We start from the raw sequence: 72,089 nt of genomic DNA, 5'->3' as shown, positions 1-72,089 counted from the left end.
GATCAGCAGGGGTTCCACCACTACTAGCTTAACTACCACCAGTATGCGCAGGCATATGAATGCTAAACACCCCACTCAGTGGCAACAAGCGCGTTCACCTCCGGCCGTGCACACCACTGCTCCTTCCCCTGTGTCAGCTGATAGTCAGCCCCCTGCCCAGGACCCTGCCACAAAAACCCCATCGTCACCTCCACGATCCTCCACAGCATCCACCAGCGTTCAGCTCTCCATACCCCAGACGCTGGAGCGGAAACGCAAATATAGTGCAACCCACCCGCACGCCCAAGCCCTTAATGTGCACATTTCCAGATTGCTAAGCCTGGAGATGCTGCCCTATAGGCTAGTAGAGACCGAGGCCTTTCGCAGCCTCATGGCGGCGGCCGCCCCTCGGTATTCGGTCCCCAGCCGCCACTACTTTTCCCGATGTGCCGTCCCAGCCCTGCACCAGCACGTGTCAGACAACATAATCCGTGCCCTGACCAACGCCGTTTCTGACAAGGTCCACCTGACCACGGACACGTGGACGAGTGCTGCCGGGCAGGGCCACTATATATCTCTGACGGCACATTGGGTTAACTTGGTGGAGGCTGGGACCGAGTGTGACCCTGCGGCTGGTCATATACTGCCGACGCCGAGGATTGCGGGGCCTACCTCGGTCCAGGTGTTTGAGGCCTACTATGCCTCCTCCTCCTCCCACCCCTCCTCCACCTCCTCCTCCGAACGACCATCCGTGGGCATGGCGCCATCAGTCGGTAGCTCTAGGCACAGCAGCAGTGCCGTCGCTAAGCGACAGCAGGCGGTGCTCAAACTGCTGAGCCTAGGCGATAAAAGGCACACCGCCCAAGAACTATTACAGGGCATCACGGCGCAGACTGATCTGTGGCTGGCACCGCTGAACCTGAAGCCAGGCATGGTTGTGTGTGACAACGGCCGTAACCTGGTGGCGGCTCTGCAACTCGGCAGACTGACACATGTGCCATGCCTGGCCCATGTGTTAAATCTGATAGTTCAGCGTTTCCTCAAGACATACCCCAATCTGTCTGATTTGCTCACGAAGGTGCGCCGCATCTGTGCGCATTTCAGGAAGTCCAGCACAGATGCTGCCACTCTCAGGGCAGCGCAGCGCCGCCTCCAACTGCCCGCTCACCGACTGTTGTGCGACGTGCCCACGAGGTGGAATTCAACACTGACCATGTTATCCAGAGTTTATTAGCAGCGCCGAGCGATTGTAGACTGCCAGATGTCAACTTCCACCAGAACTGGTAGTCAGGTCAGTCAGCTTCCTCAAGTCTACAATGAGGAGTGGACGTGGATGTCTGATATCTGTCAGGTGCTGAGTAACTTTGAGGAGTCAACACAGATGGTCAGTGGCGATGCCGCCATCATCAGCCTCACCATCCCGCTGCTTGGCCTGTTGAAAAACTCTCTGGTCAGCATGAAGTCGGAAGCTTTGCGCTCCTCACAAGAGACAGGGGAAGAAGATTCCCTTGTTGATAGCCAAAGCACCCTTAGGTCTGTTTCTCAGCGCATATCGGAGGAGGTGGAGGTGGAGGAGGATGAGGAGGAAGAGGAGGAGAATGTTGGCGAGACACAAGAGGGGACCATTGTTGAGTCCTACACTGTTGAGCGTGTATGGGCAGAAGAAGAGGAGTTGGAGGAGTTGGAGGAGGAGGAAATGGACAGTCAGGCCAGTGAGGGGAGTGAATTCTTACGCGTTGGTACTCTGGCGCATATGGCAGATTTCATGCTAGGCTGCCTATCCCGTGACCCTCGCGTTCAAAGAATTTATTCCAGCACCGATTACTGGGTGTTCACTCTCCTGGACCCACGGTACAAGCAAAATCTTTCCACTCTCATCCCTGGAGAGGAAAGGAGTGTGAGAATGCATGAATACCAGCAGGCCCTGGTGCACAAGCTGAAACAGTATTTCCCTTCTGACAGCGCTAGCGGCAGAGTGCGTAGTTCTGCGGGACAAGTAGCGAGGGAGAGTAGGCGAGCAGGCAGCTTGTCCAGCACTGGCAAGGGTACGCTTTACAAGGCTTTTGCCAGCTTTATGTCACCCCAGCAAGACACTGTCACCTGTCCCCAGTCTCGGCAGAGTAGGGCTGATCTTTACAGAAAGATGGTGAGGGAGTACGTAGCTGACCATACCATCGTCCTAAATGATCACACAGCTCCCTACAACTACTGGGTTTCAAAGCTGGACATGTGGCACGAACTGGCGCTCTACGCCTTGGAGGTTCTTGCCTGCCCTGCCGCTAGCGTCTTGTCAGAGCGGGTTTTCAGTGCAGCTGGTGGCATCATCACCGATAAGCGTACACGCCTGTCGACTGACAGCGCTGACAGGCTGACGCTTATCAAGATGAATAAAGCATGGATTTCTCCTAATTTCAAATCTCCAGCAGGTGAAGGAAGCTCAACCTGAATAATTTATCCACTCCTCCTCCTCCTCATTTTCCTCCTTCTCCTCCTCTTTCTACAGTAAAGCAGAGGAAACTGGCTGTTTTTTGACAGGGCCCACTGGCTCTAGGTATAGTACTTTATGCATTTAATTTTTCTGGAGGGCCACCGACACGGTCCTCTGTTTTAAACAATTTTTGGGAGTGCCACATACAGGCACTCAATCTATTCAATTTTTCTGGAGGGCCACCTTTCCGGTCCTCTGTTTTAAACAATTTTTTGGGACTGCCACATACAGGCACTCAATCTATTCCATTTTTCTGGAGGGCCACCTACCTGCTCCTCTGGTTTAAAAACTTTTTTGGACTGCCACATACAGGCACTCAATCTATTCCATTTTTCTGGAGGGCCACCTACCTGCTCCTCTGGTTTAAAAACTTTTTTGGACTGCCACATACAGGCACTCAATCTATTCCATTTTTCTGGAGGGCCACCTACCTGCTCCTCTGGTTTGAAAACTTTTTTGGACTGCCACATACAGGCACTCAATCTATTCCATTTTTCTGGAGGGCCACCTACCTGCTCCTCTGGTTTGAAAAATTTTTTGGACTGCCACATACAGGCACTCAATCTATTCCATTTTTCTGGAGGGCCACCTACCTGCTCCTCTGGTTTGAAAAATTTTTTGGACTGCCACATACAGGCACTATCCAAATTGAATTGTCTCCATAGCAGCCTCCACACGTTGTCTCCATTGCTACCTCCAAAAGTCGTCCATATAGCTGCCTCCATACATCGTCCCTTTATCAAACGAGGTTTGTCAGGCCGAAATTTGGGTTGTTTTCATGGATTCCACATCAAAGTTGTTAACTTTGTCGCCACCCTGCTGTGTTATCCACAAAATACACTGGCAAACTTTTACCATTTACGGATATTATTTCAGCGCTTCTTGCGCATCTGTTTACATTCCCCTCACCCGCCATATCCTAAACTTATAAGAACGCTACTACACTTGATCTTATACAAAAGGTTCTTAGAAGTGCTGTTTGGGGAGTAGCCTAGAGACAGGGGCTTGGATTGGCGAAAGCTCGCCTAGCAGCGGAGCGCCAGCTCCATGCGCATCATGCGCTTCTTGCGCATCTGTTTACATTCCCCTCACCCGCCATATCCTAAACTTATAAGAACGCTACTACACTTGATCTTATACAAAAGGTTCTTAGAAGTGCTGTTTGGGGAGTAGCCTAGAGACAGGGGCTTGGATTGGCGAAAGCTCGCCTAGCAGCGGAGCGCCAGCTCCATGCGCATCATGCGCTTCTTGCGCATCTGTTTACATTCCCCTCACCCGCCATATTCCAAACTTATAAGAACGCTACTACACTTAACTTGGTGCAGGCTGGGACCGAGTCTAACCCTGGGGCTGGTCATATACTGCCGACGCAGAGGATTGCGGGGCCTACCTCGGTCCAGGTCTCAAAGGCCTACTATACCTCCAAATCCTCCCACCCCTCCTCCACCTCCTCCGAATTACCATCCGTGGGCATGGCGGCATCAGTCGGTAGCTCTAGGCACAGCAGCAGTGCCGTTGCTAAGCGACAGCAGGCGGTGCTCAAACTGCTGAGCCTAGGTGATAAAAGGCACACCGCCCAAGAGCTATTGCAGGGCATTCCACATCAAACTTGTTAACTTTGTCGCCACCCTGCTGTGTAAGCCACAAAATATACTGGAAAACTTTTTTCATTTATGGATATTATTTCAGCGCTTCTTGCGCAGATGTTTACATTCCCCTCACCCGCCATATCCCAAACTTATAAGAACGCTACTACACTTGATCTTATCCGAAAGGTTCTTAGAAGTGCTGTTTGGGGAGTAGCCTAGAGACAGGGGCTTGGATTGGCGAAAGCTCGCCTGGCAGCGGAGCGCCAGCTCCATGCCAAGAACCAACTAACATAGTTTTAACTGCAGTACCTTTAATCTACTACTAGTTCACTGCCTCCATACATCGTCCCCTTATCAAACGAGCTGTGTCAGGCAGAATTTTGGATTGTTTTCATGGCTTCCATGTTAACTTTGTCGCCACCCTGCTGTGTAATCCACAAAATATACTGGCAAACTTTTATCATGTACCAATATTATTTGAGCGCTTCTTGCTCACCTTCTTTGGTTCCTCTCTGCTACCCATTGGTTTGAAGCCTGAGTCCATTTAGGGTATGTCGCCATGCCACTCTCTAGCCTTCCGCTGCTGCCGCTGCCTCTGCATGCCGTCCCCTATAGTGTCAGGGTCAATTATTGGATGTTTTAGATGCTATCTAGCTTCATTCTGTCACTCTGTCATGGCCATGCTGTTGCCCATAATTTTGGCATAATGGTGCGATTAAGCAGCCTCAGAGGCATCCATGCATGCTGCCCCTGCTGTTTCCTGTCCATTTCCGTGGTGTTTCCATCCTTTTCTGAGGTTCCCAGGTGTTTGGCCAAACTTCCCTGTGCAGAGCCTTGGTCCCCTTGAATAATGCTCGAGTCTCCCATTGACTTCAATGGGGCTCGTTACTCGAAACGAGCACTCGAGCATCGGGAAAAGTTCGTCTCGAATAACGAGTACCCGAGCATTTTAGTGCTCGCTCATCTCTAGTCACTATATTTCTTATTTATAACTTTTTATAATTGTTTGCTGCGGTTTGCGCTATTCACTTGGGTACGCACTTACACACATTTTTGGTTTTTTACACAGTGTTTGTGATAAAAGTTTTTTTTTTTTCCTCATCATAGGCGCCTCTAAGTCTATTGTATATAATTGCTTTTGTTCATTCGTCGTTTTACTTGCCTGCTCTTCAGCGATCATGGGGCAGGGCAGCCTTTTGGTATGCATATCTCTATTCATCTATTCATTTTCAGCGAGTCTCGATCATGTGATCATGGTCCGATCACGTGATGGGTCACGCGATCCGGACCGCCTTCGCGCATGCGCAGTACATTCCTTCACGCGCCGCATCGTCCCAGTACTGTCTGACACTACTTTGGACAAACAGGTAATTGGGGCGGATGTTCAGCCCGTGGGCGGAGTTACCTACCTTAAATACTAGACCACATCTTGCAGTGAGCCACATACCCCTGAGGAAGTCACCGGAGCGGGTGACGATACGCGTGGGGTTCGCTCTCTTTTCTTCCCCCAGTCTGGCCGTGCCTACTTGCTCCCACTCATCATGTCATGTTGACACATTAGGTATTGTATACGCTAGGCTTGTAGGCAGTCAGTAGACTAGGCTGTCATTTGCACATGTGTTGCACTTTGCACTTTACATCTTACATGTTTGTTTACAGCCCATCAGTTGTTTAGTCTCCTCTAACAACCACCATCTTACATTGTATGTTTACTGGCTAGTTGGGTTAGGGAGCCCAGGACACGCTGGTCCTGGGAGGTTCAGTGCACCTTTACTGGTGCAGGTTTTAGTGTTTTTATTTACACTTTGTGGTCTTGTTGTCATTTATATATGTGTATGTATTAATAAAATTTGTGAATTTATCCTAGTCCACTATACGTATCTTCTCTTTCTTCTCTTGTTTTGATGATATTGATCATATTTGAGATACGTGGACGTTACTTCATGCATTGACATTCGTTAGTGCCTGTTCCATTGCTTCTTTGTCTTAGGACATCTACTGCCAGGATCAATGATTGTAAACCAAGCTTACTGACATACAAGTGCGTGCCCTGGCAGGATCTGCTATTCTTTTTTAATGCTCTGTTTTTACAACAAAAAGACTTTCAAAATTATGCAAATGAGCCTGCAGGACTTCAGGATCCATAACTGTTAATGGAGACCGAAGCACCTCAGGCACACTTGCATAATTTTTAAAGTCTCTTTTCGAGGCCTCCATAACTCTTAAATGGAAGAAGTTTGGGACAACCACAACTATTCTTTGACCAAGTTGGTCAGCCAAAATGAACAGTCATGGGAGGAGAGCTTTGGTAAGAGAGAGGTAAAGAAGATCCTCAAGATCACTGTGGCTGAGCTCCAGAGATGCAGTAAGGAGATGGAAGAAAGTTCCCCAAAACACTTCCGTCTCCACCAGTTGGGGCTTTATGGTAGTATGACGATGGAAGCCTCTACTTAGTGAAAGCCAAATGCATGTAGCCTACATCTGTGTTTTATAGTCTCACACTATTAAGTATTATCTCTGTGAAGTTGTTACAGGCTGGGTCCTGCCCTGGCTCCTTTGGTGATGGCATCACAAATAAACCACAAGCTTTACCAGATTGTAGAAGGTTGCTGTAGCAGAAGTTCTGTAAGGGGTAAGAAGATTTTGTGGACCTAAAGGATTTTAGGATCTCTTTATCATCTGGCATATTAAAATGAAATATAGATACAGCTGATCTCACTAAATCTCATAGTTATACAACCTTTATTAGCTCTTCAAGTTGCCAAAACCAACGTTTATTTGATGAAGGACTTGGCATCAGAGAACTGTTTAATGACCATACAGAGATCATTTACATTCAGTGCCAGTGTAATTCTCCCAAATCCAATCTTAACCCTGGATTAAAAGGGTGTGCAAACTACTTTAGATCACCTATGACACTTTGCATCGTATAGGCAAAACATGAGGCTGGATGCAGCCCAACTACCATGTGGCATGTGCAGTAAGTATGTCCTCGGGGACCTTTCGGGAGACTTCTGATTTAGAAGTCATTTACAAAATTATCCAGTGTCTAATCATACAGAATCCAGTGTCTAGGATTCTGCAACATCTCCCACCGGGGCATAGCCTTTTTGGACTTGTCAGCAGCTGGATTCCCTTTGGTACCTGAGTGGCTGGTGGAGCACAGCCTGGCACTTGATGGGTCACGATACTGGATGAACAGGCCTCATCCTCGCCTGGCAGGTATCCTACAGGTGGATTCAGAAGCAAAGAGGGAGAGGCTGCAGGCATAGGATAGTTTTCCTTGGGGCAATCCCGATGTAGGTGAAGGGATCCAGTGGTGATGGTAAATGTGGCGCCCTGGATGTTAGCAGCTTTACGCAGGGATCACTTGGAGACAAGGGAGGCCAACCATAAAAATCATACTTTGTTTATTCTGGAACACAGCATAGGCCACAACAGCAGGAACAAATCAACTGGTTCAAGGTTGCTGGTTGGATGGTGCATGGCAGAGGTTGCTCACAGCCTGGTATAGGTAGCTTCACGCTGGAGGGAAGAATGGCTGCTTCGGCAGCAGGGTATAGTTCAGGGTCCTGCAGCAACAGGCCTGCCTTACAAGTCGTGTGCTGTTCCATAAGAAAAAGACCTAGAACCTTCCGCCCAAAGGGCTTTTATAACCTTCCCTTGGGAGTGTCCAGCTGAGGTTATCCAACCAGCACCTCTGTACAATACAATAATAATAAGGCATTCTATTGGTTAGGATAATTAACATTAATCTCAGGTGGAAATGAAGGAGCTGCAGTATCAAATGGAATTGTTAAGGAGAACATTTCACAAAAGACTCTTTTACTTAAAAGTGTTGTCCTATAGAACCTATACAGATAGAACCTATGCAGAATTAGTTGGCCATATTTCTCCTACATCTAGAAGGCATTAAAGATTCATAGATTTTGTAACATAACTCGTCCTGTGGGATGTTAAAATTCCTCATAGGAGAATAGTGACAGCTGAGATCGGACATGTTCACATAGGTTAGTCTACAATTGGTGTTTGAGATAAAAGCATTCCTATATCCATATCAGTTGGTACATGGAAAATAACTGTTAGTTTGTAACATGTCAATACACGGTGCACTGACTGACAATCCCTAATGATGTTGTACAGAACAAGGTAGAGACAACATTAGGTCATACAGTGGTTCCAGTTCAGTTTGGCTCTATTCAAATCGTAGTGGGTACCGTGTCAGTTGTAGAAAGTAATTTATGACATAACTAGTAACAAACAGACCAAAGTACTTGCCAAAGTAGTTCTAATGTTACTCAGTACTAGTCTAAACCAGCTGCTTTTATGTAGTGAAAAAGCGACAAAAGTGGTTATTGCCGACTAGAGGCACCCAATACCATGACACTGCCACAAGTGCTTCTCCCACCTTATGAACACAGCGTGATAACAACCCAAAAAAATATACATGATGAAGAGAAGTGAAGAAAAAACAAAGACAATGGAACAATACAGTGTGGTTGGTCACTTTATAGGGATGAGTATAGGACACACAGACACATAAGGGGGGAATAGTCCAATAACCTTAGCAGGTTGGATGTACCAAGAGGGTCGGGGCTCTGCAAGTCACTGTTTCCCTGTAGCTGGGGTCTACATTGCTGTATCTAAGGTAATACACAATCAATTCAATGGGGCAGATTTACTTACCCGGCTCATTCGCGATCCAGCGGCGCGTTCTCTGCGCTGGATTCGGGTCCGGACGGGATTTATGAAGGTAGTTCCTCCGCCGTCCACCAGGTGGCGCTGCTGCGCTGAAAAGCATCTGAACACGCCGGAATACACCGAGCTGGACCAAGTGAAGGTAAGCGCTTCCCAACCGACACATTTTCGTTTTTTAAATGCGGCGGTTTTTCCGAATATGTCAGGTTTTCGTTCAGCCACGCCCCCCGATTTCCGTCGCGCGCATGCCGGCGCCGATGCGCCACAATCCGTCGGGTAAGCGCGAATCGGGCCCTTAGTAAATGACCCCCAATGTCTTAGCTTTTGTGTATTTCCAATGATGGCATATGTTAACCCCTTCCTGCCGAGGTCCTTTTCCGATTTTGCGTTTTTATTTTTCACCCCCCACATTCAGAAATCTATAACCTTTTTATTTTTCCATGTAAAATGCTGTATGAGTGCTTATTTCTGCATAACAAATTGCACTTGGAAGTGACGGTATTTAATATTCCATGCCTGGAAGCGGGGAAAAAAATCTAAATGCAGTGAAATGCATTTTCGCCATTTTCTTGTGGGCTTGGTTTTTGCGACTTTTACTGTGCACCCCAAATGACACGTCTACTTTATTTTTTGGGTTGGTATGATCACGGGAATACCAAATTTATTTAGATTGTAATTTGTTATAATGCATTTAAAAAAATTCAAACATTCTGTACAAAAAAAATAATAATCTTCATTTCACCATCTTCTGGCGTTAATAATAGAGATGAGCGAGCACTAAAATGCTCGGGTACTCGTTATTCGAGACGAACTTTTCCCGATGCTCGAGTGCTCGTCTCGAATAACGAGCCCCATTGAAGTCAATGGGAGACTCGAGCATTTTTCAAGGGGACCAAGGTTCTGCACAGGGAAGCTTGGCCAAACACCTGGGAACCTCAGAAAAGGATGGAAACACCACGGAAATGGACAGGAAACAGCAGGGGCAGCATGCATGGATGCCTCTGAGGCTGCTTAATCGCACCATTATGCCAACATTATGGGCAACAGCATGACCATGACAGAGTGACCGAATGAGGCTAGATAGCATCTAAAACATGCAATAATTGACCCTGACACTATAGGGGACGGCATGCAGAGGCAGCGGCAGCAGTGGCAGGCTAGAGAGTCTCATGGCGACATACCCTAAATAGACTCAGGTTTCACCAAAGGAGGTGAAATGATTTCCTATGTGAACAAAAGGTTGACGGTATATTTAGTCGATAACACAGCATGGTGTCGACATAGTGACCAAGTTCCATAACGTATCTGGTGAAACACCCGAAAAATGAGCCTGACACAGCTCTTTTGATAAGGGGACGACATGTGGAGGCAGCCATGGAGACGACTTCCATGATTAAGAGCGACAGTATGGGGCATTCATATTGCGCTGCTATGATTGCAACTTCAGGTCTCCAGCATGGCAGCGACAGATGGGCCGAGTTCCACTATGTATCTGGTGAAACACCTGAAAATTCTGCCTGACACAGCTCGTTTGATAAGGGGATGATGTGCTGCATATCCTCTCGTGCTCCAGCGTCTGGGGTATAGAGAGTTGAAATGAGACATTGGTGGACGCTGTGGAGGATCGTGGAGGCAAAATGGACAGGAAACAGCAGGGGCAGCATGCATGGATGCCTCTGAGGCTGCCTAATCTTGGGATGGAGCTGGCGGTCCACTGCCAGGAGAGCTTTCGCCTGTCCAAGCCCCTGTCTCTCGGCTCCTCCCCACCCAAAATGGGCCTGGGGGCCAGAAGCGTTTACTTTGAAAAAATTATAATTTTCAAAGCAGGCCGGGTCGTTTGAATATTTCACCTAGGAATAATGGAATAGCATAGTGGTTCTATTTTTAATTGTTTTTACGGAAATGGTTCCATGATTAAGAGCGACAGTATGGGGCATCCATATTGCGCTGCTATGATTGCAACTTCAGGTCTCCAGCATGGCGGCGACAGATGGGCCGCGTTCCACTATGTATCTGGTGAAACACCTGAAAATTCTGCCTGACACAGCTCGTTTGATAAGGGGACGATGTATGGAGGCAGTGAACTAGTAGTAGATTAAAGGTGCTGCAGTTAAAACTATGTTAGTTGGATCTTGAGATGGAGCTGGCGCTCCGCTGCCAGGCGAGCTTTCGCCAATCCAAGCCCCTGTCTCTAGGCTACTCCCCAAACAGCACTTCTAAGAACCTTTTGTATAAGATAAAGTGTAGTAGCGTTCTTATAAGTTTAGGATATGGCGGGTGAGGGGAATGTAAACAGATGCGCAAGAAGCGCTGAAATAATATTGGTAAATGATAAAAGTTTGCCAGTATATTTTGTGGATTACACAGCAGGGTGGCGACAAAGTTAACAAGTTTGATGTGGAAGCCATGAAAACAACCCAAAATTCTGCCCGACACAGCTCGTTTGATAAGGGAACGATGTATGGAGGCAGTGAACTAGTAGTAGATTAAAGGTGCTGCAGTTAAAACTATGTTAGTCGGATCTTGAGATGGAGCTGGCGCTCCGCAGCCAGGCGAGCTTTCGCCAATCCAAGCCCCTGTCTCTAGGCTACTCCCCAAACAGCACTTCTAAGAACCTTTTGTATAAGATCAAGTGTAGTAGCGTTCTTATAAGTTTAGGATATGGCGGGTGAGGGGAATGTAAACAGATGCGCAAGAAGCGCTGAAATAATATTGGTAAATGATAAAAGTTTGCCAGTATATTTTGTGGATTACACAGCAGGGTGGCGACAAAGATAACAAGTTTGATGTGGAAGCCATGAAAACAACCCAAAATTCTGCCCGACACAGCTCGTTTGATAAGGGGACGATGTATGGAGGCAGTGAACTAGTAGTAGATTTAAGGTGCTGCAGTTAAAACTATGTTAGTCGGATCTTGAGATGGAGCTGGCGCTCCGCAGCCAGGCGAGCTTTCGCCAATCCAAGCCCCTGTCTCTAGGCTACTCCCCAAACAGCACTTCTAAGAACCTTTTCTATAAGATCAAGTGTAGTAGCGTTCTTATAAGTTTAGGATATGGCGGGTGAGGGGAATGTAAACAGATGCGCAAGAAGCGCTGAAATAATATTGGTAAATGATAAAAGTTTGCCAGTATATTTTGTGGATTACACAGCAGGGTGGCGACAAAGTTAACAAGTTTGATGTGGAATCCATGAAAACAACCCAAAATTCTACCTGACACAGTTCGTTTGATAAGGAGACCATGTATGGAGGCAGCTATATGGACGACTTTTGGAGGCAGCTATGGCGATGACGTGTGGAGGTAGCAATGGAGACAATGGGGGTCATTTACTAAGGGCCCGATTCGCGTTTTCCCGACGTGTTACCCGAATATTTCCGTTTTGCGCCGATTGTACCTGAATTGCCCCGGGTTTTTGGCGCACGCGATCGGAATTTGGCGCATCGGCGCCGGCATGCGCGCGACGGAAATCGGGGGGCGTGGCCGAACGAAAACCCGACGTATTCGGAAAAACCGCCGCATTTAAAAAAAAAATTGTGTCGCGAAAATTTCACTCACCTTCATCCTGGGTAGGCCGGTGTATTTCGAGGCATTCCAGCGGACTTCAGCGCAGCAGCGCCACCTGGTGGACGGCGGAGGAACTGCATTGATGAATCCCGGCCGGACCCGAATCCAGCGCAGAGAACGCGCCGCTGGATCGCAAACGGACCAGGTAAGTAAATGTGCCCCAATGTGTGGAGCCAGCTAAAAAGACGACATGTGGAGGCTGCTATGGAGACAATTTAATTTGGATAGTGCCTGTATGTGGCAGTCCAAAAAAGTTTTCAAACCAGAGGAGCAGGTAGGTGGTCCTCCAGAAAAATTAAATAAATTGAGTGCCTATATGTGGCAGTCCAAAAAAGTTTTCAAACCAGAGGAGCAGGTAGGTGGTCCTCCAGAAAAATTAAATAGAGTTAGTGCCTGTATGTGGCACTCCCAAAAATTGCTTAAAACAGAGGACCGGGTAGGTGGCCCTCAAGAAAAATTAAATACATAGAGTACTATAGCAAGAGCCAGTGGGCCCTGACAAAAAATAGCCAGTTTCCTATGCTTTAGTGTACAAAGAGGAGGAGAAGGAGGACAATGAGGAGGAGGAGTGCATACATTATTCAGGTTGAGCTTCTTTCACCTGGTGGAGAATGAAAATGCGGAGAAATCCAGGCTTTATTCATCTTGATAAGCGTCAGCCTGTCAGCGCTGTCAGTCGACAGGCGTGTACGCTTATCGGTGATGATGCCACCAGCTGCACTGAAAACCTGCTCGGACAACACGCTAGCGGCAGGGCAGGCAAGAACCTCCAAGGCGTACAGCGCCAGTTCGTGCCACATGTCCAGCTTTGAAACCCAGTAGTTGTAGGGAGCTGTGTGATCATTTAGGATGATGGTATGGTCAGCTACGTACTCCCTCACCATCTTTCTGTAAAGATCATCCCTACTCTGCCGAGACTGGGGACAGGTGACAGTGTCTTGCTGGGGTGACATAAAACTGGCAAAGACCTTGTAAAGCGTACCCCTGCCAGTGCTGGTCCAGCTGCCTGCTCGCCTACTCTCACTCGCTACTTGTCCCGCAGAACTACGCCCTCTGCCGCTAGCGCTGTCAGAAGGGAAATACAGTTTCAGCTTGTGCACCAGGGCCTGCTGGTATTCATGCATTCTCACACTCCTTTCCTCTCCAGGGATGAGAGTGGAAAGATTTTGCTTGTACCGTGGGTCCAGGAGAGTGAATACCCAGTAATCGGTGCTGGAATAAATTCTTTGAACGCGAGGGTCACGGGATAGGCAGCCTAGCATGAAATCTGCCATATGCGCCAGAGTCCCAACGCGCAAGAATTCACTCCCCTCACTGGTCTGACTGCCCATTTCCTCCTCCTCCAACTCCTCTTCTTCTGCCCATACACGCTGAACAGTGAAGGACTAAACAATGGTCCCCTCTTCTGTCTCGCCAACATTCTCCTCCTCTTCCTCCTCATCCTCCTCCACCTCCTCCGATATGCGCTGAGAAACAGACCTGAGGGTGCTTTGGCTATCAACAAGGGAATCTTCTTCCCCCGTCTCTTGTGACGAGCGCAAAGCTTCCGACTTCATGCTGACCAGAGAGTTTTTCAACAGGCCAAGCAGTGGGATGGTGAGGCTGATGATGGCGGCATCGCCACTGACCATCTGTGTTGACTCCTCAAAGTTACTCAACACCTGACAGATATCAGACATCCACGTCCACTCCTCATTGTAGACTTGAGGAAGCTGACTGACCTGACTACCAGTTCTGGTGGAAGTTGACATCTGGCAGTCTACAATCGCTCTGCGCTGCTGGTAAACTCTGGATAACATGGTTAATGTTGAATTCCACCTCGTGGGCACGTCGCACAACAGTCGGTGAGCGGGCAGTTGGAGGCGGCGCTGCGCTGCTCTGAGAGTGGCAGCATCTGTGCTGGACTTCCTGAAATGCGCACAGATGCGGCGCACCTTCGTGAGCAAATCAGACAGATTGGGGTATGTCTTGAGGAAACGCTGAACTATCAGATTTGAGACCTGGACCGAGGTAGGCCCCGCAATCCTCGGCGTCGGCAGTATATGACCAGCCCCAGGGTCAGACTCGGTCCCAGCCTCCACCAAGTTAACCCAATGTGCCGTCAGCGATATATAGTGGCCCTGCCCGGCAGCACTCATCCACGTGTCCGTGGTCAGGTGGACTTTGTCAGAAACGGCGTTGGTCAGGGCACGGATGATGTTCTCTGACACGTGCTTGTGCAGGGCTGGGACGGCACATCAGGAAAAGTAGTGGCGGCTGGGGACCGAATACCGAGGGGCGGCCGCCGCCATGAGGTTTCAAAAGGCCTCGGTCTCTACCAGCCTACAGGGCAGCATCTCCAGGCTAAGCAACTTGGAGATGTGGACATTGAGGGCTTGGGCGTGTGGGTGGGTTGCGCTATACTTCCTTTTGCGATCCAGCGTCTGGGGTATGGAGAGCTGAACGCTGGTGGATGCTGTGGAGGTTCGTGGAGGCGAAGATGGGGTTTTCGCACGGGAGGTGTTTGGGCCGTGGTCCTGGGCAGGGGGCTGACTAGCAAATGACACAGGGGAAGGAGCAGTGGTGTGCCCGGCCGGAGGTGAACGGGCTTGTTGCCATTGAGTGGGGTGTTTAGCATTCATATGCCTGCGCATACTGGTGGTAGTTAAGCTAGTAGTGGTGGAACCCCTGCTGATCCTGGTTTGGCAAAGGTTGCACACCACAGTCCGTCGGTCATCCGGTGTTTCTTTAACCGGTTCGCGACCGCCCGCCGTGTATTCACGGCGGCGGTCGCGTCGCGCTGCATGGAGAGGGCTCACGGGCTGAGCCCTCTCCATAGCCGGTAAGTCTTTGCTGCATATTGCAGCAAAGGCTTACCGGTAACATCCGCGATCGGTGCTAGCACCGATCGCGGGTGTTTTTACAGCGTGGGCTGCCGGCAAAGCTGCCGGCAGCCTCAAACAGATAGCGGCGCATGGGCGCCGCCATCTTACCTGGGATCGCCGCTCCCCGTGACGTCATCGGGGGGCGGCGATCCGTCTCCATGGTAGCCTCGGGTCTTCCGAAGACCCGAGGCTATTTCGTTTTAACCCCTTCATTACAATGTGCTGATAGCACATTGTAATGAATGAGGAAGAAAATCCCCATATACTGCCATACTGTAGTATGGCAGTATATGGTAGGATCGATCAGACAACCTAGGGTTAAAGTACCCTAGGGAGTCTGAAAAATAGTATAAATAAAAATAAAAAAAAGTTTAAAAAAAAAAAATTATAATAAAAAAACCTAAAATTTCAAATCACCCCCCTTTCCCTAGAACTGACATAAATATAAATAAACAGTAAAAATCATAAACACATCAGGTATCGACGCGTCCGAAAATGCCCGATCTATCAAAATATGATAACGGTTTTTCAATGCGTTTAATCCCGTAACGGAAAATAGCGCCCAAAGTCGAAAATGGCACTTTTTTGCCATTTTGAAAAATCTAAAAAAATCTATAAAAAGTGATCAAAAGGTCGTACAGTCCTAAAAATGATATCACTGAAAATATTATCAAATTTCGCAAAAAATGACACCATGCACAGCTCCGTACACCAAAGTATAAAAAAGTTATTAGAGCCAGAAGTTGGCAAAATCAAAAAAATTTTTTTTGTACAGGAGGTTTTAATTTTTGTAAATGTATGAAAACATTATAAAACCTATACAAATTTGGTATCCCCTTAATTGTACCGACCCAAAGAATAAAGTAGACATGTCATTTGGGGCGCTCAATGAAAGACGTAATATCCAAGCCCACAAGAAAATGGCGCAAATGCGTTTTTTCACCATTTTCATTGCATTTAGAATTTTTTTCCCGCTTCCGAGTACATGGCATGAAATATTTAATACCATCATTATGAAGTGCAATTTGTTACGCAGAAAACAAGCCGTCACACAGCTCTTTACGTGTAAAAATAAAAAAGTTATAGATTTTTGAAGGTGGGGAGTGAAAAATGGACATGAAAAAAACAGGAAAGGGCCCGGTCCTTAACCGGTTAAAGAACCTCCAGACTTCTGAAAATCTAGCCCTCGCCACGGGAGCTTGACTACGGGCAACATTTGGCGCTGATGCACCAGCTCTGGCCCTGCCTCTCCGTCTGGCCCCACCACTGCCTCTTCCAACCTGTTCTGCTATAGGACTCGCCTCCGTCTCAGAAGCACTGTGTTCACTCGGCCTATCAACCTAGCTTGGGTCTGTCACCTCATCATCCTCCGATCCCTCAGTCTGTTCCCCCCTCGGACTTCCTGCCCTGACAACAACTTCACCACTGTCTGACAACCGTGTCTCCTCATCGTCCGACACCTCTTTACACACTTCTTCCACTACGTGAATAATGTCATCATCACCCACAGACTGCGACTGGTGGAAAACCTGGGCATCGGAAAATTGCTCAGCAGCAACCGGACAAGTGGTTTGTGACTGTGGGAAGGGTCCAGAAAACAGTTCCTGAGAGTATGCCGGTTCAAATGCCAAATTTTCCTGGGAGGGGGCAGACTGGGGGGAAGGAGGCTGAGGTGGAGGAGCTGGAGGAGTGCTGATTTCGGTGACATGGGTGGACTGCGTGGAAGACTGACTGGTGGACAAATGGCTAGAAGCATTGTCCGCAATCCACGACATCACCTCTTTGCACTGTTCTGGCCTCAACAGTGCTCTACCACGAGTCCCAGTAACTTGAGACATGATGAACCTAGGGAGTGTAGCTCTGCGGCGTTCCCCTGCTCCCTCATCAGCAGGTGGTGTCTCACCCCGCCCAGGACCACGGCCTCTGACCCCTGCAGTAGTTGGACGCCCACGTCCACGCCCTCGTCCTCTACCCCTAGCCCTCGGGTTAAACATTTTCCAAATTAAAGTGTAAACTTTTAATTTTTTTTTTTTTTGTGTTTATTTTTTTTTATTTTATTTATTTTTTTAACAAAACGATGCTTTCCTATTGCTATGGCTAGTTTCTAACCTACACTGACAGCACACAACTGGATTTTGTGCTGTGCCTGATGAGTTTGAGCTATAAAATGAAATAAAGGTAAAAAAAAAAAAAAATCAGCAGACTCTGCCTAATTCTAATCAAACCCCTAATAAATTGTCCCACTTCGGTGTTTGAGGTGGATATGTGTGTCACTTAGAGCTAAACACAACGGTCGCAGGTCTCCCAGCAAATTCCTCACAATATGGTACTAGCTGCACTACTAATGCCAGCAAGCCCAGCCACAAGCAAACAAAAAAAAGGAAAATATAACGCTATTGTAGGCCTAAGTAAGCCATTGGGGTTCTCCTATGGCTATTTTGTAGCCGACACTGAAAGCACACTGCTTTGCAAGATGAGTTTGAGCTATAAAATGAAATAAAGGTAAAAAAAATAAATAAATCAGCAGACTCTGCCTAATTCTATTCAAACCCCTAATAAATTGTCCCACTTCGGTGTTTGAGGTGGATATGCGTGTCACTAAGAGCTAAACACAACGGTAGCAAGTCCCCCTGCAAATTCCTCACAATATGGTACTAGCTGCACTACTAGTGCCAGCAAGCCCAGCCACAAGCAACTAATAAAAAAAAAAAAAAAGTATAACGTTATTGTAGCCCTAAGAAGGGCTGTTGGGTTCTTGTAGAATCACTCCTGCCTAACACTATTCTAATAGAACAGCCTAACGCTTTCCCTGACCAGCAGCAGCTCTCTCCCTAGCGGCATCCAGACACAGAATGATCCGAGCAGCGCGGGCAGGGGCTAGTCTATTCCAGGGTCACCAGATCTGGCCAGCCAACCACTGCTATCGACGTGTAAGGGTACCACGTCATGCTGGGTGGAGTGCAGAGTCTCCTGGCTTGTGATTGGCTCTGTTTCTGGCCGCCAAAAAGCAAAACGGCGGGAGATGCCATTTTCTCGAGTGGGCGAAGTATTCGTCCGAGCAACAAGCAGTTTCGAGTACGCTAATGCTCGAACGAGCATCAAGCTCGGACGAGTATGTTCGCTCATCTCTAGTTAATAACCTTTTCATACTTTGGTGTAGAGAGCTGTGTAAGGTCATTTTTTTGCTCCTCTGAGCAGCAGCAGCCACCAGCGGCTACACAAACCAGCCCAGAGCCCCCAAAGCTCCCATCCTACATGAGGCATACAGGGACTCTGCGGCTGAAGGAGGTAGACGGAAGAGTGCCAGACATGACGAAAGAAGTGTTCTACAAGAAGGTGCTGCTGGACCAGGGAGTCCAAGCCTCTGAAATCTTCGGTATGCAGGCCATGGTCACAGGGCTCTTCTCCGTGACCTTCATCTCAGTGAGCGTCTGTAGAAGATCAATGGGTTTCCTTCGTGTCCTCCAGTTTTCTCCCACACTCCAAAAATATACTGGTGGGTTGATTAGATTGTTAGCCCCATGGGGACATGGACTGGTTTGGCAAGCTCTGTGCGCTCTGTGCGTAATCCGTGTGCGCTATATAAATAAAGAAATAATTTTTATTATGAAGGAACCCACGATGATCCTGAACTGCTACGGCCTCTGGATAGGCAAGTGGTCGGCGAACATTCAGCAGATCCTGGAAGCCAAAGATGGACTGCCCCAGTCGTTCACATTAGAGAACTCCTACAATCTGATTTACTATCGACAAGCCACCCGACCGGACAGGTAAGTTTGAATCATCCCAGCCTAACCCACTTTTTTCTTGCCAGTTTTCTCCATCAATGTAAGAAGCATTAGAGATAAGTTTAGTTGTCAGACTGCACTAACCTACCTTGCCTCCCTATCGTGCGATGTGCACATGTTCAAGGAATGTGGTCTCCCCTCCTGTAGGTCCTATGACGATCTGGCCAGGCAGTGGAGTCTTAATCCTTCCTATTAGTCCAGTGTGGGCGATTGCAGGTCTGCTGGCATTGCCATCCTTCTCAGGGGGATTGCCTTCACGCCTGATTCCATCCAGGAGCTTGTGTGCTGCCGACTTCTATTTGTAGATGGTTCCTGGGTGGGCGAGTCCATGCGGCTAATAAGCGTGTACACTTCCCCTGACAGGAATGAGCGCTTGGAGTTTTTCCAGAACCTCAGGCTGCAATTCGGCACCACAAGGGCAGTGGGGTTGGCTGCAACTTCAACTGCGTCATCGAGGAAGAGTGACACAAGCCTGATGTCACGTCCACACTACTGGAAGATACCACATTGTGGCGCATTGGCGCCGGCTTGCATGCAACGCAAATCGGGGGGCGTGGTCGTCGGAAAACCCAGTGCATTTGTTTTGCTTGACACGCGCTTATCTGCACTCAGGATAGGATGATGAACTCCGGCGGACCTGGTGGACATCGGGCGCACTACCTTAGTGAATTGCCGGAAGACCCGAATCCTCGACGGGGAACGTGCCGCTGGATCACGACAGGACCGGGTAAATAAATGTGCCCCTATATCTTTACTGCAAGGAAGTAGTAAGATCATGTTAGGTTACGGCCAACTTGATGGTTCCAATGCTGTGAGCTTTGTTGACACACCCGAAGCACACCACCTTCCTTGGGGATAATTCCAGCAGCAACGCCGCCCGCTCACACCAAAAGCCTCCATTTTGCACCTGTTTTGGACTCTGGCAAGGGATTGTGGGTTTTCACATAAATTATACAAATAGTGCAAACCAGGAAATGGACTTTTGGCAGCTTCCCCTTCCTATTTCTCCCCCTTGTGTGTCTGTATTTCAATAAAGCTTTGGGCCAGTGATCTCCCCACCCCAGGGCCGGTTCTAGACAAAGTGGGGCCCTGGGCAAAACTAAAAGTGGGGCCCCAAAATAAAACTATTTTATGACCAGTCACAGTCAGCAAGAGGCTCCTTTATTATGGTAAAACAAACTGTAATATGGGAGAATTTTATAGGAGATAGATAAATGATAGGGAGATTTATGGGCAGCATGGTGGCTCCGTGATTAGCACTACAGCCTTGCAGCGCTAGTCAACATCTGCAAAGATTTTGTATGTTCTCTCTGTGTCTGCGTGGGTTTCCTCCGGGTTCTCCGGTTTCCTCCCACACTCCAAAAAATTACTGGTAGGTTGATTAGACTGTGTGGCCCATTGGGGAGAGGGACCGATATTTTCTGAAAGCAGACACTTGCCCCATTTTCAAAATTGCATCAAAGATTTTATAGACATAGACGCCTTCATGCAATTTTGATTCAAATTGAAACATTTTATTAAAAATACTTAAAATTTGACTTTGATGGCAAAAAATTTGATCCAAACATGGACATGTATACAGTTCACAAATGTGCCCTATTGATATGTTCACATGAATAAATCCACATAATATCACTAAAACTGTAATAACTAGATATCTGCTTTTCAGCTAGACATTTTTAGACCCTCACAACCTGCAAAATATATCAATAAAACAGAATAAAAAGTAAAGGCGCCATAAAACCTATAGAATTTTGAAAGCAGACAACCAGGCGATGCATTTGGCAATTAACATTCAAAATTTCCTCTAAAATATGTACAAATCCAGATACTTATATAAAGAAAATCTACTTTCCTAAACCAGTAAGATGTGAGATTATACAGACCCCACATGTGGATATTCACCAAAACATGCAGCAAAGGGAACTGCAGAAAATTCACACAGATGTATCAATGTCTGCTCCTTACACAATGGTAACCCAAATATATAACTATATATCCATAAACCTCTCTAATGAGTTAATAAGTCACATTTAGATGTGCGCCATTGTATTATCCGCACAATAACAGAACCCTCCGCGCTTCATAAGAATGAAAGTGAGAACGTCATAACATAGGTGTAAGTAATGGAGGATGGTGGGAAATACAAACTTTATTCCCGGACATGTGTGTGTTTTTGGTGTTACATATAACTTTATGGACATGTTCTGGTCGCGGTGTAGTCACATTAAGCGAAGAGGATTGAATGGGCCACATTTATCACTTTTGTGCGCCTAAGTGTAGTAGTTGCGCCTAAATTCTGGCGCACTGTTTTCCAGAATTATCACAAGCTACAACCATCTGTGATAAGTATATTTCCTGCCTCTTATTAATCACTTTACTTTAACACAGTTTAGGCGCAATTTTGGCGCAGTTAAGGCATAATGTTAGATTCGGGCACTTACATGTGATCCTGCTACAAGCTCCTCTCTGCTTCTCCCACAGCCCAGAATGAAGATAACGCTCACAGCAGCACCCAGGTGTGTGACACCCAGCACCCAGTGACCTCCTCAGCAGGGGCTTCTCCTGGAGGGGATCCCCCAGTGCTGGTCTCCTGCTGCACCCCTGTAATTCTGCACAGTATCCCCCTCAGACACACTGGTGATACTGTGCAGAATTACATGGGGGACACTTGTATGTAGTATCTGCAACATTCTGCAAAGTTCTCTCCTCTCTTACTCTGAGCTCAGGATTCTGCAGAATATTTAGTAAATAGAAGGTGATGAACTGTAAATAGAGTCTGCAGCTCTTGTCTGCAGAGCATCTCATGTCTGTATTATATGTTCTAGTGTCTGCAGAGTATCTCATGTCTGTATGATCTGTTCTAGTGTCTGCAGTGTCTGGATGAGCTTTGCTGCTAGAAATGAGCTGTTCTGCAAAGGGGCTCATTGCTTTCCTCTCAGTTAACGCCACCTTCAGGCTGGAGTGTTTTTGCGCCTAAATGAAAAGTCGCAAGTGATGAATATCATTAGGCGCATCAAAACATCTGGATTGCTAGGATAAATGAGGGAAAGCTGGTTATTTTTGCTGCGCAGCTAGTTTGGCATTTAGTCGCAAAAATGGTACAAAAACGGTGCACCTGAATGAAAAGGCGCAAAAACAACAGAAAAAAACGATTGATACATGTGGCCCAAAGTGTGTTCTTAGATTTGCATAGAGAAGGGTTAAAAACATGAATATTAGTTGATATTATCCCTTCTCAAAATGTAGTACTAGTAACATATAAAGTGAATATTTCCATTATCTGTGAGGAGCAGCAGCTCCTGTGTGCAGCAAATGCTCCCGCAGCCTGATGGCTAAGAATCTGGAGATGGGCGAGACACTTCAGGGGGCTGTATCTCTGGTTCTGTGACTCATAGAACCTCACTTCTTTTTTCCTGTGAAAGAAGAGAGTCTCCTCTTTTATATGAATCTAAACTTGTGTTTCTAAAATGTAGGAAAACGGAGATATTTATATATAAAAATGGCACCATATATTCTCACTTTAAACCTGAATATCTCTGGATCCAGGGCACCTAGAAACACAATTCAAGATTCATTTGAAAGAAGAGATTCTCCCCTTTCTCCCAGGGGCCCTGGGCAATTGCCACCTTTGCCTACCCATAGCGCCGGCCCTGCCCCACCCACCCTCCTTTCTCTCAACACCCTTTCCCAAATTTTCACTTGGTCGTCGCCATAATTGAAATGTCAAGTGTGTTGACCGAGCATTGACCGAGCAGTGTACTATTGTAGCATTTTCATGTCACAGTTGAGGCATAAACTCCTCTGTGCTGTTAATGCTAAGTGTGAAACTTTATATGTTGGGACTTTTTTACTAAGGGTCCGTGGAACGCATTTCCTTCTGACTTTTTTGGGATTTGCGCCGCTTTGACAGCTATTTAGAAGGGGATCGTGTTGCATGCGTTTGGATTTTGACGGAGCAAGGCCGGCTTTCATTCGACAGAAATCAGGGGGCGTTCGGACGATCCGACTGATTCGGACTGAACGCGGGATTTAAGATTCAAATTGTGTCGCAACCTATGCACTTACATACACCGGGAAGAAGATGGCGAACTCTGTCGGACCTGAGCGGGGAAGCAACACATGCAGGATATCGGGTGCACGATGTTAGTGAATCGCAGCACAGTGCATTATCGTCGGACAATGCACTTTTAGGAACACCTCCGAATGGGTAAGTAAATGTGCCCCATTGTGTTATAAACTGTGCTGTGGCATAGTGTACACAGTATGTATGCAGTCTTGTAAATACTATGCTAATGTAAGGTGACTAAACTCTTACAATAAAGCCTATGTTAACACCATTATACAATAAAATGAAATTGTTATAAATAATAACACACATTGCACATAAATTTAAAATTTTACCCACGTGTGGCATTAGCTAGTGCTGTTGTTATACTATGCAGCCCAATAGAAAACATTACTAGGGGAAATCTTAGAAATCTTAGAAAGCTGGGTCTCTTAATTACAGAGCGCAGTAGGGTGATCAGTCTAAGTACCTTGTAATGACCCCAAATCCGGGACATTACAAATGTTCATGTTCTTTTTTATTATCTGATACTATTAAGTTTGGTTTCTAGCTATACGCATGCGCATCGGTGATCCTTTGATGCGTGAACGTAGAACAATTAGTGGCATTACTATCACCTGGTATGTACTTCCCTTTGTGCTTTTAAAAGTGTGTGTCTTACATGTATTGCTAGGACCATGACTAAGAATGTAATGTAATCATTCGAAACGCGTAGGTCTATATGGGTCTCTGGACCGTATGTCTTTTTTTTGTCTTTTTATGGATGGATTAAATAAACCTTAATAAGATTTTTTATCAGTCAACTTGAATTTTGGAGTGCTGGATTTGTTCGTCTTTTGGATTTCTGGTTCGTTGCTGTTGATCGACACGGCATTTCCCTTCCGAGCACCCTCCACCACAACCACGAATCTACTTACCGGTGTAAACGTGAGTGAGCTGACCCTATTTTTTCCTTTTGCTGTTGACATTTCAAATGCCTTCTCTTGTTTATTAGGGAGGACCTATTAACATCATTCTTTTTAGCAGTCAGTATGGTAATTAGGCCCCTTGTTGTCAGGTAGGTAAAAGTCTAGCTGTATCCCAGAACTGCCCACCTGACCATAACCATAACTAACAGCTTTGAATGCTCAAGAACAGTAGGTTCTATAGAAAATGTTTTGATTGCACTGGAATCATTGAAGCAACATCTATTAAAGGGATGGCGGAGGTGGTATGTGGTTTGCACACATATCTGGAATTGCCAGGATAAGGCAAATATGCTTTCCAAGGTGGGAAATGGAAAACAATGCCTCCTTTTGAAACCCTGTAAAGCAGCCCCCTTAACACAAGTATGACCTACAAGAAGCCTAATAACACGATCTGGGATTAAGCCAAACCAGTGTATATATTCCAAAAGGAACAGATTCCCAGCTGTACACAGTGATGTTTCGACCTGGTTGGGTCTCTTCAGGTAAGGCAAAAACATAGCAACAGGTATGGAAAAATTGTGAAAGTGCTTCATTAATTGTCCAATTAGAGCTAATGAATATACTGCTGGGTGAGCCTGAGGTCTAACTAGAGGCCTAAAATATCATATAAATCATAGATTTTAGATGTGATGAGAAAAAATAAGTTGGCGCAAAATGTATTTGCATGTGCTAAATACATAGTAAATGTTTAGGAAGTTACACCCAAAGATAACACTTCATTTATATTTACTTCCTATGTCAACAGTCCTGGTATAACTTATAAAATCTCATTCTATTAATGCAAATCTCAGCAGTGATAACCTGGAGGTGAAGGTTGTGAACATCCACAGACACAGGTAAGAAATATATTGTATTGAAGTGCATTTATTATACAATAAAATTCATTTGTGTCATTGGGTTTGTCTTCTGCAGCCTGCGGGTGTTTTCATACATCACTGGCTGCTCAGTCCTGTTCAGAGTGAAATCACTGCAGTCCTTATCACTCATCTCCTTCATATGTTTTCATTTAATTAGCTTTGTTGTAAAGATTGTTCAAGGTCAGATATAAGATAATGGTGATGTCTAATGGATCTAACCTCTAACAGTACTGAGCAGCCTGCTATGTATGAGAACACTTGTAGGCTGCAAAAGAATAACAGTGAGACATTTTTTAATAAAATACAAAACTTTTTTTATTACACTTTTTAGAGATTGAAAAAAATTATCTTTTTTTTTTAAAAAAACCCCAACTGAACAAATATTTAAAAGGGGTCATCCAATTTAAGCAGTTTTCTAAATCTCTATTTGCAGTTATTTAACAGAAAGCTTCATTTTAATTTCCTGTGGCTAAAAACCGGTCCCTGGTCATGTGATGTTACACAGGTGCACAGTTTATTATATCCCTGACCATGTGATGTCACACACATGCACAGCTTGTTATATCCGTGGTCATGTGATGTCACACGGGTGCATGGTTCGTTATATTCCAGGTCATGTGATGTCACACAGGTTCACGGCTTGTTATACCCCTGGTCATGTGATGTCACACAGGTTCACGGCTTGTTATACCCCTGGTCATGTGATGTCACACAGGAGCACGGCTCGTTATATCCCTGGTCATGTGATGTCACACAGGAGCACGGCTCGTTATATCCCTGGTCATGTGATGTCACACAGGAGCGAGGCCTGTTATAACAAATGGCTCTTATTACTGTAACAAGCCGTGCACCTGTGTGTCATCACATGACCAAGGAGTGGTTTTTATCCACAGGAAATAATCTTCACAGCTAGCAGCGAGATTGATAGAACAGTGATGAACTGATTCAGAAAATGTATTGTAAAATTGTATAGCCAACTGGTTATCAGTAGTGTTGAGTGGACTCAAACTCAAACCCCCGTTAATGCCTGTGTTTGGTACTGGCACCAATGGCTTGCATTAACTCTTTAATTCTGATAGATCAGACATTTTGGGGCATGGCAATACCAAAAAATGTTTATGATTTTTACAGTCTATTTATATTTATAAATAGACTGTACTAGGAAAAGGGAGTGATTTGAATTTTTATGTTTCTTATAAATTTAAAAAAAAAACTTTTTAAATTTATATTTTTACTATTTTTCAAACCCCTTAGAGTACTCTAACCCTAGGTTGCCTGATTGATCCTACCATGTACTGCCATACTACAGTATGGCAGTATGTGGGGATTTTCCATGTCATCTTTTACAATGTCCAAATCACACATCTTTATAGATCGGTTAAAACCAGACAGCCTCGGGTCTTTGTCATAGCAACAGATCGCTTCTCCAATGATGACGCCATGGGAAGCGACGATCCAAGCCAACATGCTAGCACTGATTGTGGGTGTTACCAGTGAGTGTTTCCTGCAATGTGCTGCAAGCGCTCACCGGCTATGGAGAGACCTCAGCCCGTGAGCCCTCCCAAACACCCGCAGCTAAGGGGTTAAACAAATTAATCCATGTGTGTACCTGCACTAAAATGCTTGTGGTGGTCTGTGCTGCCATTTTGGAGATAAGATTTGCGCATGATTACATCATCGGGGAGAGACAAGGATTCCCAAAATAATGGCACCAGGCCACTGCGATTCAAATTTTGCCAGCGGCATTTAAAGAGTTAACGTCCGCATGCTAACACTTATCACTTTATTTGGGTCCGCTCAACACTAATTAATATTCCTAACTAAAACAGAGAGCCTCTCATAGGGGTGGCTTTTACTTTGGAGGCCAGAAAGCAGGTAAAGTGTGTAGGGGGCTACAGGTGGGTAAGTGGTAGTCCAATGAGGACAGAGAATAGAAAACTTTAAATTCAATTCAAATCCTATATTGAGTTTTTAAGGGTTTATGTTCAGGTTTTTTCTGGATTTTCTCATTTTTATTTAGGTTTGGATACAAATAGGATACAAATGGTACATTTCCACCACTTTTTAATCCCTTCCAAGTTTTGTCTTCAAAAACTGTTTTGAAAAATCCTGAACAAAACTTGCACATGTGAATACAGCATTATGATTGAAATTGTGGCGCGCTGTGTCTCTATTTTATATTCTTGTTCTTTGTAGATAGAAGAGATCTCCCAGAAGACAACATGAAGCTTCTGTTTATCACTACGCTGCTGGTAGTATGGATGTCTCCAATGGAAAGTACACCTTGTAAAACGGTGGTCCGAGTAAAACAAGAAGCCATGGAGTATGGTGTGTAGTACCAAGCATTGTTTGAAAAAACTATTAGCTATGTGATTTTTATACTATTTGTTATAGGATAGAGCAGCGTTTCCCAACCACCGGTCTGTGGCCCAAGACCGGCCCGCGGAACACCTGGCTCCGATCTTCGGCCGACCTCTGTAAAAAAAAAAAAAAAATACCTCCCCTGTTCCCCTGCAGTCATGTTTTTCTTATCTGGCCAAGGCCTTTAAGCAGTATTTTGTTAATGTACTTTTAAGATTAACCTTCTTGTTTTCATGTTCACAGCCTGTAAGAATCAGAAAGTATCTTTCCAGAATGCATTTGGGCTCATACCGATTCCATCAACTGTAGAGAAGAGAGGAGGAGGAGGACTACTTGGAGGTCTGCTTGGCGTGGGAACATCACTTGTGGGCAATGTACTTAATCTGGTTGGGTATGTATTATATGAAAATACTTGATAACAAAAACATAATATTGTATACCTTAAAGGACCTTACAACCAGGATCTAGGATTGTAAACCAAGTATGCTTACATGCAGGTCTGTGCCCCCTCTGGTAAGGTCCCCTCTTCTTTAAGCTTCTAATGCCCTTGTTTTTAAGAAAATAAAGTCTTGCACAATTATGTAAATGAGTCTTAGGGGCTCCAACTGACACTGACACTGTGGGTGTGGCTCAGTTAATCCAAACACAAGAATTAAGCCACAGTTCACACACAAATAAACGCCTCTATTCCACCAACTACGGATAGTGCGACATAGGCACCGACGTTACATAAATTACCTGATATTCTGCCCCCTACATTTACACACATTTTACTAAAACCATGGGGTTAAGTGGCCAACCCCTTTAACTTCATGGTTAAAACTACACTGGATAACCTGGCATGTATGTAACAATATGGGATACAAATAAACACCTTTCCTTTTGGTTCAAAATGTTCTTGAAGGGTACATCTATCCCCATTACATGTGAGTTGCTTTGCACGTTGATATTGAAATGAGTCAGCGGCTCATTGTAATCCTGTGAAATGAGTCAGGTGTGGAGAGTAAATCACTACAGTAAATGAGGCAGGACCTTTAGTTTGGTGGGCTAGATGTGTCTGACAGGTTCCCTTTAAATGTGGTATTAAAGGACATTTATCACTAGATCAAGGAATGTAAACCAAGCACACTGACATACTGGTGTGTGCCCCATCTAACAGGATCTGCTGTTCTTTTAGCTTCTTATGCCTTTGTTTTTCAGAACGAAGGGTTTAACAATTATGCAAATGAGGCTGAGAGGCTCCAGGCTCCGTTAAATCCTATGGAGCCTAGAGCCCCTCAGGCTCATTTCCATAAACTTAAAACCCTTTTTTTGTAAAAACAAGGGCATAAGAAACTAAAAGAAGAGCAGATCCTGCCAGAGGGGGCACACACCAGTATGTCAGTGTGCTTGGTTTACAATCCTTCATCCTGGTGATGTCCTTTAAATCACTTGATAGCAGAAGATATTTCATTTTTCACGTGGTTACATGTGAGACAATATTTCCAAATACGGAAAAAAAAATAACAGAAGATCTTGTAAAATAATGGAAGGCTGGGCCCGATGAGCAATCTCTTTATGAGTAGTGTTGAGCAGACCCGAACCACAAAGTTTGGCTTAATACCGAAATTTAAAGCGTTCAAGTCCCCAAACCTGACCCATAACCTTATTTGAAGTTCAGGGCTGGTTCCGGATCAATTTCCCCTCGCAGTCAACAACTGTGATGGGTGCTGGCATCACAGGTGTTAGCACTTTAAATAGAAAAGTCACCAGCCCTATATTAATGGCTGACCGACCATTTTGGCGCTCCTGATGACGTCATTGGGAATGACTACTTTGCCCAAAATGTTTGCGTGCACATATCTGTAGTAGTTTGCTGAAGACTTTCTCAGCAGCATTTAAACAGTTAACACAACGAACGGTGCCAGCGGCAGCTACTGGTTGGGATTTTAAAATTTGTCCGAGCCTGAATTTCTACGGGTGCGCTCATCACTAGTCATGAGACAAAATAACGAAATCTCGTGGTCATGGAATTACATTGCAGGACCTCGGAAGGAATTTGATAGTATCACACTGACCTCTAGTGGTCACATTACCTAATGACCAGGGATTTTATATCTATTTGTGCTGTTTTTATAATTATGGATTGACACTTGTTTGATAAACAGAAAATTTGATATTTTTTTTCAGTAGTTATCAGTAGTGGATTATAATATGGGCAGTTTGGGTCATAGCCCAGGGCCCAGGGCACCAGGCCTTTAGGGGGACCATGGCCACCCAAACCACTCACCAAATTTTAAATTGAGAAGGATATTTACCCATGAAAGCCTCAGACATCTGTTCCTGCTCTCAATACACATGTACATAACAGCCATTTCAGGACCTTTAAAAGTTCTCTAAAGGTCCCAAAACCACAGATTGACAGCAGGCAGAAGGGACAGATCCTCCATTCCCTGAGAAGCTGATTCTAGTACCACATGTAGGAAGTGATTCCAGACTTGTAGGGGCTATAATATTCATACAGCCCAGGGCCCATGGCAGTCATAATCCGCCCCTGTCTGTTATATAGATATGAATGAACTCAAAAAGGTTTTTTTTTTTGCTTTTGGCATATAAAGTTCCGCACTGAGTAACTTCCCCTAATAGGAGGGCAGGAGAAATGCTATAAAACATCTGCCTGTTCATGTTAATGGTTATGTTTACTTGAGGATATGTTCATTTTAAAGGAAATTTCTGTTGTTTTTAACTAGTTATATTAGACAATTATAAAAATGTAAAAATAAAAACTATATGATATTTATCAGTTTTAGATCAATCATCAATCATTTTTACAATTTTGTTGAATGCTGGGGGGGGGGGGGGGATGCTTCTATGAACCTCAGGATCCAACAAGCTTTCTTTGTACAATGTAATACTAAAAAGGCATCTTATTGGTTACAAGAACTATACCTTCCTTCTCCGGCAGAAGGAATCTGCCACTGCATTGGCATTTTCAGACACTGGAGGTCTCTCTCAGTTGATCAGGCTGAGAGAATCACCATTGAATGGAGGGAGTATTTGCTTTGGCAGGGGTGTTGCACACAGAGGCCCAGATATATCAAACATGGAGGGACCTGCCTTAGTGCTGTTTGCATCATGAGTGTGTGGCAGATTATTGAATACTAGTGCACGCTCTTTATTACTCTGGCGCCCCCTGCACTGCTCGGGAAGTATGCACCAGCCAGAATAATAGATCTGGGCCAAAGTCTCAGGTTTACTGGTAGCATTTCTTTAAGTGGAATAAAAAAAACATACACAATGTTTTAACAATAGACAGGGACCTACAAATAAAACTTAGAAAGAAAGAAACTGGACAAAAAGTGATGTTTTATCTTTTCCTCAAATACAGGATAAAAATATACAGTGTCCAGCTGCCTGAGATCAATGTAAGGTTTATGCCACGTGTAGGACTTCAAGTTGCGCTGGACACCAGTCTGCATATGAGTGCCAACATGTGAGTATGTGAAGTTGGATCTAGATAGGAATAATGATGTTCTGTACAGTGTTGTAACTTCTAGAACCTTGAAGGACCAAAACGTTGTGCTGCTCACTAATTGAATTAAAGGGATTTTCCTGTTTATTTGTAAAGGTATACCAAATATAAATTTAAAAAAATCAATATACAGTTAGTGCACTACTTAAGGACACCTGACTTAAAGGTGACCCCCCCAGTGACAGACGGACCTGTCACGGGTGCCCCCGCGATCCATAGTCTAGGATCACAGGTACACCCATGCCCTTTGGTGTGGCGCTGCCCCCGTGATCCGAGACATGGATCGCGGGGGCACCCGTGACAGGACCTCTCTGGCCACTGTGACCTCTGGTGAATCTCTCTGGATGTTACTTCAGTCCCAGGCTGCAATGATCAGCTGTAAGATGCCTGTAATGAAGTTTTAATGATAATCCTTTTTGCCATGATAGAACAAAATTTTGAAAATCCATATACAGACCCATAATATGCAAACCCAGGATCGACCACCACCACAGCACCCAAATTTATTAAAGGTTACCTATGTATAGAATGGCTGGTACAGAGGAATAAAAGCTGAGGTGCAGTAACTATGTCTTGCCACTACAGACAGAACAGAGCTGTTCTTTTGCCTCAGATCTCCAGTGTTGTTACTGGTGCTAGCGGAGATTAAGGCTTCCTTCAGACGAACATATAATATGCCCAGATGAAGCATAAATTCGGCTGGAGAAGTGGAGGATTGAGTACTCCTTACCCTTCCCCTCTCCATAGGGACGCATGATAAGGCTAGTGAACAGCCACCATATACATTCGTCTGAAAGGAGCCCTAGTAAGGATTTGCACCACTTCTCCTTAGATATTTTGGGAGTACATTAAGCCATAAGGAGTGTTGGGATTGTAAGGATTATGTTTCAGGGTTGCTTAAGATATTCCAAAATGTTTGAGTATTTTGGTTTCAGACAACCCCTTAAAATGACTTTTATTATGTTTTTAGCAGAAAATTTGAACTTAATGTGCTATTTACATTCCTCCCTTCCTCCATTTTCTTAGAATTGTTGCTGGACAAATCACAATCAAAGCCGGAGCCGGAGTCACTGCGGATCTCAAGGTCTCTAGGACACCCAAAGGATTCCCCATTATCGAAGTTTCTGCTTGCAAGACTTTAGTTGGAGGGGTACAAATCACAGCAGGAGGGAGGAGGTATAACACAAATATGACATAATACATTAAATTTTAACAGTAGCTATGGCCATAGCTATGTCTATTTGTTATAACATCTAAACAACCAATATGTTGGATGCTTTGTTATTTGCACAAAAAGTTTATTTTAAATTTAGTGCAAGACGGTACATGAACTGATTTGACCATTTCTATAGAAGATCTGTGTATGATAGAGGACAAGAAGCTAAGCCCTGTGACAGGACTTCTAGGAGAGACAGTGAGAGTCCTGATTACATTTACCTCGATCACACAGTGACAGACAGTGAGAGTCCTGATTACTCCGCCCACACGCAATGATTGACAGTGAGAGTCCTGATTACTCCGCCCACTCATAGTAATTGACAGTGAGAGTCCTGATTACTCCTCCCACACATAATGATTGACAGTAATAGTCCTGATTACTCTGCCCATGCACAGTGGTTGACAGTGATAGTCCTGATTACTCCACCCACACACAGTGATTGACAGTGAGAGTCCTGATTACTCCACCCACACACAGTGATTAACAGTGAGAGTCCTGATTACCCCGCCTACACACAGTGATTAACAGTGAGAGTCCTGATTACTCCTCCCACACACAGTGATTAACAGTGAGAGTCCTGATTACTCTGCCCACATGCAGTGATTGACAGTCAGAGTCCTGATTACTCTGTCCACACACAGTGATTGACAGTGAGAGTCCTGATTACTCCACCCACACACAGTGATTAACAGTGAGAGTCCTGATTACTCTGCCCACATGCAGTGATTGACAGTCAGAGTCCTGATTACTCTGCCCACACACAGTGATTATAGAAAGAGTCTTTTTAGGATTAACCAGTGAATCGGTCGCGCTGCTTGTGGTAAGTATCTTAATAACAGACTTGCTGTTGTAGGAAATTGGCAATTATACTGTATACAGATGAAGATTCTCAGTTAAACAACATTTATTACATCAAGGTTTAAGGTATATAGTATCAGTAAAAGAATATATATATGGTACAACGGACAACGCGTTTCGGGGCAGAATTAGCCCCTTCTTCAGGTCCAGAAGATTCTGTAACATGTAGAAATGATGAGTAGTACCTGGAGCCGCAGCTTCAAGTCATTACAAAAAGTGGATTATCACCGTAATGAGAATTATACATAATGTACATGTCGTGAATAAAAGTAATCATCATGCTTATATAAAACCATTTTTTAGAGACAACAATAGATGAGAATAGATAAAAGTACATTTGTGTTACGGTTAGTACTAAATAAATAAGATTAAAACATATAAATTCATGAGAATATATAAATATATAAATACATAATTAGTAAACATATATGACATATATTCAAAATTGTGATGACATATATTAAAAATTGTGATGACATATATTAAAAATTGTGGTGACATATATTAAAAATTCATTTAATATTATCTTAAATTGATGTAAAGTAGAACAATAGAAAGCAGAATTAAGTGTGGGCGAACAAATAAATAAAATGATGTTTAAGTGATACTGACCCCTCTTACTTGAAAGTTTGCGCTAGGACTGTTAGCTAATTGCTAATGAGAGAGGGGAAAAAACGTGTCATAAAAGAAACTTGATGATAGGGGGAAAACCTGTAAGTGATGTGTATTGACTGACCTCTGTACTGGAGACTGGGGAAGGAATGCTGAGTGAGAAATTACCGGTGGTATGAGGTATCTGATGAGCGGAAAGACATAGTAAATCATCCTGAGGGAGACGCTGTCTTGGTGGAGAGCGTAAGGAAAGGGAGAGAGAGAGACTCACTTGATATTCCGTCCGATCTGGCTGGCAGCAGCTGACAGATTGATGCCTGCCGGAGGCCGGACGGAAGTTTAAATAGTATTGGGGGAAGGCGCGCATGCGTAGTGCATGGGAGATTTTGTAGTCTGATGTGCTTGCGGGGATGAACGGGACTTTGGTGCGGATGGCAAATTGTTAAATCGGAGGAGGCTGGTAAGGGGATGGGGGGAAGGACGGGGAGGGTTAATTATGACTCTTAGCTTCATAATGGAAAAATAGACTTAAGTGTGTAGGATTAAACTTAAATTGGACGGAACCAGTATGAAGTGAAATTGAATAAGGTGCCGGTTGCTCTAAAAAGGCCTTTTTAGAGCAACCGGCACCTTATTCAATTTCACTTCATACTGGTTCCGTCCAATTTAAGTTTAATCCTACACACTTAAGTCTATTTTTCCATTATGAAGCTAAGAGTCATAATTAACCCTCCCCGTCTTTCCCCCCATCCCCTTACCAGCCTCCTCCGATTTAACAATTTGCCATCCGCACCAAAGTCCCGTTCATCCCCGCAAGCACATCAGACTACAAAATCTCCCATGCACTACGCATGCGCGCCTTCCCCCAATACTATTTAAACTTCCGTCCGGCTTCCGGCAGGCATCAATCTGTCAGCTGCTGCCAGCCAGATCGGACGGAATATCAAGTGAGTCTCTCTCTCTCCCTTTCCTTACGCTCTCCACCAAGACAGCGTCTCCCTCAGGATGATTTACTATGTCTTTCCGCTCATCAGATACCTCATACCACCGGTAATTTCTCACTCAGCATTCCTTCCCCAGTCTCCAGTACAGAGGTCAGTCAATACACATCACTTACAGGTTTTCCCCCTATCATCAAGTTTCTTTTATGACACGTTTTTTCCCCTCTCTCATTAGCAATTAGCTAACAGTCCTAGCGCAAACTTTCAAGTAAGAGGGGTCAGTATCACTTAAACATCATTTTATTTATTTGTTCGCCCACACTTAATTCTGCTTTCTATTGTTCTACTTTACATCAATTTAAGATAATATTAAATGAATTTTTAATATATGTCACCACAATTTTTAATATATGTCATCACAATTTTTAATATATGTCATCACAATTTTGAATATATGTCATATATGTTTACTAATTATGTATTTATATATTTATATATTCTCATGAATTTATATGTTTTAATCTTATTTATTTAGTACTAACCGTAACACAAATGTACTTTTATCTATTCTCATCTATTGTTGTCTCTAAAAAATGGTTTTATATAAGCATGATGATTACTTTTATTCACGACATGTACATTATGTATAATTCTCATTACGGTGATAATCCACTTTTTGTAATGACTTGAAGCTGCGGCTCCAGGTACTACTCATCATTTCTACATGTTACAGAATCTTCTGGACCTGAAGAAGGGGCTAATTCTGCCCCGAAACGCGTTGTCCGTTGTACCATATATATATTCTTTTACTGATACTATATACCTTAAACCTTGATGTAATAAATGTTGTTTAACTGAGAATCTTCATCTGTATACAGTATAATTGCCAATTTCCTACAACAGCAAGTCTGTTATTAAGATACTTACCACAAGCAGCGCGACCGATTCACTGGTTAATCCTAAAAAGACTCTTTCTATATATATAACTGGCTTTATCGCCCGACAACCAGAGGACGCAGCAGCATGTTCGTCAGACATACATGTCCTTACACTGTCTAGACTTTGTTTCATCTCATTTTTCCTTACTACAACCTCATACACAAGGAGCGCGGTGCAACCCCCTAAGAATAACACACACAGTGATTGACAGTGAGAGTCCTGATTACTCTGCCCACACACAGTGATTGACAGTGAAAGTCCTGATTACTCTGCCCACACACAGTGATTGAACGGGAAGAGTCCTGATTGCCGTCTTCAAAAGCAGTTTTTCTCTGAAAATTGAGTAACCATTGTAATGAATATAATCAAATGGGAATAAATGACATATTACATCTATTCATTAATTTTTTTCCCTTTAGTATAATCCCAGGAATCGTGGATTTAATTAAAGGACACATAGAAGCAGTTCTAACTGACAGGGTAAGTTTCATTATTTTTCTAGTGGAAAGATTTTTCCAATTTATTTTTGTCCTTCCATCTAAGTTTTGATCAATCCTTATGTACAGCTCTGCGTCTCTGTTTCCAATGTATTCCTGGGCTTGAATGGTGACCTTGGTCTTCTAGTGGGTAAGTCACACAGTATATAAAGTAAATGTACAGAAAGATTTTTATTTATCTGTCATTTTAGTTATATAGATTTTACACTAGGATGATACTTTGCACTTGGGTTCTATCTTTTAAGGTGCAAAACGTATCGGTAATGACGTTGGGATGCAGTACGTTATGCCATCCCCCCCTGTGGTGAACAAGGACTACATGGACATGGATATGAATGTAAGTAGGTGCTATGGTACTTATTTTACAGCTTAGATAACAGTACCATTGACTTGGAGTTATGTTGGAAATGTATGGCTTCAATCATCTTCCGATCCCTACTAATAAGCTCCACCCTGATCTAAATGACTAAAAATTACAAAATGTAATATACAGTATTTATCCCTAAAATCGTATATCATCGATGAATGGGTCTTTGTGGCATGATGTGGCATGATGACCCATTATATGTTAACATGTGACTACAGACATGTATTTTGATCTACAATACTGGCAGTGGGTCTTAGTCAAGGCCGGCACTGGGCATACCTGGGCAAGTGCCAGGACCCAAAGCTGCTGGGAGGGCCACATAAGGAGACTGTTTTAGTTTCTGAAGTTTTAATGCTACCACAGGAGTTACTGCAAAGGGGCCCACTGAGGCTCTGTCGCCCAGGGGCCTACTGAACCTGGAGACGACCCTGGTCTTAGTCATGACTGGCATGTTGTATGCCATTCTTGATAAATAGCAAAGTATGTTCCTACGCCCCTCTCATTGTAAGACCAGTGATACCATCATTTGGCCTCCAGAAGCAATGACTCTCATAAATAAAGTCAATGTAGTTATTCGATGATATACTAGCTAAAAATTCTAATGACAATGTACTGGTTACAAAGTAGGTGGGATCCAGGCCCTGGCACACTTTTGGATATTCTGATACCTCAGCTACTAAATATATTATTTATAAAATGTTCGTAATTGTTTGATTTGTTCAGGTGGAGTACACCGTTCATGAGAAAGTTGTTGATCTCCCAACCAGAAAAAAGGAATTCACTCTCCCACCAGGAGCTGGCAACCAGAATTCAATGGTCAACATGGGCTTCTCACAGGATTTCTTCGTCTCTCAGTTTGCAGCATTCCAGGCTTCTGAAGGATTCAATTTGGAAATCTCATCTTCCTCTGTAGGTGTAAAATTTATTTAATGAACCAGAGGGAAAGGTATGGAACAGCACCGTGTATAAAACCAAAAGTTGGGTGCAGGTCTTCTCAAAAGGGTCCGACAGCGACCCCCCCCGATCCAGAATCAAATCATTTGATTCTGTATGTATATCTATATACAGCTCTGTTAACTTAGGGGTTAGAAAAAACTGTGTCAAATGTTTTACACAGAGCCTTGCTGGACCGTTGAGAGAGAATTACATAATTGAGCATGTGTATTTAAGAAGTGTCTGCAACACACAGTCGGTCCGTGCAACACATTTATCAAGCATTGTCAGACAGAATTCTGTTGCATGCCCCATGTTAAAGATGTGCCAAAAATAGTTGGTCCACTCTGCCGGAGCAGTGCAGGTGGCGCCTGATTCATTAAGAACGGGCAACATAATTCATGAATCTGGCACACTCTTCATACACATTTATCAAAACGAGTGCAAACTGCACTCAATGGGGGTCATTTACTAAGGGCCCGATTCGCATTTTCCCGATGTGTTACCCGAATATTTCTGATTTGCGCCGATTTTTTGCGCACCGGCGCTGGCGGACATCTGATGGACGGCGGAGGAACTGCCTTAGTGAATGCCGGCCGGACCCGAATCCACCGCAGAGAAGGCGCCGCTGGATCGCGAATGGGCCGGGTAAGTAAATCTGCCTCGATGACTTAATAGAATAATGATAATATGAACAAAAACAAACTTGCTTTATACAACATAATATTCTTTTTCGCTTTATTTTCCTGTAGGCCGCTATCGGAAGTTACCTGCAGACATCCATGTTGGGATCCCATATTCCTGCGGTACATATACATCATTTTTAACATAATTGGAATTTCATAAAAACAATGTTGTGACTTGTGATTGACAACTATCCACCATAACTTTTACAAAGCGATTTAAAATGAGTACATTTAGCACCAAAAACAAGTTCAATAAAAGAAATAAATTAAAAATATCAGAACTTTTTTTCCCCATTGCTGATCATTGCCCCAATGATATTTGTATCTTTAATTAATTCCATAAAGTTCACTGCTGGACGGGTTTGCTGGTGGTGGCTTATCTCCCCTCTAAGGGGTAAAATTGATGGCAGCGATGAGGAAGTATCAAGGTTGGGACTCAATACCATATCTGTATACTCTCTATAGTAGTAAGATTTGGGTAACATTTGGGTAACATTATGTGATCAGTTTTTCCTGTCTGTTTGCCCAATATAGACACTGCACTGTACTTTGCATATGTTTTGTACATTTATACCTTTTCTATAATATAAGGCTTTTTCATTTTAGATCAGCCAGAAATACCCCCAGTCCTTACCTTTGAAGATTAGTATTGTGCTCAGTGAAACACCAATCGTCACTCTGCAGTCCAACCAGTTGTTGCTCCAGATCTCTCCAAGTGTAGAGATCTTTACTGTCATGCCCAACCTACGTGTTCAGCATTTGATGACACTCAACGTGGTGAGTACTGTCTTCTGATTGATCGTTACCCTACTCATGATCAGTGTGAATCTCATTAATGGGACCTTAAACAGGCGTACACTTATCTCATAATATAGATAGGTAGTTAAAGGGGATCTACAGATTCTCTAAAAGACTACTGGTGGGTTAAAAATTGTCAGTTGGCTTGGAAGTGTGTAAAAGCTTCAGCCAATCAATGGTCTCTGGAGCAGCAATATTCAGCAAAGATGTCTCGAGCCCATGCTACTGATTGGCTGCAGTAGCCACATGACTACAGGTGCTTCCTGCCCAACCAGTAGTGTGATCATTAAGACCATGGCCTGGGGGACCCGAGTGTGGTCCCTTCTCTGGCCTTATAACCTTAGAAAGTAAGTAACAGAGCTATGAGCAGCATAGAGAAATAAGCACATAACAAGGGCAGAATGGGAACAAGAAAAGAGAGGGTTAATTAAGGCTAGTAAAGGGGGGTTGATGAGATTATAAATCAACAAAGCAGAGGTGGGAAAGATCAGTTTAGGAGAAGAAATAATTTTGCAGAAGTTGGATGCTTGCCGACCCAAGTTTTTAAATACAACATGGTGTATTTGGATGTTGGGTGGGAGAAGTGCCAATGAGCTTGTATGGCATTATAAGTGAAATATGGCAAATTGATATTGGTATATATATATATATATATATATATATATATATATATATATATATATATATATGTTGGTTATGTACATTAAGATGGGGTGGTTACCGGGTCAATGCTTCATGCCTCTGGTCAGTTCCCCGGGGTGGGTTTAGGTCTCCCTAGCGGGTTGGCGATGGTGGGTGAAGACCAAGAATAAAAATTTGGGTAATGTTGAATATGGCCAATTATGCCTCCTTCCTTTGGTTATGAGTATATTGTTTACGGTATAGTTATTATTTTGTAAAACTATATTTTTTTCCACAAAATCGGTATTGGTGTCAGTTATTTAGTTCCGAAGGGGTTGTTCTTTGGGAATGTCATTCCAGTGTGTGATGGATATAGATTAATTTTTGTGCAATAATTCAACTGATCATATAAAATACAATGTGTATAAGAGTTACATTCTTAATAGAGTCCCTGGTTTTCAGAACATGTAGGTAACAAGTCATTTTCATCATTAGGGAGCCAAATTATTGGCAAGACTGGATGCAAAAGGAGGCAAACTGAAGTCATCGATATCATTACAAGGGTATGATATTGTCATCTCTTTTCTTGTGTTCATTATTTCAGTTCATAAGTTAAAGGGCATCTTCCAGCAGGATGAAAGACAGTATGCAAATTAGCCTGATGGGCTCCAGGCTCCATTAACACCTATGGAGTCTGAAAACCCTCAGGCTCCTTTGCACACTGTCCTTCATACTGGTGGTAGATGACCTTTAAGTATTTATACACCACTTATTTTCATTGATCTGTTTCTTTATGGTGATTTATGTGTTTTATTTCAGGGATCTTAACCTAAAATTGGGGTCATCTTCATTTGGAAATTGCGGCTGTAATGTAAGTCACTGGGGCCAACTTGGATGATAAAAAGACAGGGCATTTTTAATTTCTCTCATATTTTGACACTTCTCTGCTATAAAGTTACTAGTTTGTATAGCACATTTGGCACAATGACAGCATTTCATGTAAAAGTGTAAACTATGTAATATATGATGTATAATTGTACTTTCACACAGCCCTCAGTGCTGTCCGGATACATACGTACCGTGTTTGAGAAGGCCTACTTTGTCCAGGTTAATGGTAAGTCATTTCATCTCTTTGTCTGATGTCCACATAAGGTGGAAAATCTGTGCTTCTATTGAGAGTGAATAAGAAAAAGTTACTTTCTATTAGTGGTCTAAATTCTATTTCTATGGACTTTAAATAGTGTTGCTGCAGAAATAGAGTTGTAAATTGTGGTCATCAATATGGAAACCCCCCAGGGAACCTGAGTCATGTCAAGACATAAAAAGACCTACTAGCCTTGCCCAACTCAGAGTTGCCATGGCTCATCGGTACTACTGGTTTCCACCCTGCGTCTGACTGTAAGTTCCTGGGGGTCACTCTGTACCTGCTTCATCCAATGGTGTCCTGTGATCTCCACGAACACGGGATGTTGCTTACATTTTCCAGGGGACCTCACGTCCTTTGTAGTCCCCTAATCTGAGGGGGCAAGTCATCCGATGAAGTGGATCTTGTGACAGACACCTAGGAACTTCACTTGTGAGCAGAACTCAATCTTAAGAAGCAGAATGACGGGGAAATGTGAGCTGGAGCAAGGTTTAATTATGTATTCATTATTTTCTTATCCTGGTCCCTGGGGGTATGACATCATCATGGAAAACCACTTTAGGAAATCCATAGGTACAGGGTGAGTCAAACATTGTAGGACACTCTGATAGGATGGGTGCCATCTTGAGAGCTGCCAAATAAACCCAGTATTATGTCAGAATTTGATCGCCACAATCAGATTTGTAATATATCCTGTGGTTCAAAAGTTATCGACAAAGAGATTCTCCACAGATTCTCATGCAGGTTCATAACAATTGGATCCAGCTCCTTCAGTTCTGTATTCAACATCAGGGATAACACACCAGATAGCTGTGGATCACAGGGAACATTCCCATTTGTCCCAACATTCTATGTTGATACGTACTTGCAGAAAAATGTTTTTTTTCTTTTTAATACGACCATGTAATGCGGTCACCCATTTGAATGGTCTTATTGGCCCCTTTACCATGTCAGAGCCATGCTTTGTATTGAGAAGGGAAGGGTGAGGAGAGCTTCTTCCGGCTCCCGGCCATATGCTATACTGAGGTACAGCCCTGGTGTAACTTTTTCAAATCAGATATATTTTACAAGGGACCTTACTCTTGATAGAATTGGTTGTGAGACCCAAATTAATTAGGTAACAATGACTGTTGAGAGTGAAGTCATTAACCCTGAAAGTCCCTCATCATATGTAATAGCATGTAACATTTTCAGAGCATAGAACAAATTAATCGTTGCCCCATACTAGCATAATGATTTCTATGGGAGACTTTGGTTGTGTCCAGTTATTGGGAGGCAGATCTTCTTGTGTTCTCGGGTTATACCATTTCTGTCCTATACACTGCTTCTGCCTAGGTATAAAGTTGCATGGTTTTGGGAATGAATGAGTTATCAAGAAAAATCTTATGAAACTCTAAAGAATTAATATTCTTCATTTTGCAGCGGGCCTGAGTGTTGGAGTTTCTCTACCAACTTTACCTAATGTAGATCTCATCCATGAAGTTGTGGAGGTTAAAGAGGTGAGTGTCTTTGTCTACATTTTGTAGGCGTGGCATTAGACCTAAAATATTTAGTTTTTGGTCAACTGCCGTGCATGGCAATAGCCAGGGGTAAGGAGGAAACCAAGGTTCATGCTCTGTATTATGGATAGGCATACCAACACCCCAATTTTAGGCACGTAGGTGCCCCACGTGCAAAAGACACCAATATGTATTTATGTAGGATACACCAGATTGTGCTGGAACATAACATTATTGCGTAATTGATTTGTGATAGAAGCATCAACCCTTATAGTATCACCTTGTCAAGATGCTATAAATAGCTAAAAGTTGATACAATAATCATAAAGTAAGGAAATCACCTACATCTTTTAGTTGTAGAATACACAATGTCCATGGTCATAGTGTTATATATATTGTGTGAGTAGGTCAGAATAGATTTTTTCTAAAAAGTAAATTCTGCTCATTAATGTTTTTCATTAATTTGTCTTCCACCAGGATTATGCAGTTATGTCATGCGATCTTCAATATGTCAAGTAAACCAGAAAAATATTCTTCTTCGGAGACATTTCCATTTATATTAAGGAGTTGACAGCAGATATTCCGATTAATAAAATGTTGTGCTATGTAATGTTGGCTTAAAATTATTCTTTATTTCTATTGGAATTATTGCATACAAAACTTTAACTCTATGTGAGACATCAGTGGATGATGTGGAATATGGGTGCATAATTCTGCATAAAAACATTAACCTTATAACCCCCTTCCCAACTTATAACAATAACCATCCTGGTCGAGTGTTGTCGAGCGAGCAATACAGTTAAAGTAAAAGTAGCAACTAGGGTTATCTAACACGGTACTCAGACGACTTTCCCCTGTAAATTGGGAAATCCCTCCTGTCAGCCATGTGCAGAGGGGTACAGGAAAGGTGTCCGTCACTCAGTTACTATTATGTTGTATGAAGCTATCATACTACACTCATTGAAAAGGGGTGAGACTACGGACATTAAAAAGGGTATCTGGGGAAGAGCACTGGGAGCCCAACACTCTAGAGCTTATCTGGGTAGTGACGGTGTTTTCAAACTATATTCTTGTATGGGAGAGGCAAATCAACCAATTTCTTTCACTGAGAGACAGTAGGAGACAGGTTAGCCAGGTAGCTTATAGCAATGGCCTTATGGGCCAAAAACAGAGCTTCCTTAAGAAAAATAGTTTCATAATAAGACCAGTCATACTCCTGGGTAATTCCCAATAGGCATTGGCTGGCAAAGTAGGAACCGGTTTGCTCAGGATATCAGACAGCAGAGAAACTACTTCTCTCCAGAATCTGGCTATGTAATCGCAAGCCTATATTAGGTGGATGAAATCAGCTCGATCTGCCTGACATCTGTGGCATCTAGAGTTCGGCAATCAATGCATACGGAACAATGTGACAGGAGTTATATAGCATTCATGAATGATAAACAACTGAAACAACTTATTATTGACTGACAATGATACCGAGGTGTGAGACTCTTGGGCCGTCCCCCAGTCTTCATCAGATAATTAGGGAGAAAGAGCCGGGCTTTGGCTGGCAGAGGGGGACTCTCCAACTGCTCAGAAAGGAGATGGGTATAGATAACGGACACCAGACCCCCAATAAGTGGGAAAGAGGAGAAAGCCATCTCTACCAAAGGGAACTTAGTAAAAAAAGCGTGCCACAGCTGCAGGCAACTATAGACTTCCCTATCTGGAACGTCAAAAGAGGATCTAATTGCCTCCACAGAGAGAGCTTCTCCATTCTCCCCAAGAAGTTGAGAAATATTCATTGGGCCCTTGACGGTCCAGTATGAATCATCTTGCAGATCTGCAAAATGAAGCCATCCTGGATGGGACAAGAGGGGGACCTAAACGAGAGTACCTAGTGCAGCTGACAGTTTCTTAGCATGAGACCAGACCTGTCTAGCTTGCTTATGCAGAGGGAGAAGATGGTTAGGTTTATTATCAACAGGCTCCAATACGGGCCACAGGGAACTTAGGCGGAGGAACCGGCATGGTGGCTTTCAGGGTCAGGCATCTACTGATACCTAACTACTGAGATATTGAAGCTGACCCGCCAGGTAATACAGGGCTAGCCATGTATAAGGCTACGTCATCGGCATAAACGTTTATTCTATTTTCCTGTGCTCCCACATGTCCCCCTGCAGAGCGGCATCAAGGCGAATCTAGATGGCTAGTTGCTCCACTGCAATTGTAAACAGGAGGGGCGAAAGGGGACACCACTGCCTGGTACCTCTATGGAGGCAAAAGGGGGGGAGCAAACTATTCACCAGCACCTTGGCAGTGGAGGAGCTGTGCAGTATTGACACCCACATGTGGAACTTAGGCCCGAACCCGAATCTTTCCAAGACTGCTAACAGGTACGAATCGAATGCCTTGACCGCGTCCAGCGAGGCCAAGGCCCAATCCTGTTGTTCCCATCACCCCACCTGGGAAATATCCTGGGCCAGTCGAATGTTATCAGACATGCATCTACCAGGAATAAAACCCACCTATCATGGATGTATCATTTCCGTTATTATGATTACAATTGGCCAGGATTTTAGTTAATACATCATAATCATTATTGAGGAGCAAGATGGGCCTATACGAGTCACACTCCTCTGGGTCCCTTCCTGGCTTCAGTAATACCACAATAGTGGCATCGTTAAGGGTGGACGGGAGGCAGCCCCTATCAAATTCTGCCCACAAAGGAAATATTTAGAGAAGCCAACTTAGCCAATCGTCACTCTACCTAGTAATTGGCTGAGAAGGCATCTGCAACCATTTTATGTTTGTCACAAGGCGGAGGACACCAGGAGGTCGACCCTGGCCAGCATCTTCACTGGACCAGTCGTAATAAGTCATAGTTGAGAAATGTTTTGGTATGTTAAGTGCTCTGTGTTTTCTGATTAAAGGTATATTTTAATTCCATGGAAAAAGTGATGGATAAATTGGAATCCAGTTAAACCACCGCCTTTGATGAACTGTTAGACCATTCCAGAATCCAGCATCCAGTATCTACAGGACATCAACAGAGGTCAATTGGAACCAACCCAACATCTAAGTAACCAGTGAACCACATGTCATTTCCTTATATAAGTGGAGGAAATGAATCAGATTTAGAGTAATGTGTTTGCTAATAACCAGGCTTATGGGTTTAGTTTTACCTGGAGAATTAAGATAAGAAAACCTTAGTTCACCCTTCTAATTTTATCTAGAGATCTTTTATTTTGCAGAAGTGGAATACAGGACAGGTTTAATCAGATATCAAATTTTTTTTGATGCGTCAATATCAGAATAGACATTCCCACTAATGAATGTCCAATGTATCCATGATATGTCCTGCCTTAGAGAAGCTATGGCTTCAGTTTATTCTTCGCCAAAGGTCCGGGTGTCTTATAAACAACCCTTTTGTTTTGTCATGGTGCTACCTATAGGAGGCGTTATAGGTAGTCTTCTTGGGTAGAGCAGTATTTTGTAGATTAATTATATGTTATAATATTATCCAAAAATACCAATACCATAATGGGAAATGGGCTACACTGCAGGATTGGGGAAACACATAGGGTAAGTATCTTCCAGTTTCCATTTTACTACTGACCCTTCCTCCCCCGGGGTATTCCAATAAACCCAGACTCTATTGAGAAACAAATCAATGACATATATTTTTCATGAGGAAAATTCTGAACACCGGATGTTTTTAAAACTAGAATTCACAATTTGCATCTTTCAGGTGTAGGATGCCATCTTTCATTATAGGAGAAAGGCTTCCTAGTTATGAAGTGGGCAAAGTCTGCTATGAAAAAAATAAATTTTTCCTCAGCCCGGCATCTGTTATTTATAGATCCTCGTAAACGATAGTCTATGACTGATCTATGAAATAATGCTCTGACATGTTGTATAGATCGGTCATATGATTAGAGATAAGCAGTATTAAATTTTCAGTTTGGGTCGGGGGTTTGGAGGATCCCAAGCGACCTGGACATATTGCCGGATTGACAGCCATGCAGTCAACCTGGAAAATTGATGACCCTAGCTACTAGCCATTATTGTGATTGGCCAGGGGTTTCAACTTCAATTTGCCAGAAGAGGTTAGTCCTGAGGGAGAAGGGGGAGTTAAGCATGCTCCTGCTCATTGTAACAGCATTTGAAGCTACAGAATGGAGGTATTCTGGTAACACCCCTCAGAGACCTTATGGCTTAATAGCATAATTGTAAAATTTGCTTTAAAAAGTACATAGACAAAGGATAACAAATATAAGAAGTCTACCATAGTCACAGTGCCGGGATCTATGCATATGTGGTAGATTTCCTTTAAGATAATTGGATCGAAAAGTGGATGAGAAAGTGGGTGTTCTTCGCACTCTGTACATCAGATTTAACCAAAAGTTGCAAACTTTTTCTTAAAGGGGTTGTCCCCTATTGATAAATCAGGGCATAAGTTGGTGATCACTGGTGATCCAGGTGAAGGGACTCCCACAGATCAAAAGAACATGGATCCGTTGTACCCAAACAAAGCAGAAGGTCCAATAGGCACAACTGGACAAACTGGGTTGGATTTCACTTATTGCTCAAATTTATGATGGGATTTTCCAAAACTTTTATCACTGAACAATCTATCATTTTAAGAATGGTGTAAAACCCTAATATTTTTATACCTGCAACAGTGGCCTCCAATCTTTGGATCAAGTAATGGTACAACAGGTAGAAACCTCTGGATTCATCCCCAATCAACAAAGGGAGATGCCGGAACAATCCAAGTTTGTGACAGTAGACTTGTAACAGAGTATAAACTTATGAGACATTGCATTGCAACAAGGTTCTCCTTTAAGAAAAGATATGTAATGTGAAAGGAAGCATAATGTAAAGTGATATCCCAAGCCGCATTACATGCTGATATCAAGCAACACAGGATGGCTTTGACTTTTTTGCTGTTTACTGTTGTGTTAGGGGTGAAGCGCGGTCATGTTGTTCTACATTGGGGTCTTCCTAGGACTTGTAACCCTGTGTCAGTCACATGGACCTGGAGCTTATCTGCAGCTGGACAGTTGTGCCTTACAGAATGGTAAGGGAGAAGTTGGATTTTATTATGTATATCTCCAATTAAATATCTATGTATCTGAACTTGTAATTGTGTATTTAAAAGAAATAGGTTATGGGATAATGTGTCTTTCAAATTCACAAATCCTATGTGAGATATCTCAAACTTTTGGACTTTTCTTTCAATGCATTAGTATGTGACATGATTTATTGTGCAGATACACACAACTATTAGTAGAATAATCAATCGTATGCTATAAAGACAAAGTTATCAATCTCAAGAATTCAATAGAAGGCTGTGATTGGCTACTTTTCATGAACCCAAAAGTTAAGATTGCAAAAGATTTAGAAACTTTACCACTATACAAAGAAATGGAAGACTTTTCTTGAATATTCCCAACATTATGAAAGACTAAGAATCATTGGATGAATTGTGAATGGAAAATACCCTCGATAGATTTACAGTAGTAAATTATTTCAGCAATTAGTAGAGGAGAAGGAAAGTAGGAAAAAAAAAATAGGAAAAAAAAATTAGGAAAATTTTTGTTTAGGAAAGTAGGAAAAAGACAAAACAAAAACCGGTCAAACATTTCCAAATTTCCATGATTATTACTTTGTTTTCATACAGATATAATATAAAGTCAGTTTTAACAGTAAAGTTTATTTGTTTTAATGTCTTTGCAAACTGTATACATCAAGATTCCCCATAATTTGCCAGGAGGAAAACGACATAGCTAAGCCACAAAACTAATTAACACTATTACCTAATTATGAAAGAAATCCAAACTTAGAATCCAGACCACACAACTTATATTATCCCTAAACTGAATTAAGACCCCAGACCAGACCTTTAAGCTCTATATAGACCCTAGGCCCCTAAGACAAATTTGTACCCAAGACCAGATCTTAATATTATTCAGATCCTAGACCCCCTAAACTACAGACATAAAAGTTCTTTTGGTTTGTAATTAAGGTGGATTTGTATAAAACTTGAAACAAGTATATTTTCTAATTGTAGCTCCAGACAAAATTTTTTTTTTTTAAATGTTGTGCTGTCATGGGACAAGGATTATCGAAAAAGCTTCATTACAGACACTTTACTGCTGATCATTGCAGTCTGGGACTAAAGTAATAGCATCCAGAGAGCTTCACCAGAGGTCACAGTGGTCAAGGGGTCTGTCTGTAACTATGGGTCGTATGTAAGTTGGGTCTTCTTAAGTCAGGGACCACCTGTACTGGCAAGGCTGACAAAATAATTGTAGACCCAAGAAAATACTCAAACAATTTAACATACAAAAAACTGAACTTTAAAAAAATTCAGAGCCTAAACCATCCGAAAAAATTAGGTCAAACTCAGAAAATGAATCTAGACCAGACCATTAAAGGTAAAGGTAGTTCCGGTTCCCATGTTCTCTTAATTCATAGAACTGACCAGGACCAGGTCAGGACCTGAATCGAACTGAGAACCTTCCATCCTCCAAAACATTGATATTGTTATGTCCTAAGCAACTTGATCTTTCTATTGAGTAGCCCTCGTTTCTAGTAATTATTTAAATAGCCAGCTTTAGACTTGCCCCATGTTCACTCTGACATCATAGCTTCTGTCTATAATAGAAGTCAGGATGATTTGTTTAAAATTTTAGGTATTGGCTATGAAAAGTAACCAAAATCTTCTTGTTATATCTGTAAGGCTGAACTGTGTGAACTTATGAAATGTTTTGATTATTGGTCAAAATGTAGTTTTTGTAGTCTTGGCCAAAGTCTACTAAAAAATCGGAGGTGGGGCAATTGCTACTTCTCCCAATTGACTGTTACAATGTCTAACACATCTTTTAACCACTAAACAAATGTCCCCCTTGAGTAGAACACTATTCCCTCCATGTTTTTGCTTCTGTTGTCTCCACTGTATGTACCATCTTTACCTTTACAGCTGTGAAAGATATTTTGACAGATACAAGTACGTTAAAGCAAATGGCCAACTCACCTGCAGCTAAGAAAGCCATGGGCGGCAAAAAGGGCAAAAGTCCAGTGAAGGGTATCTCCAAGTAAGTGAAAGTAGATCTCAAATGAAATTGTATTTCAAATAGCAGTAAGAAAATCTGAAGAACCGAGAAGTTTAAAGGGTCTTGGCTTGGTCTTTCGGTCTGGTTTAAATAGAACTGTATCTTGGGATTTTACTACTGAGGGTAAAGAATCAGTGTGAAAACCCAACCTCCTCCATATGTCTCCAACATGTCTAGAACTTTAAGGGGATTTTAGACTACAAAATGAATACCCCCCCCCCCCTCAGATAGGGCATGGCTATCTTTCCTAAAAATCTTTCCTCTTTTATGTGACATCTCACCTGTTTACCTTTAAAAATTGCCTTCAAAGTCCTATGCAAATGACCTGAGAAGAGTCAACCCCCCACACATCATTTTTTTCCCATAGTATAAAGGTGGACAAGATTGAATTCTCTAAGATTTCAATGGAAATTCTACCAAACATTGGTATCCTGATGTATGTTACAAACAAGATCGATATCAGCGGGAAAAGGTAAGAAGAAATCACCAATTGTGGGTGTTACTGTTTGATCACCACTGGCCATCTTAGCTTAGATCATTGCTCCCCGTGACGTCATCTGGGAGCAACGATCTGTTGCCATGAAAGCCTTGGGTCTTAGTGAGACCCAAGACTGTATGTTCTCTGCTCATTAGTTACAATGGGGCTTATTTACTAAGGGTCGCGGATCACATTTTGTTGGACTGTTTGCCGTTTTCGGGATTTGCAGCTTTGACAGGTATTTAACATGAGTTTGTGCTGGGATTGTGTCGCATGCGATCAGATTGTGGAGCAGCTGCGCTGGCTTCCTTGCGACAGAAATCGGGGGGATTGCCGTCGGACGATCCGACTGATTCGGACTGAGCCTGGGATTTAAGTTTCAAATTGTGTTGCAAGACAATGCACCAGGAAGAAGAAGGGGAACTCAGATTGGATCTGAGAATTTGGGAAGCTACACATGCAGGATATCGCACAATCTTAGTAAATCGTGCATGATCATCGGACAATGCACTTTCTGTGAACTCTTCAGGAAGGGTAAGTTAATGTGCCCCAATGTGACAGTGGCACATTGAAAAAAAATTTCAATAAAATCCCCATGTAGTATAGCAGTACATGGTAGGATCAATCAGACAACCTAGGGTTAAAGTAGTAAAAATAGTTTAAAAAAAAGTTAAAAAAACCCCTACAAATTCAAATCATCCCTTGTTTCCGTAGAACCGAAATTAGGTATTTCCTTATACCAAAATGTCAGATCTATCAAAATGAAATAACAGCTATTCCCGTTGTTTTCCTCCGTAAAAGAAAATAACTCCGATACACCACTTCTTCGCCATTTGGCAACAATAAAAAAAATTATAGAAAGTGATAAAAAGGCCATACAGTCCTCAAAATGGTAGCAATTAAAATATTATGTCATCTTGGAAAAAATGACATGTCACACAGGTCTGTACAGCAAAGTATGAAAAAGTGACTAGCACCAGAAGATGGTGAAGATGGAGATTTTTTTGGCATAGAAGGTTTTAATGTATTAAAGCATATTATACAATGTATTATCCCCATGATAATACCGACCCAAAGAATAAAGCAGACTTGTCATTTGGGGTCAAAGCCGTAAAATGAAGACCACAAGAAAATGGCATAAATGCGTTTTTTTCACCAATTTCACTGCATTCGAATTTTTTTCCTGCTTCCCAGTACACGGCATGGAATAATAAATACTGACACTGCAGAGTACAAATTGTTTTACAGAAAACAAGGCTTCATTTAGCTCTGTACATGGAAAAATTAGCTTTAGATTTTTGAATGTGGGGAGTGAAAAATGGAAATGCAAAACACGTAAAAGGGCCTGGTCGTATTGGGACCTAGTAAGAAATGGTCACACACATCTTACCAATAACTTTTTTCTCCATTAACAGTTTCTTGGGTGGAAAAACATACATGAAAATGGAAGTGGACATAATTACAAACACGAGTTTAAAAAAGGAGAATGTCGATTGCCCCACATTCAGAAGAGTGGAATGTAAAACCCATCTTGTAGATGTAAAAGCCAACCTTCCTAAAGGGTAAGAGAATCAAGGTTTTTGTACAACCACATTGTCTATAAATAAGAATATAATTGAAAGTTTTGGAAGCCCTAGAAGACCTGAATACTTACGGTACATAAATGTACACACATTAAGAAATTTTGTTTTATAGGTCAATTTTATGATCCTAAAATTATTGGTTTCTTTTTTATTTTGCAGAATTTTGCCGAATGTAATGAATAATTTTTTGGATAAAAACCTTAAAACTATGTTGCCTACTACTGTAAGTAAAAGAATTGATGGAAAACCATAAGTCATATTTATAAAATAATGAAGATATATAAAAAAATCAAGATTTATTACTCTGTAGAATAGATTTGAACTCAAGTGTCAAAGAAATGAGATTCCCTCTCATAAAAGAAGTAAAGGGGATGGCCTCTCTTTTATATAAGTTGCCCATGTCCCTATACTGCCTTAATATTCATCCCTGAATTTTCAAGTGATTCAGCAGTCCTGCTACTTACATTTTTCCAGGTGCAGACTCTCCATGATTTGTTGTTTACATGGTTTGAACACTAATGAATAAGAGGGGCCTGCAGCAGAGAAAGATATGACTCATCCTGCTCCCTCTCCCTCCCCATCTATATTGGGAGACACCATTGGGATGTACTGAAAGAAGGAGAAACAGGAAGCTGTGCGTATGTGCAGAAGGCAGCATGGTTAGAACAGGGAAAGGCTGAAGCTCTCAAAGGAGGCATAGACAAAAGTGCATATAAATGCAGAAATTGGCATAAATTGAGAAAGTCAAACTTTGTATTGACAAGACATGTGAGGCCTTGTTTTTAAGGGATGTGTTTATGAGTATTATTTAATTTATCTATTTGAATGTATGTATAACTTATAGAATAGCTTTATAAACTTTTTTTTTGGCAAATATGGGAGGAAAACAGAAGTCAAGCTGTCTATAAATGAAGATTATTATTATTTAGAGGGTGCAGAGGGCACAGTTGCAACCGGGGCAAGAGGCTTAGGTGGCCCGAAAGTAGTCACTTTCCCATAAGAGAAGACTAGTCCTTTAAACCATACATTACAGTCGGGGCCTGGCACAGACTTCGCACTGGGACCCATCAGTTTCCCCACTGCCTGATGATAACATTAGAGAAAGCCTTAAAGGGGTATTCTCACCTGGGCTTTCACATTCAGTTTCATTAATCTGCCATATATTAACATTTCTTCAATTGGATGTTATTAAAAAAAAATGTTCCTGTGTGAAGATAATTTCTCATAAATGTAGTCCCTTAGAAACGAGATGGCTTCCTCGGTTACGACCACCCCGCACTCTGGCAGCGGTGGCCAGAGATGCACTATTGAACCCTGCCTAACCATCTGTATTCGGCAATCATTACTACAGGACGGCTGTGGGACCTGCAGTAACTTCCTTGACATTGCATATACAAAACCTTTTTGTTTCTTTGTGCAATCCCTCCAGCAGAGATGGCCGTATCCAGGGACACAGTCTTCTTTCTAAGGGACCATATCACTACATTTATAAGAAATTATCTGCACACAGGAACATTTTTTAATAACATCCAATTGAAGAAATGTTTATATATGGCAGATTAATGAAACTGAATGTGAATGCCCAGACGAGAATACCCCTTTAACTTTGGTACCTGATAGCTGTTCCCCTCCTGAGCTCTGCGCTTGCGTCTTTTGCCAGCGATGCATTGTCATTGGAGGAAGCTATGCTCAGGATAAAGATGCGCATCTCCGGCACATCTCTGCAATAAGTTTGAAAAGACACGCGGGGATGTGGGGGTGTGGGTAGGAATTGGGCTACTGGGGGTCTGGAGTAGCCAGAGACAGCTCTTGGGGCGAAGGCTACTCTACAACCCCAGTAGCCACTTTCTTTTCTGAAAGAAATTTGCATATTAAAGTTTCTTTTGGCAGCAACTGTTTCCAAGTTTAAGCCAAAAACGAGGTGTAGCTGCTGCAGCATTAGGCAATATTCATCGAAAATTACTTCAAAAAGTAGTGTCCCATCTGTAGATTTCCTTCAACATCATTTACATGCTAAAAATGTTCTGTAGGAAAAATTGCATTAACTTAAATCGCTCGGAAAAACCAATGGATTCGCCATGCACCAATTTTTTCCAACTTCACTGTCATTCCACACCCAGGTAGTCTAGAGTAAGTCTGGTTCATCCCCATACAAATGTATTTTCAACTAGCCTGAGAGTTCATGTATTCTGGAGGAACTGAGGGAAGGATCTCCTTCAAGAAAAGTTCTGATGGTGGTTTACCTCCACAAGAACAAAAAGATCTGGATGATAATAGGCAAAATATTTGAGCCCTTTATCCCCTGACATCTCCTTAAAGGGGGAATTCAGTTAGGCAGGTACCACCAAAATCGATTTAGCCAAATGTCTATTTCTTCTTAACCCTCTGATTTCCACCACAGATCTTGTACTAAAACACAGGTCAATCCCTTAGATAAAAACCCTGGACTTGTTTGTGCAATGGACAAACATTTGTAGGTTATTATTGTTTATTCTCTGTGGGACGTTAACGTTTCTATGGACCCTACATTTTAGGTGTGTCCGGCTGTGGATTATGTCCTCAATGAAATCAATAAAAAGATCTGCATGAAAAACAGTTAAGTATTTTACTCCTACACACCTGATCATAGATCTACAAACCATGGATCTTCCTTTTCCCCTGAATGTGATTAACTGTGACTTTATCCTATAAGTCTGTGTAACTGTATTTGTTGTATGGAGTCACTTAATTAACTGATTACATTCTTTAGCGAGTTTCCCGATTGGACAATCCGGTAGCATCCGCTACATGTCGTCTCCAGTACCATCAGTGACAGAAGAGCACGTTGAGATTGAAATAAATGTAAGTCCATTATTGATTGTTGAAGACTTTTGTTTAATGGGACATCCCATACTGTATGTGTTGTGCTTCTCACTTAGAACGTTTCATACGTTTCAACCATTGGCTCCTGTAACTTGGTCTTCACAAAAGTAGCTTACTGAAATGACTGATTAGAGTGTCTGCATATGGACTACCAAATAATTGTCTTTACAGCCATATTCCCTATAGACATAGAGAAAAATCCTTGAAGGGGTTGTCTAGGTATAGAATTCTGAAGCGATTGCAATGCTCAGATCTCTTTATCATCAAGCACATAGTCATATAGAGTGTAGTATCGTTTGTGTCTGAAGCATAAATTCTAGTTTGTGCCGCTATCGTTTTTGAGATATTAATAAAAGTTTCCAGGTCATTGGAGGTCAACCAGCCCCCCCCCCCCCACTTTGCCCAAATCAAACAAAACTGGTGCCAATCAATTGAGCTACATTTGTGCTGATTTGTGCTGCTAAATTTTTTGTTTGTGCTGCTTTTGTTTTGAAGATATAAAGCATTTTATAAAGGTCAAAAGGTCAGACAGGACCCACATTAACCAAATCAAACAAGACTGGTGTCAAATGTTTGTGCTGGTTTCTACAGCAAAATTTTTTGTTTGTGCCTCTATCATTTTCAATATATTTATATTTTTTACAAAGGTCATCAGAGTTTATTCCTTCGCGTTTTCCCAACGTGTTACCCGAATATTTCCGATTTGCGCCGATTTCCACAGAATTGCCCCGGGATTTTGGCGCACGCGATCGGAGTGTGGCGTGCATGCGACGGAAATCGGGGGGCGTGGCCGAACGAAAACCCGACGGATTCGGAAAAACTGCCGCATTTTTTAAAAAAAATCTGTCGCGGAGCTTGAACTTACCTTCACTCAGCCCGGCTCGGGGAACTCCAGAGCGTTCCGATGCTTTTCAGCGCAGCAGCGCCACCTGGTGGACGGCGGAGGAACTAACTTAATAAATCCCGGCCGGACCCGAATCCAGAGCAGAGAACGCGCCGCTGGATCGCGAATGGACCGGGTAAGTAAATCTGCCCCAATGTGTCTGCTAGCTCCCCCTGGTGATCAAACCAGAGAAATGTCACTTGGTTTCTTTTTTAACCAGTCCATGCTAAACACTTTAACTTATCTAAAAACCTAAACATACCTAAAAAATGATAAACGCACAAATGAAATTTGGAAACTTTTATTAATATCTTAAAAACGATAGCAGCACAAATGAACAGTTATGCTGCACAAACCAGCATAAATGTTCCACAAACGTTTGACACCAATTTTGTTATATTTGAACAAGGTAGGGGACCAACTTCACTCAGGTCCCTTTAGCTCCTTAAACCCCCCATAATGTAACTGTCCGTCACAGTGCGATACGGGATGTATGGAGATGGCTAAAAGGCTGAGCAGTCTTATTACAGGAAAGGTGTCTTCTGTATTATACAATAATACTGCAGACACCAGCCACTGCCATGATCAATGCTGGCCACACTAGCTCTGTGACATGTAGCCTTAAGATAGGAAACTATGTTCAGTTTGCTCACATTTCCTTGCTTTATAACTTACTGCCTGCAGATATAACACTATAAATGAACTGCTTAGAATATTCTCCTCTATAACATTATGCTTGTAGATAGGACAAGTTATACAATCTGCTCAGCTCCTCCAGCTCTTGAACATGCTGCCTGCAAATAGGACACCATTTAAAATCTGTTCAGCCCCATCTGCTCTATAACATGCTGCCTGCAGATAGGACACTGTGTACAATCATAGCTCCTCCTGCTCTCTAACATGCTGCCTGCAAATAGGACACTATGTACAATCATAGCTCCTCCTGCTCTATAACATGCTGCCTGCAGATAGGACACTTTGTACAGTCATAGCTCCTCCTGCTCTCTAACATGCTGCCTGCAAATAGGATGCTGTGTATTATCTGATCAGCTCCAAATCTCTATAACATGCAGTTGGGGACAACACACCATGCACAAAATGCTCAGCTCCTCCTGCTCTGTAACATTATGTAAATAGGACATTATATATAATCTGCTCAGAATCTTCTGCTCTATAACATTCTGCCTGCAGATGTGACATTACGTTTGATGTGACAGGTTCCTTTTCATGATTTATTGTTTTATATTTTCTTGAAGATCCAAGTATTAAAAGGAGAAAATCTTACTGACTCCCCCGATGATGTGAACACAAGCTCCATTGTTCTGCCAACTTCTCCTGAAACTACAACAAACCTTTTTCTGACAGCCGACTTTCTGGGTCGAGCCTTCAGTGTGCTTCAAGAAGAAGGAACTTTTAATTTCACAGCCAGTGAAGATGATGTAAGGAATAACTTATAATAACTTGTTCTATGATGTTGACGCATTTGTGGAAGGGATTCTTCAAAATGTATTTATCTTCTATCCTTAAAAGAAATCTACCACATGGGTAGAGTTCTTCTAAACCAAGCACACTTACATGCTGGTGTATTTTACAATTATGTAAATGAGCCTCAGGGGCTCCTGGTGACATCACAGAATCTTCTTTTAATTATTCATGCCTTCAATCGGCTCTATGCTTTGGGAAGGAGGAGGCAGGCAGAGACATGAATAACTAGCAGACGGTTGAGCCAGAAGAAGCTTCTGTGCTGTAGCCAGGAGCTCATTTGCATAATTTTAAAATGTGGTTTTCTCAAAAAGTAAGTAATAAAAAGCAAAAAATGACCATGTGCTGTTTCAGGAGGCACAAGCCAGCATGCAAATGTGCATGATTTAGAAGTACTAAATCCATATGGATATCAATGGATATTTAATAGGATATCAGGAATAGGAATATGATCATCAATATCTTTTTAAAGAGATACATGCCACGAACTCGGCCACTGGCGCGCTGGTGAAACCACTGGTGGGCCATGACAACTGATAACCCTACCCTGGACTATGCTGACTCCGCACCTACTATGTCTGTTTGGAACGACAACTCTATCTGTGTCTATCAGATATAGTTGAAATCAATAATGATGCAGAGTCACGATTGTGCCTCTAATTATTGTGCCTCTAATCATTGTGCCTCTCTACTGCTTTGTGCAGCAGGTGGCAGGCATAATATGATTATGTCCTCGCCTATTAACACAGCTGTTACACACCCAGAAATAAAGAAAGAAGCTTTCAAAACAGCCAAACACATAGTAACATGTAAAAATCCATTGCAAGCACGGTGCATGACCGCACCCTGAAACAGGGGTATTGCTAGGGTCATTAACGATTCAGGACATGGGTCCCAATGCATATGTACCAAACTTTGATTGGTGTCCACTCCTGTACATAAAACAGACCCCAGTAACAGTCCCCACAGCCTCCCAGTAATATCCTCACAGCCCCCCTGTAATGTCCTCACAGCACCTGGTAATGTCTTAACAGCCCATCCAGTAATGTCCTCACAACCCCCTAAGTAATGTCCTCATGACCCCCCCCCCCCCCCCATGTAATGTTCTCACTGCACCCCTGTAATGTCCCCACTGCCCCAGCAATAATATTCTCACAGGCCCCGGTAATGTTCTAACAGCCCCCCAGTTATGGTATCACAACCCCCCAATGTCCTCACAGCCCCCCAAAATGTCCCCTCAGACCCCCCAGTAATGCCCCCATAGCAACACAAGGGATGTCCCCAGAGCCACCCTGTAATGTTCTCACAGACCCCCAAGTAATGTCTATACAGCCCCAGCAGTATTGTCCCCACAGCCCCAGCAGTTTTGTTCTCACAGCCCCCCCCCAGTAATGTCCTCACAGTCCCCCAGTAATGTCCCCTCAGCCCCAGCAGTAACGTCCCAATAGTCCCCCCTATTAGTGTCCTTACAGCTACCCCCAGCCAGTGAATGTGATCACAGCCTCCCCAGTATTGTCCACACAGAGCTCTTGGAATGACTTCACAGCCCCCCCCCCCCAATAATTTCCCCCACAGCCCCACAGTCACCCAGATATGTCCTTCTACTACAGCTTTCCCTTCACAATGTATAATAAACAAAGAAAAAAACAGTAATACTCTCCTTTCTTCCTCTCTCACCTCTACTTCTCAGTGTACAGGACGGGTGTGGTGACATCATCATAACGCGCCCCCTGCTCACTGGCACTGTAGTCAGCAGCTTTGAGCAGGAGACCTGGTGTAATTACATCACTGGTCTTCTGCTCTCTGTAGTGAATCACAGAGCTCCACGTTTCACTACAGTACTCACCTGTATCTGCAGATAGAGGTGAGAGTTGGCAGGAGTAGCCCTTACAGCGGGACAAGTGTCCTGCTGAGCCAGAGACATCCTGGGCACATGCCAAAAGATCTGGGGTATGGGCCCCGGATCTTTTGAACTAGCGACGCCGCTGCCCTGAAACACATATCAAGCTCATCCAGAATATCTCCTCCCTGAACACAGATGTGTTTAGACTTTAATGGGGTTTTCCCAGGGTAGGGCCTAACTTGCTGATTGGTGGGGGTCTCATGGATGAGACTCCCACAGATAACAAGAATGGGGATCCAATGGGGTTCAAGATACCTCCATCGGACCCCTTGTCGCTCCCAGAGATAAGTGGAGCAGAGGACAACACATGTCCGTTCTGCTCCATTTATCTTTATGGAGCTGATGGAAATTGCGCATGTGATTCAAGGAGGATCTGTACAGAATAATTGAACTAATTACACATCTTTTCATGTTTTTACAGCTTGTAAATGCAGGTGCCATGTCAACAGAAGTCCTGAGTGAGTTCATTCCCGAGGTAAGAATTTACACATACATCAGATTATCTAAAGATCTAAATATTGAGCCCCCCCAAGCTGTCACCTGCCTGCTTATTGGGTCCACCCTAAGCGGCAGCCAACAACCGCAGAAGAAAACAGGACAAACAAAATGGAAAACACAATATGGAGTTGTAAATGTCCTGAAGTCGCAACATACAGAGCAAACAAAAGCCAAGTTTCCAAGACAAGAGAATGAAAAATGGAGCCAATAATAAAGAATAACAGAATAGAGATTACAGAGACCAGCACAGAAGTTGGTCACAAAGGAAATCTACCATTGTGAATCTACTTTCTGAAGTAGTTCCTAAGGTAGATGTCCCCTCCCTTAACCCTTTATATTTAATTATTTTATTTAGCTTTCCTTAAAATAAAGTTAATTATATAAATATGCAAATTAACTGCAGGGGCTACTGGGGCAGGAAGTAGCCCCTGTGAGGTCCGGGTGAAGGCTACTTTTAAAGTAAAGCTAAATAAAAGAATTAGATAATGAGGATTCAGGGATAGTGCAGAGAGGAAATCTACCTTGGGAAATAATTCAGATTGAATACCGGATGGTAGATTTAATTTAAATCAGCAGTCCAGTAATAGAGCGCTGTTCAGACTGTTGACTGAGAAGCACGTAAAAAAAATCAATGCCTTCTTAGCCAAACAGCAGAAGACTGTGACGTAGATGTAACAAGGATCTAAAGTGACGTCACTTAGAAGTTGTTAGAAGTAGTTTTAAAAAGCATCACCCACTCTGGAGGACCTACCCTGCACTACACAAATAACCCATGGACATTGGGGCACATTTTCTAAGGGCTTTGCGCCGGTTTTCTGATGGACTGTGCACATTCTTTTAGGTGTAAACTGTTTGCACAGGTATTTAAGAAGCGTCTGCACCACAGTTATGTCGTATGTGACCCTTTTGTGGCGCTGCACTAGCCACCATGCAAAACATATTAAGGGGCATTCCGGTGCTCGGTCAGACCGTGCTCCAGATATAACATGCAAAGTCTGTCGCACGCCCTATGTTCAAGGTGCACCACAAAAAGGTTGGTGAACTCTGTCGGGTCAGTGCAGGGAAACTGCAGATTCATGATTTCTGGTCCACGTTCATAATGAATCTGCCACACCGATCATTATACTTTTAGTGCAGCTTCCTACATTCTTAGTAAATGTGTCCCATTATTTTGACTATGTAATGATTCATTTTCCCTGTAAAATTACTGGTGGTCCCAGCAGGAGAACACCTTTTAGTCAGTTTATTGTCAAGGGATTATCTGCAAAGTACCGTATATACTCAAGTATAAGCCGACCCAAGTATAAGCCGAGACCCCTAATTTTACCACACAACCCTGGTAAAACCGATATTATTTTTACTCGAGTATAAGCCGAGTTGGGGGTTTCAGCACATTTTTTTGTGCTGAAAAACTAGGCTTAAGGCTAAATTCACACTGCCGTGAGCCCGCCGCACCGTAGTACGGCGGGCACACGGCAGCGCGGGGAGAGGAGGAGGAGGTGAGCGCAGCTCACCCCCGCCCCTCTCCATAGAAACTAATGGCGCACGGCGCCGTAGTACGGGGAAAGATAGGACATGTCCTATCTTTCCCCGGGCTACGGAGCGGTACGGTGCCGCACGTGTGCTGCACCGTACCGCTCCCGTACAGGGCCGTGAGCCCATAGGAGTGTATGGGGGACGTATATCGGCCGTATATACGTCGGCCGTATATACGTCCCCCATACTGTAGTGTGAATGCACACTAAGTATACCATAAGTATATATGGTAAATAAGAATCTCTTTAAGATGTCTGATGGTTGACAGTTTGCTACATTTTCCCGCTTCTCAACTCAAATATGTCCAGTGTTCAAGTCATTGATGGAGATTCCATGTTTGTGACTTCCCTGTTAAGATGCTTATCACCTTTCCTCTTATATATCACTGATTAATGACAGTCTTAAAGGGAAACTGTCACCTCAGAACAGTCCTATAAACCTTAAACAGTATCTATTTCATATTTGTACAAATGTCCAATTGCTCCTACCGGTAGTATGACTGCTCTATGTGGAACCATTGCAGAAAAAATGAGGCACATTTACTAAGGGCTTTGAACCAGTTTTCTGTCGGACTTTGCAAAATTTTTCTAGCGCAAACTGCTTGCCCAGGTATTTAGGAAGTGTCCGTGCCACGTTTGTGGTGCGCAAAACACTTTGTGACATGGCTGCACTATTCTTCATGCAACAGTCGGACCATGCACCAGATTTAACATGCAAAGTCTGAAAGAAGTGTGTCGCACGCCAAATGTTAAAGGTGCACCAATGCAGTGCAGGGGGCGCCAGAATCATGAAGAACGGGTGCCAGAAATCATGAATCTGGCGCCCCCTGCACACTACACAGACAAGTAAATGTGCCCCGACGACTTTTATTTTTCTTCTGGCATAGCTTCAGCATGCTGCCCCGCCACTCCAGATTTCAGTCAGATGGTTTGATGTCGGGCCTGAATGTCCCCGGCATGTAATTGCCTGTTGTGGATGAGTATTGGACTGGCAAGAAAGAGGATTCTGTACTGTGTACTGGGCCAGGACAGAAGGACAATGTTCTGAGGCTGATGGGGAAGAGGTGCAGGAATCTTTACTGGATAACTGAGCTCCCGCACCTCCTGCTGCACCAGAGGAGAAATAAAAGTCCACATAAAGAAATCACACATGAAGCAGTTGGACACCCGTACAGTTCATGCTTTTCACATGGGGCCCTTGATATTTTATGGAAGAGGAAACATGGTGTCACAGTCCCCTATTTGTGTAACTATTGAATTACATAGGTTTGTTAGCATATACAATGTTTAGCAGGGAAGATGTTCATATTTTTATGAGGTAAAATCCACTTCTTTGTACTGCTCTTTTCTGTGGTACTTTTCCCGCCTTTTTCTCCACTGATGTTTTGCTGCCAGATGCTGTCAGCTGATTCGCTGAAAGGTTAGATCAGCTGTTATTGGTTGAACAGCTGGATCAATGATTAACCTGTAACTGGGTAAAATATTGTCAGCTGATTGGTAGCTGTTCGCCTCAACTTATGGATAATAGGGGCTGTCAACGTGGGTCACGGTGCTAGATTTTAAGAAGACCTCTGGAGCAGCTCACCGCCCAACCCGCTCTTTATTAAATGTATTTTACTGTCGCGATTGTTGTGATTTTTTTTTTCAGACTAAGGCTACATTCACAATACTGTATGGGGGAAGTATGTACAGCCACAAGCTTCGGCCATACTTACGTCCCCCATAGACAGCAAAGGCTGCACAAAGCAGTCCATTGGACATATCCTATCTTTACCCATAGTACGGCCCATACGCCGCACATTTTTTATTTTTCATTAGTGTAAATCTTTGGTTACCCAATAACAATGCTTGTCTTGTGTCGTTTATCCTTTAGTGAGTTATTTATTGTTGTTTCACACACAATAGCTTCACACATTTAATTTTGTACTTCTAGCTTCCCTCCGGACTGGAAAATTACAAAATTAACATATTTGTGAATCAATCAGCATCAGTCACGGCAAATACTATGAAAGCCATACTTCATCTTTACTCAATAATGGAAGTGACTGCCTCTTCACCAGACTCAGGCACCCAGGGGTTATTTGAAGTAAATCTGGTAAGAATTGTAGTAAATAAGGTTCTGAAGGAATTTAAGCACCGATTATGAGGAACATAATGTTATTATCCTCATTTTCTAACAGCTTTTTCTTTGTGGTTTCTGTCTTCAAATTTGCAGTCATCTCTATAGTGGTGAGAGGACACTTAGCTGCTGTGACTCTCCTCTCTGCATTGAGCGTCTAGGCCAGGGTCTGCTACAGGTTTCAGTAGGACCCTGGGCAACAGAGCCTCAGTGGGCCCCTTTGCAGTGAACTCACATGACGGCATTAAAAATTTAGAAACTAAAACAGTATCCTGGTCCCTAAAATTCTCTAGTTAATCATACCAAACATCCCCCTCATGTTTATTTTATATAAAGCCCCCCTCACCCCTAATGGATTCCTCATATACAGCATTATGTGGCCTCCCCCAGCAGCTCTGGCCCCGGCATATGCCCGGGTATGCCCAGTGATTGATTCCTGATTTATTCAACATGTTAGAAGTTACTGAACATTTAAAGAAAATCTACCACCAAAAACCTTCATGATAAACCAGGGACACTTACTCAAAGATCCATGCACCAGGACGGTGGTAATCTTCTTATTTTTGTTATGCTAATGCAACAGAAGAGCTACCCTAGCCCCACTGTGCTCTGGCTTCACAAACTGTTACACTGTGCAAGAGCACATCTCAGTCTCGCCCTCCTCTGCTCTTCCTGTAATCTCTGCAGCAGGGACTAGAAAGAGGGGGGAAGTCACACTAACAATCTGTATAGCTACAACACGCAAGGGCTAGGCTAGCCCATCTGGTAATTTGCAGAATTTTAAAAGTTGATTTTAGAAGGAAGGAAGAGATTTCTACATTCTTAAAGTCTGAATCTATGAGTAAGTGTACCTGGTTTATCATGCTTTTGATAGTAGATTTTCTTTAACCCAGTTTTTAGTCAAAGCCAAAAGTGGATGCAATAGAAGGGAAACATAAAGTAAATGAAAATGCAGTATTTCACCTCACTCTAAAATAATAGCATCAATAGCATTTCATAGGCTGTGTGACATTGATAAATCCTAACCAGAATACCTCCATTTACTTTTACAGCACATGAATTTCAAGCTCCAGTTTAAAGCTGATGAAAGAAACCTTAATGTCATGATCTCCCTAGACAAGTAAGAACAGAAGGCAAAAATGTCCTAAAGGGGACCTGTCATCAGGAGTTCTTTTTCTGGCTCCGTAAAGAATTCTCCATAGAGAATAGTGTACACATTGCCAAACAGTTTTTTATAGTAAAACAGTTTTTTCTCCAAAAAAAGTTAGATAAAATTTTACCTTTCTGTATACAAAGCTGTATCCCAAGTCCCATGGGAGTGGCCAGTGAGGAGTGGTTTCCCCCCACCCTCAGGAAATGGCTCCGTAATGGATCAATTTATAATAAAGAAAAAAGCTTCCATGTCCCCCATATCTCCTCCCTCCCGTTGCTTCCCCCCTCAGGACGTCACAGCGGCCAAAACAATGCCAGCTACTACATTCAAGGTGATTGTTCACATGGTCAAGGAAGTACACAGGAATGCCCAGCACTGACCCACTCTGCCCACCATGGCACATTCATGCCCTTTCCTTTACTACTTGGCGTGGAGATCCCAATTTTTGCCATTTTGCAAGTAATTTTTATTATTTGAGGGCTTCTACACCAGTTTTATGGCATCAAGCCCTAATAAATGTCCCCCATAGAGTCTCTTCCAGGAGTCTGGTGAGAAAGAGATCCTGCTCCAAATCCTATAAAACCAATATATCACAGGGCTCAGTTTCTACTACTCGATATCCCACCTCCTCATATCTTGTTCTCAGATATAACAACAGAAATGTTTTGGAGTTTTCATGTTAACATAACTTAAATTAGAATGAATTAAATACTTAATATCTTATTTTCTTAGGACCTTCTTGGCTCTGGGGTCATCCTCAGTTGGAGAATTTGAGGTTAGATAATAAATACTATTCAATATACGGTTTTAGGGTTCAAATATTTACATCTCATTTTGAATTTGTCCTTTCAAATTTCTTCTTCTTTATGAAAATGAAATTGAATTACTCCCCTGTAGGTTGTTTCTATTGTCAACAAATGAAGAATTTCTGCAAGAAAAGATTACATGATATATCTATACAATATATATATATATATATATATATATATATATATATATATATATTGTCAATGATTTATATATATATATATATATATATATATTTACATTCTTCCCTATGTTATCTAGGTGCAAGACTTAAACGAGTTCATAACTTCGCTGATTGATACACTGTACACTCCCGCGATAAATGGTAGGTTGTCCATTTTATATTGCTAGGCTTTCTGTAACTACTGATGCATGAATATAAAATATTTACAAAACTATTTAAAGGCAGTCTACACGTTCTAAAAGCATCCCATAGTTACAAACCATGCTACAGAGGGAACCTTATAAGGTTTCCAGACATACCTTTTATTTTACCTAACAATCAGCCATTTCAGAGGAAATTCATTTGTAATTTTTTTTTGCAAATTTCCTTCTCCTGCATCTGTGGAGTACAAGTGTCTCACTATACCATGAGTCAAGGGTCAGACAGTAGGTGTTCTCCTTAAGGAGACATTGCCAATTAAGGCCACCTTAAAGGCGTGTGGAGACTTAAAGCCATAGATGCTCCACTAGGGAATTGTGGGAAGAATGCAAATAAGTTTTCTAAGGTGTTAAATGGAAAACAATACCTCCTTTTGCTACCTTAAAAGGCAGCCCCCGTATACCATGAGTCAACTGAGTGGTGCAGCTGCTCTTTTCTATGAACAGGGGAAGGGTAAGGGGAGCTCATCGACTGTTGTCCAACTGGCCAAAACAGGCCGCAAACAAGAGATCATTTTCCCTCATTTGCAAACACGGTTGTAATATATTTATGCATCTACTTTTACTTCCAGGTAAACTTCCACCAATCCCCATCCCCGAAATAATGCAGAAACTGGATATAAATTTGGCTAACAGTCAGATTGAAACAGATGAGGTAATATCATATATATCCAATCTTCTCTACTGACATTTTACAAATCGTTTTTTTGAAATAACATTAAAGGGAACCAGTCACCAGGTGAATCGCTATGAAACCACAATGAGTATCAATAAGTACCTTATATGGCCGGTTGCCTGTATGTTGGACAGGTCTTTATAAAGTGAGACAGCTACCCGCAGCCAGAAAAATTCACTTATATTCATGGTCAGCTTCCAGTCAGGGGGTGGTGTTCCGGACACAGCAGTCAAGGAGGAGCCGGCCATTACAGCCGCAACTTTATATAACCCCTTTATCTCCTTGTAGCCACAGCAGGCCCCCTGCCTCCTGTGCTCTCCCCATCTTTACATAACCGGACGTGAGGCTGTGTAATCTCTATCCTGTTTCAATTCTTGCGCATGCGCAGTTCACCTTTCTCCCTCAGGGCCAGAGCGGAGATGACCAGCGCATGCATAAGAATTGAGGCGAGATGGAGATTACATGGCCTCACAGCCGGTTATGTAGAGTTGCAGCTGAATCAAGCAACAGCTAGGGAGTGTGTTCTTCCACTCAAGGCCAGCTGTTTTTGGAAGAAAGCAGCCATGTTTTTCAACCTACAACAACCCCTTTACGAACATGTTGACTTTCGCTCTTGTTCAGGGATAATGTGGCTATTACTTGTTTTCTTTTCTGTAGGACTTGATCTTCCTTTCAGTCAATGTCTGCACGGACTAAATTGCCTTGTAACACGTGGAAGAAGCAACATCCACCAATCGAAGATTGTTACATTTGATTATGCCAGGAATCCACAACTCCCAGACTTCCCTGACAGCTGGAGACTCGGAGCTATAGGTTTATAGTAGCTTGAGAACCACAGGTTGGAAACCCCTTCATTAGACAAAGACTTTAGACTCGGAAACGTAATGGTTCACCACCAGAATGTGGTGATGCTTCCAGCAATAGATATGGGTGATGTTAATTGAAAAATTTGTTTTATTTTTCAAGTAAGAATTTTCCCTTTTTATTTCACGTCCTAAATGTTGCTGCACTTTTCTAAAGCTTTGGTTGATTTTATTCAAAAGGTGACACATATGTCTAATATTTGTAGAAAGTTACTTTCCGTAAATAAAAATCTTTTTATCGGCCTCCCTTTTTTTGTAAAACCAACATAAAATATGCCAGTATGAAACGGATGTTTCTATTTATTTCTAGTGTTGATAGAAGAGATATAAGAAGTGCATAAAGACATATATGGAGGCTACTAAAAATTACTTTAAAGGGGTTGGCCACTTTAAGCACTTTCCAGCAAATAATTGATATTGTTTGTGCAATACAATTTTCCAATATACTTCCTGTATCAATTCCTCATGGTTTTATAGATCTCTGCTTGCTGTCATTCTATAGAAAGCTTCATTGTTTACTTCCTGTGGATAAAAACTAGTCCCTGATCATGGGACTATGATCTCCAGTATAGTGTTGTCCAAAGAGTGCTCTATAAACATTGCCAGCACCAGAGTGTTTCCTACACTGTATTATCCGGAGAGTGACTAAGAAACATTTTTAACCTGAAAATCCCCCATTATATAGTGCTCTTCAAAGAGAGTCCAATAAACATTGAGAGCAACCAGAGCACCGTCCAATAGTTTCATCCAAAGAATGCTCTATTAACACTACCAACCATGTCTGCTTAGAGGGGGCTTGTTTATCTAAGCCAAGTAATTCCTAGAAATGTAAAGGTACACTGATCATGTGACTGGCTTTGCAGAATTAAAGGAATTGCCCTCCTAACCTCATGTCTTTTGTGAGTTCCCCTATACAAAACTAGGTTATCAGAGGCTTAACAGCTGGAACATTTTTACAGTTTTGTCATCCTGAAAGCTGGTATGATTTGTGGAAAAGATTTGTGGGAAGATATACAGAAAAAAAGAGAGTTGTAAGAGGCCGAAAAGTAGAGGGTTCCTTTGATATTGGAGATGTCAGTTTACAAAGAAATCTGTACCACCTCAGCTTTGAGTGGAGATAACGTAGTCCAAAGATTCTGCAAAGAAAAGCAATATTTGCCATGTTGGGTACTGCACCTTGATGGAACAAGAGTGTCCAAGGCTGGTCCATTACACTTTCAAAAATGAGTATGGACTCTTTTGTTTTACAGTATTCCATATGGACTCTGTCCAAACCATCTCTTTACACAACTTTACTGAACCCATCTTCTACAAAGTGATAAACTGACAAATATCTTGGAGTGTAACATAGCCTGCTTCTCACCTCTGGCCCTGCACCTACCTCTGCTTTTTGTATGGTCTGCGAATATGAGCTTGGGAAAACAATTTCCAATGCTCATTGATCAAAATGTTTCTACTTGTCTCACCAGGTAGTCACAGCCTCTAAACACCAAGAGACCAGTTATAAAATTCTCACTAGATGGTACAGAGTACCTTCCCTTCTACACAAATGGTTTTGGGTACAATTGTGGGTCCTCCATGGCGGCACCATGGCCCACATCTGGTGGTATTACCCTTGCATCAGGTACATTTTCTCCTCTGTAGTTCATAACATTAAGTGCATTGTGGGCACCGTAATTCCCAACTCCCCAGAGGCAGCCCTCCTCTTTATGTTTGATATGCCTGTGTCGCCATACAGAAGTCCCTGACCAGGCATCTCCTGCAAGCTCCAAGGACAGTTATACTGAGGAAATGGAAGACTGACTACCCTCCCACGACCAGTGACTGCTTCGAGGATGTTGCCTTGACCCAGAAAATGGAAGAACTAATTGCACAATCCCCTGACGTTACTCTGTACTACAACCCTTGGCCTCATTGACAGGTGTTTTTGAGTTCTCTGAGTACTTTACTGTACAACAATGTTAGTCTCTGTGAAACCGGTGAACATTGATACAAATTCAATGGCACCCCGCGATCCCTCCTGTCTCTACCCCTACCTTTCCTCTCTCACCTTTTCTCTTTACTTTTCCTTTTCTTTGTATAGCTATTCTACTTTTAGTTTTTGCTGTTCCTCGTATTATCGATGTTAATAGTTAGGTATTTAACTATGCTCTACTCATAACTGTGAGCCTTATCGCCCTTGAGTTATAGAGCACTTATCATCTTAGATGTTTTTCAAAGTTTAACCAACACGGCTGACATTTAATGGGGTAAATATATGTCATCTAAACACCTTAAACAGATTAAGTCCTTGCAGTTAACCTATTGTGCTGATATTTACACGTTTGCTAAACCTCCCATTAAGATGTTTGCTTAGAGATGTGGTTACTGTATCTTTACATGTGTACAACGTTCAACCTTTGGCCGGCTGGTCATCACGTTACAGTATCAATGGAAACATGACTTAAGAGAAGACTCCGCTGTTTGCTATAGGATTATTCCTAATCTTGAGAAGAACATCTCAACATGGGTCAGGGAAAATGTGAAAAAAAATCTAAAACCAACTTATTATATAATCATCAAACGTGGAATCTAAAATTTAGACCATTTTAATAACATTGTATAGAAAAAATTACTTGTAAATTGAAATATGAAAGAAGATCAGGATAAGTTTATTTTTGGTGGGAGAGGTCTTCTGCACAGTCGTTTCCTTTTTAGTTGTATGGAGGGGCCATAACTTCTTCAAATTTGTATCATTAGTGGTCTTAGCAGCTAGACCATAACCAATTCATTTATGTGCTTTAACCTGGCGATAAGGTCTGATAGACTCAATCCCAATGATAGGGGCTGACTGCCTAATCAAACACCAAGCATCAACTTCTGAAAGGAATTGAGGATAGAAAATCTGCATCAGATTTCAATTATATTACTAAGATTCTGTTTACACAAAGAGGAAGGTTCAATCAGAAAAATTTTACACGAGCTGCATATTATTCAATTTTTTGCTGAAGATCCACAGCAAATTTCTTCTCTCTCAATGAGGCGAGAAATTCTTTCTGGGGCCTACATAAAAACCAAAACTATAGTTTGTACTGATTTAGGTTTACGTCAGACACATGAATTGTTTAGAAACACCATATATAAAAAATACAACACACAGGCAGTCCCCGGGTTAGTCTTTGGGTAGTCCTCGGTTATTCCATGGATAGGTTCTTTAGATTTGTTCTTAAACTGAATTTGTATGTAATTCAGAACTGTATATTTTATAATTGTAGATCCAGACAAAAAAAAATTGGATTTTAAAAATTTTTTGCTATCATGGGAACAAGGATTATCAATAAAGCTTCTTTGCAGACATCTAACAGGTGAACATTGCAGCCTGAAACTAAAGTAAACCATCCGGAGAGCTTCAGCAGAGGTCACAGGGGGCAGAGATGTAAGTTGGTTGTCCTTAAGTAAGGGACTGCCTGTAGTCTTAAATACCTGTTGGATTAGTGTTTTTAACCGGCATACACCCCTATGCATATAATTTGACATATTGAAATGCACAACTGCTAGAGTTTTTGTCCTACTAGGGCCCAGTCAACTTGTCATTGTGTTAGCAAATAGCATTTTAATGCAATATTGTGAAGGTTTTCTGAATTTCTAAGGTGCGGATAGTCTTCTATTCGCATAGGATGTTGCGGCTCTTCGGGTATTTTAAACTGCTGTACAAAGGATCAGGGCCGGCAAATAAGAGTTCTCCTCATGAAGACATTGCCAATTAAGACCACCTTGCAGGAGTGTGGAGACTTATAGCCACTGACGCTCCATTGAGGATTCAGGGAAATATGCAAATACATTTTTCAGGATGGAATAAGGAAATCATGGCCTCTCTTGGCTACCTTGTAAGGCAGTTTCCTTAAAATCAAGAATGACTTTCAGGATGATGCAGGATTTTAAGAATGAGTAAGACAGGGAGTAGAAATTAATCAAAAATTAGGGTTTGCCCAAGAAAGGAACCTCTCAAATTTTAATCCCCTAGAAATTTTAACACAATATGCAAATACTCAATTTTGACCCCTCAAAATTTTACTCAGTTTTATTGCTGTTTTTACTCCTATCTCTGTCAAGGTTCATCACTGTGATTCAGCAGTGTGGCTGAGCACGCGCGGGATTTAACATTTAGAATTGTGTTGCAAGACACGCACTTACAAGCACCGGAAAGAAGAAGGTGAAGCCGCAGAAGCGACAGATGCAGGAACTCGGCCGCACAAGCTTAGTGAATTGCGGCAGAGCAGAATCCTCGTCGGACAACGCACCGCAGGTTTGCGGCAGGACCGGGTAAGTAAATCTGCCCCAATGTGTTTAGATTATCAGGGTACAGGGTTTATAGGTTTTAATATTCTACTAGTATCTGACACATAGAAAAAGAGAGATGAGACAGATCAGAGTCATTAGATGGATAAAAGACACAATGACAAACTTCACCTATAAAACACACAGTTAGCACTGCTATCCCCCCCTCACCTCAGATCAAATACTTATCGTGTCTGTAACATTTACACACTGCTGTTGGACAGGAATTGTTCACAGCAATATTTTAAGGTTAGCAGTAATGTATAGCATAAATACAAAATTGTGATCTTTTCACTTGGCTGAGAGCAACTGCAATGCTCCTTTCCAAAAGGTCAATTACTTGATGATGAGGAAATAATCTCCAGCTGGGGTTAGATAAAAATAGGATGCCCCAGTAGCTACCTTAAAAAGCTGATACCCTGAAAGTATTCTGCTCTACACTAAGAAGGGACAAGAAGCAAAAATAGTAGCCTCTACATGGAAAGTCCAGATGTTAATGAAGAAGAGGACTAACAACCTTCTCCATTGACCTTTCTCTCTTGGGTGTCTGTCGATAAAGCCTCCAGCCTGTGGTTTTTCCGTCATCTGCTCTATTTTTCTGTACCTTAGACTCCCTGCACACAAGCAGCGGCATTACCTCGATAGCGTCATTACCCTCTCCGCATGTAAGGGTCCTTACACCTATTACTTGCCCGGTGTTAATTACTATGTGAAGCCCTATTACAATGTTGTGATAATGTGCATGGGTCCAAATTGTGTACTTACTTTTACTTAAATTGGAGGGAAATTTCTAAAACTCTGTAATCCTGAGAATTTTGCATTAAAATGTTGAAACAGAATTTTGTGACTTACTGGGGCATATTTACTAAGAGTCCCGCAGCCGCATTTTCGTCGTGTTTCCCGACATTTCGGGGATCGCTCCGGGGATTGTGTCACACGCGATCATGCAACCGTGCCCGCTTTCACGCGACACAAATCAGGGAGGCGGGCCGTTGGACGATCCGACGGTTTCGGACTAAACACAGGATTTAACATTCAAATTTGTGTCGCAAGCCCAAGCACTTACATGCACTGGGAAGAAGAAGGATGTCGGGTGCAGGATGTCGGGCGCAGGGACTACGTGGATCGCGGCACAGTGCATTGTCGTCGAGGAACGCACCTCGGGGATAGCAACCATTGGGTGGAATTTATAAATCCTCCTCTGCCAGACTTCTGTATGAATAGCTCAAAAACTGCACAAAAAAGACTAAAATTCAAGGCTTTTTAGACAACAAAGGGAGCGTTCCCTCCAGAGAATGGATGCGGTCTATGGAAAAGAGTATATGGCTGAACAGGATATAGTCTGTGCGGCCAAAACACAAGGGTGCGCCACTTTGTACTTCATAGTTATAACCAGAAACACAGTTGTTCGTGGTGCACAGTTTGCCCCTTAAGGAGCTACTCACGGTATAAGACCGGTCCACACAGTCTTTGAAAATGTCCACAGAAATAGAGAAAATAATTTCACTATGACCGGAGCTCCAAAATATTCTTCTTCGCCCTCGTTATTCCATCTTAAAACATTGAAGAACAGCACCAATCTTCAGTTTCTCCTGCT

At 42.7% G+C, this 72,089-nt stretch overlaps 2 protein-coding genes across 2 annotated transcripts; both read left to right on the top strand.

Moving 5' to 3' along the window:
- The first annotated feature begins 24,725 nt into the window (after window positions 1-24,725).
- Window positions 24,726-42,459, top strand: LOC140064825 (BPI fold-containing family B member 2-like). Its single transcript, XM_072112072.1, has 16 exons — window positions 24,726-24,842; window positions 27,060-27,191; window positions 27,468-27,615; window positions 30,592-30,696; window positions 31,762-31,911; window positions 35,724-35,784; window positions 35,871-35,931; window positions 36,047-36,138; window positions 36,892-37,077; window positions 37,854-37,907; window positions 38,394-38,564; window positions 39,702-39,769; window positions 40,026-40,077; window positions 40,257-40,320; window positions 41,773-41,849; window positions 42,327-42,459. The coding sequence occupies exons 2-16, from the start codon at window positions 27,086-27,088 to the stop codon at window positions 42,366-42,368; spliced, it is 1,437 nt and encodes a 478-aa protein (XP_071968173.1). The 5' UTR covers window positions 24,726-24,842; window positions 27,060-27,085; the 3' UTR covers window positions 42,369-42,459.
- A 4,355-nt stretch (window positions 42,460-46,814) lies between these two features.
- LOC140065992 (BPI fold-containing family B member 6-like) lies at window positions 46,815-66,412 on the top strand. Its single transcript, XM_072113556.1, has 15 exons — window positions 46,815-46,914; window positions 48,820-48,934; window positions 49,320-49,424; window positions 50,846-50,992; window positions 51,173-51,236; window positions 53,548-53,608; window positions 53,763-53,854; window positions 56,015-56,197; window positions 58,565-58,618; window positions 62,110-62,271; window positions 63,348-63,415; window positions 64,181-64,223; window positions 64,517-64,580; window positions 65,209-65,291; window positions 65,970-66,412. Exons 1-15 carry the CDS (start codon window positions 46,815-46,817, stop codon window positions 66,006-66,008), a joined length of 1,380 nt encoding a protein of 459 aa, XP_071969657.1. The 3' UTR covers window positions 66,009-66,412.
- The last annotated feature ends 5,677 nt before the right edge of the window (window positions 66,413-72,089 follow it).

This window comes from Engystomops pustulosus, chromosome 6, assembly GCF_040894005.1.
Source record: "Engystomops pustulosus chromosome 6, aEngPut4.maternal, whole genome shotgun sequence".
Lineage (NCBI taxonomy): Eukaryota > Metazoa > Chordata > Amphibia > Anura > Leptodactylidae > Engystomops > Engystomops pustulosus.
This window is presented reverse-complemented; position numbering and strand designations above follow the sequence as displayed.

Coding starts and splice junctions, on each gene's coding strand:
- LOC140064825 (XM_072112072.1), top strand. CDS start 27,086: ATGAAGCTTCTGTTTATCACTACGCTGCTGGTAGTATGGATGTCTCCA. Junction 35,932..36,046: donor TGACCTTGGTCTTCTAGTGG/GTAAGTCACACA, acceptor CTATCTTTTAAG/GTGCAAAACGTATCGGTAAT. Junction 37,078..37,853: donor TGGAAATCTCATCTTCCTCT/GTAGGTGTAAAA, acceptor ATTTTCCTGTAG/GCCGCTATCGGAAGTTACCT.
- LOC140065992 (XM_072113556.1), top strand. CDS start 46,815: ATGTTGTTCTACATTGGGGTCTTCCTAGGACTTGTAACCCTGTGTCAG. Junction 46,915..48,819: donor CAGTTGTGCCTTACAGAATG/GTAAGGGAGAAG, acceptor TTACCTTTACAG/CTGTGAAAGATATTTTGACA. Junction 51,237..53,547: donor AAACTATGTTGCCTACTACT/GTAAGTAAAAGA, acceptor CCTACATTTTAG/GTGTGTCCGGCTGTGGATTA.